Here is a 72,089-nt window from a genome sequence, read left to right on the forward strand (position 1 = left end):
ATCATTAGTAGCTTGCTCATGAGCAAAATCAAAGTTATCAACATTAATTTCACTCTCTTTACTATTGTCAGCCATTCTAACAACTTTTAGGTGTAGTTTGGCACTTCAAGCCCTAGTTGCTACTCCTCTTTACCCCTTTAGAAAAATCACTCAAGCTACTGTACCCGCGGCTCGAATACCATTAATTGCAAGGAATAGAAGAGAGGGTCTTTCGACACCAAAACATCACCGGCTCCTGTCAAGCTTCTAATAGCTCAATAGTGGTTAAGCCGTAGGCAAGCCTCGTAGGACTCCACTATTAAGACCATAGCTCTCGACGGTGATGCCCCATTAACTGCACGAAGGCAGGCGCACTGCAAGGCTGAAAAATCCCTATTCTACTTTTTCACAGGCAATTAATAATACCAACCATTTGTAGCTAGCTTGAGGACCTCCCTTCTTGAGCATGAAAAGAGAAAACTTGAGCTCTGATACCAATGTAACATTTAATGGCCTAATAATTTATGTGTAGAGAAAATTAGCATGAAAATAGTGGGCATTTCATTAGAATAGATTCCTAATGAGAATTACAAGAGTGCTTGGGTGGAGAGAGCAACAAAAAGAATAACACCTAGTTAGATAGCATCGACAATACTTTCAAAAGAGAGAAAAATTAAGCTATTGACAACAGTTGAGGACCGGATTTTCATGGAGCCGGTCCCCCCTCCAAAAGGCTTTGTATTATGGTTTCTCCCATCAAGAGAGACATTGTACAATACAATTCTTTGTGTTCCTTCAAGACTAGCTAGTGCAATGAAGATGGAAACTTCATGCACTAAGCAAAACACTTAACAAACACAACTTGAATTATCCCCTTTCTCAGACCCAAGACCTCACACACCTTCGAAGATGGTGAGAGCTAGCAGGGTATGAGAGTAGATTGAAAGGAAGAAGGAGTATCTTACGAGAAAGATGTACATCTCCTCACATAATCACTCATATGTAGCATAGCTTAGCTTAGTAATTAGCTTGGTAGAGGAGATGAGCATGCCTTGAAGCTTGGCTCTTGGTTGGATTTGCATCCACATGCCAAGAGAGTGTTGATGTAGGCTTCTATCTCACAAGCTTGGAGTAGGTGATGAGTTCTCCATTAAAGCTTGGGAAGAGATAGTCTTCTCTTTCTTCACACATGAGCTTGTGTGAGTGTGTGTGTGTGTGATAATGCCTTGCAAAAATCAGCCCCCTCTCTCTCTTGGGCGAGCCCTCTTGCTAATTGCTCTTACTGCAACCTCGTTGGCCCTCCCCAAGTCAAGCCAATTACAATTAAGCAGCATAAGTGATAGCCTTCTGACATGTGTCCCCCTTTCCCCTTTTGTGAGAGCTTTAGGTAAGTAAATAATTAAACTAAACTCTCATTGGACCCCTTTGCCTCCTGGCCAATAGGAATCAGGCAAGCCATGGGGCTCCTGAATGCTCATTGGACCCCTTGGGAGACTGCCCAATAGTCTTCTAGGAGACTTAATTCTCATTGGTTTCTTTTATTAAATGTTTTTAAATTAATTAAAATAGATTTACTCTAGCTTAATTCTCATTGGTCCACTTCAAGGGTCATCCAATAGAAATTGGGCACACCTTGTGGGCATCTGACCTAGGGAGCTGACATGTGTCCCTCATTCCCTTTGTGTAAAGGGAGCCTGTGTGTGTGTGTGTGTGGCTTTCTCTCTCATCCCCTACCTTTAGGGCTCGCCCCCTCCCATGTAGGGATGTGCAAAGAGTTTTAGGGCACACACAAAGCATCCAATTTTCCCTAGGGTTGACCTTTGGACACAACCTTTGAATTTTGGAACCTTAGCATTTTGGAAGTCTTAATGGGCTGAACCTTAGGGTCTTTTTAGCCCATTGTTGCACATGGATCTTTTGCAGATGGCCCTCCCTTTGGATCCCTATTTTCCCTCCTTTGGATCCCTATTGTGGGCGGTCTGCTAGCTTAACCAATATTCTAGCTTTTTCTCCCCTGGCCTTCCCCACATTAAATGATCAGTTTAATATGAGAAAATCATTTAGGAGAATTAGATGTTGATTATTATGACACTTTACCACATTCGGATTCATCCTGTATGAGTGCTGCTTCACTGGCACCGCATCCGATTTCAGATTGATCGTGTGCTGATAAAACTTAGGATCCAATCCCTACAGATCCGCATATTCCCATGTGAGAACATCCTTAAACTCTGTCAGTTATTTGATAATCATCTCTAAAACTTTCCTCCAGCTGCTTACTAATGTATATGGGCTGCGACTCCGCTTGCTCCCCAAGAAAAACCTTCTCTAATTCATCTTCCTTAACCCTTGTAATTTTTCCCATTTGCGCCTCAAACGCTCGTTCTTGCTGAATCACGTCCTCCAATGATTCAGGACTCGGAAGCACCTGTTGTTGCTCCCCTATTCCTCCTGGAGTTCCTGAAACCCCCACCGAATTCCCTTTTGGAATCAGAGAAATATCTGCAAGGTATAGAGAAACCAAATCCGGGTTAGCTTTGAGAAATTGTTCCTCTTCATCCTCTTCTAATCCTTCCACCATATTAACTGTTTCAGCTATCACTGGCCATGCTGCCTGAACTGGTTGTCAGCAGGTTCCTAACATCACACGCACGTTTCTTTTACCCTTATTTACTGTAAGAATATTTGCTTCCCAATTATGCTTTACCCTCTCTTGTCGTAACCAGGGTCTTCCCAAGATAATGTGATAATCTTGATTATGATCTTCAATATTCAAGACTACTAAGGAAACAGCAAAGGATAAGCCCGCCACATCCAAAACAATGCCCAGAAGTAAACCCATTGGTTACACTCTTCTTTGATCTGCCATGGGGACTACAAAGGGTGGTGGCTCCCAATCACTGAGACCAAAACTCTCACATGCTGCTTGGGTGATAATGTTTACCCCCGCTCCTCCATCCAAGAGTACCTTGTCAATGTATGTGCCATGGTATCGAACTGAAAGCTCCGGAATGCGGGTATCTGTGATCCTATTCGCCAGCAACGGGACTGAATCATCATCCTCGCTTTCAACCTTCCCAATGGCAACTTCCCGTAGCTCAGTGGCCGATTGTCGCAGCAATGAATTATGAAAATTCGGGACTAATTTCAGCAATGAACCCAGAGGTACTTGAATTGGTGACATGAGAACCTCTTTCCAAACTGAATTCCACTCCTCCTGTTCTTTAATATCATCCTTATTTCCAGATTTCCCTTCCTTTATTTCCATACCCACAGTCGATGGCATAGTCGATGTCGATGGTCCTGCTGTCTTCACTGATGGTGCGGATTGTGGCAACCAGGACACAGTCTTTTTCCGCAGTTCTTCCTGAACCGTCCAATCCGGAATTTTCACATCGGGACTTGGAACCACACTTTTACCCGATTGCGTGATTAATGAAACCAATGGGTCAGACTCCTCCAGTCCTTCAATCTGAACCATAGCCACACTGCTGTTTCCCTGCAGCGCGTTCCTGCTTTTTTCGATCGTATTCCATAGCTTCAGTACACTCAGATCACCAATGTCCATCCCCCAAACAGAAAAGGAATGTCTTGGGGCGATTAGGATCTCGGCCACCTCTTTCGCGACCTCGTCCTCCCCCTTGACCCTGTCCTCCTGCTTGACCTTGCGTAGGCGTCTCTGATGTATGAGCATGAGCCATCGCCATAGCAGGCTCTTGTCCCTACCCTATCTGTGGTTGTTGCCAGGTAGAAGAGTCCCCTCTACTCCGACGACCCCGGCCATTGAAATAACATTCCACTGTATTATGAGTATTGGTCGTGTAAATCGCACACCACTTCTGATTCATTGCACATTCCTGAGCAGCATGGCATGGATTCGGACATTGGGTACACCATATTTCCTTTAGACTTTTAGCCACTGCAGCCGATTCCGTCGATCCGGATGATACACCTTTCCTGTGACGCTGGGATTTTTTCCGCGGTGTCTCCTCCGATTCTTTCCCCGAATCGCTGTTGCCTGAGTCCGAGGAATCAGATACTGCGGATTCCGACTCCGAACTATCACTGCCACTGTCCTGTGACTTCCGATGAGATTTCTTCCTGTCTTTCTTCTTTGACTTCTTTGGATATTTCGTATCCTCTAAAGCCTCTCCTGCTACTACAACCCTAACAATTACAGTATCCAGTGGAGTAGTTACCTTATCCACTGTTGCCATAGCCGTTCTAAGATCCTTGTTGAGCCCCCGCAAAAAATAATCATTCAACACTTCGGCTGCCGGCCTTTGTGCCTGAGGTACCCTCTGCAAAAGCATCCGAAATTTTGTAGCGTAATCCTCCACTGGCAATGAATTCTGCCGGAGCGTTCGAAGCTTTTCCAAATGTTGAGGGACTATCTTTTCCGTTCGAAACCTTCGTAGAAATGCTATGGATCCGTCGGCATACATCTGGAAATGGTCATCAGGGTATTCGGACAACCATTTCGCAACTTTCCCTGAGAGTGTAGATTCAAACACTGATTGTTGATGGAGAGGAATCACCACCCAAGGATGGTTCAATCCATAAGCTTTTTTGAATTGGCGCAAATGTGCATCAGGGTCTTCACTCGAAAGACCTCGAAACCAACTATACTTAATCTGAGGATGAGCCATCACCCCTTGCCCAACTATTCCTCCTCCTCCCGGGAAAAGCTGACGAGCACTAGGAGGTGGAGACAGTGGCGGAGATACACCCGGATTGCTTACCGAAGACGGTGGTGGAGCAACCTGTGTGGGTGAGGGTGAACGTACGACAGGAGGACATGACTGACTGCGCGGAGTACGTCTCGCTCGCCGCAACCGCCTACCACGCACCGGGCTTGGTGATGGAGATACAGATTCCTCAATCTGCGGTGAAGAAAAGACAAATTCATCTGAACCGCCTCTCCTCCGTCGTCTTCCTATAATTGGAACCACAGGGTCAGGCGGACCCTGTGACCTAGTGCGCATGCATATTCATCATAGGCTGTCCATCACGCATCGTGGTTGCCAGATGTAATGGCTATTGCCTGCACTGGAGCAATAGGCATTACGGGAATGATTACCCGCAACTACATTATATGAACATCAACATATAGAATGACAAGAGAAGGAAGTACACAGTACACAGGCACATAACACCTCTTGCTTCATTCATGTATATTCCAGACTCAGAGTTACAACAGTAGATGCCATGAATATCATAGAGATTGGTTAAGTTCCATCAAAAGACAGGCATGCCCCTCCATATACAACCGCTGCTCCAGCGCAGATCGGGGACGGTGCACCCACTCCTGTCCCATGATATCCTGTGAAGAACTGCCGCTACTGCCACCCCATACCGCATGACTCTTGATCCGCAGTGTCCAGACCTCCACAGGACCGCAGGACCGCATGTGCGGCTAATGCCGTAACAGTATTGACCAGAATAGCCTATCATGCCATCGACATGGCCCCGACAACCTACCGCCTGCCCCGGATCAGAACACATGGATTTTGGTAGCTCAACCCTCTTCAAGATCTACGAGATCTGGTAAGCGATCATTTAAATCAAGTGATGAATCCGATGACAGTTCATCAGAGCAGCATAGCAGTGAAAGCTCTGACAACGAAGAAAAAAGCACTAGGAGGGAAGAAATGAACCAAAAATCTGTGGCTGCCCACCAAGAGGAGCCAGTCTAGAAACAAGCAAGAACTGAAAGAGAAAAATGGGCGTATCAACGCACTAGGCAAGCGCAGGGAAAAGACCCAAAAAAGTGGATACCCACCGGCTTGAAGGGACTTCAAACAAAACATCATTCAAGGAAAGAGGTCGAGGATCCCAAGGATCATTTAGAAAGAATGTACCAAGAGGCAGAGGCCTTGAAGCTGAAAGAGGCAGAAGAAGTGGCCAAGAAAGCTGAGGAAGCAACAGCTCAAGAACAAGGCCAGGCATCTCCCCGACCCACCTCACCGCCGTCGTCGGAACAATAGGACCAGCCCATGCCCACTCCACCATCATCACCGCCAGGTCAAGAGACCACTGAAGTAGCCGAGACCGACAAGACAAAAGATTTTGATTTCACCCACCAAACGGAAGCTACACAACAAACTGACCAAGCCAGCAATATGAAGAAAAGGAAGCTGAACCAGCACCAGAGCAGACAGCCAAGGATACTCACAAGGAGGTGGATGAAACTGATAAAGAGCAAGATACAGAAAAAGAGCAAAACATTACACATGAGGAAGAAACCGAGATTGAAAAGGCGAAGAGACCTGCAACCGTGGAAACGAAAAGGGTTGAGACCACAATAGTAATTTCCACTCAACCAGCCAACTGCCGAGGTTTCAAAACCTCAGGATGGCCAAGGAAAAGCAACCATCTCTATAGAGACACCAGCAATAACAACATAGTAAGAAGAAACACAAGAGGCTGCCGGCACATCTCAACTTGCAATACGGGAGGAGTGGCAGTCCAATGATGAAGTCATTCTAGAAGTAAATGAGTATGCAAGGCAGATGCAAATCATGACGGAGAAACTCTGCTCATCAGCCTTTAACCGCAGTACTAAAGCCAAAGAATTAGAAATGGTCATTGATGCTCTTCAAGGCGAGCTCGACGACAGAATGGCTACTATCACAGATCTCCAAAGGCAAGTACAAGAGCTAAAGACTGAAGCAGAACGGCATCAAATAGCCAGGGGTAGCCAATAGAAGGAAATGGAGGAGTTGGGTGACCTCCTGACTAAGTTATCTAATGCCTGCAAAGTGAAAGATGAGCAGTTGACAGAAGTGATAAATGAAATTCTTACCACCTCTCTGTGAGCTCAGAAGATTCAAGTACAATTAGATGTAGCAAAGGCATCTCTGTAGTATTTTGAACAAAGAATTAATGATCAAGCCACTTTCTTGCGGCAATTAAGAGAAAATCCAGTCGTGGCCTCAATCAAGGGAACATATGAAGTGTATAAAGCTCTTGAAAAGAAAAATAGAGACTTAGAACTGGAGTTGAAGCTGGAGCAGTCACAACGTAGAGACTTGTCACTCATGTGGGTCCAAAGAGAAGAGGAGCTCCTAAAGGAAATTGCAGAATTGAAAAGAATGAATCAGATCCTCAAAGAGGGAAACCCAGATATACAGGAAGAGGCAGGCACTTCAGAGCCACCCCAAGTGGAAATCCCCTCGGTCTCATTTGATGAATTCGAGACACACTCTACCGACGAGCCGAGTGGGGTAGAAGATTTTCAGGTCCAAATCACAGAGGAAGACACAATGCTAATGGTCCAGTTGTCAAAGGATGAAGAAGATGCACTGAAGGAGAAGACCGCCTTAGAGGTAGATGAGCAGTGGAAGGCAGCTATGGATTGCAAGTTGAGAGTTTTACACTTTGTCAACGTCACACAGCTCACTCCCAATCAAATCAATGCTCAATGGCACCAACAATCCCTGCCATACATTCTCATCAAGGTAGAACTCTTATAGGTAAAGAAAAGTGTATACAAGGATATGCAAGAAGATGGCGCAGATCAAGACCACCCAAAGTGGAGGCTAAGATGGCTGAACAAGAATCCAAGATATTTGATTCTGTTCACAAGAGCACTTGCGTCCATACAGAAAGATCCCACATTTTTTCCTGTACCGCGAGTAAGGACTTGGCAAGCACACGAAGCATTGCAGAAGAAGAGGCCCACATGGATAAATTTTCCCAGGCTACCAGCTCCAGAGAGAGTCCAAGCAACAAAAGAATACATGGTGAAAACCCTAACGGGTGCCATGAGATTCTTCAAAAGTCTGCCAGATCTCTCCTGCACAATGCTATACAAAATCTGCAGGATGCTAATCACATGCATACAAGTCTTCAATGATCCTGAGCAGACAGGAGCCCCATGGCTCTCATTTTTGGAGGGAAACAAAGGCCTCTGCTATGATCTAAGTGGGCAACCCTCAGAGGAAGTTCTTTATGGATTTTATGCCCGATGCATGTTTCTGCCCTTGCACAATATGTTAACTTTTGAGGAGGCTTTTTACACTAGCTTCTTCACCTGGCAAACGAAAATATTTGCGCCGGTGATAAGCAACCTCACAGCAAGATTTGTAGGATACTCAGCAGTGGAACTAAAAGATAAAGTCACCATGCAATTTTTACAAGTGCCAGACAAAGAACGCAAAATCAGATACGAAAAGGCACTGGAAGCACTGAATGACCACCTCGCCCGCCGTCAACCCGAAGTTTACTTCATCCCATAAAGATGTGTCAAGGGACGACACATGCGAGGAGGGGGGGGAATGTTAGCAGCAAGCTAACGCGGATACCATTTTTTGGATTTCTCCTTGTAAAAACAATTATTATTTTGATAAATCGGGAATATTGTAACTCCTGTTTTCTTGGTAAACCTTGTAATTAATGAGCCGGGGCTACAAGCTTCTAGATTGTATCGGCCATTCAATTTCCAGCTTTGGTAGAACTCTAGATTATTACTTTTGACCACCCAAAAACCTTGGCTAAGATATAAAAGCCAATTTTTGTAAGTTTTTTACAAGTTTTTGGATAAGAAATACACAGTGCGAGCTAACAATGCTCACTTCTCTACTTCTCGCACTTCCTACTCCCTCTCCAGTTTTCACATTGCGAATGCGTTTGTTGCATTGCAACCGCAGGTAAGAGCTCTACACATTGACGTAAGCCATTCACAATATTTCGTAGCTTTTGGCGTCGCCGACCCCCACCCGGCCTAATTTCATCATAACTAGGAATTTACACTTTTAAAACGAAAACTAAGCATAGGCGGGGTATTGGGACATCATTGCTAAGCATTTAGATGCATTCTGGGTTGAAAATGACTAGGTCAAAAATCCACTGCTGTTAATAATCGCGATTTTGGAACTTGACCTAAAGTGGGGTTTGAGGCCATATGCATGTGTGCTTAGGTCTTATAAACTTGTCCTAGAAGTTTCGTTACATTTGGATGTCATTTGATGCTGTAACGGATGTGATTTGCTTGCCGATGAGCGATTGGCTGTTGGTGATTTCAGTCACTTGAGTGTAGCCTGAGTTAGATGCAAGTTGTTAGTTGTTTTCCGAGAGATTGACAACCTCTTGTAGCCTCTATGAACTAGTCGAGTCATCTTTGTCCCATGGTTTGGCAAATTAATCATGGTTCTTGCTAATACTGCATTAAGATAGTATGGTGAGGTTAGACATGCGTCCCACACCCCCCCTTGTAGCTCATGCTTGAAGCTCATTGGACCTCTCTAGGCCTAGCCAATCACAAGCAAGAGGCATTACAAGCAACAAGGGTAGCCTTGGGACAAGTGTCTCCCTTTCCCCTTTGAGAGAGAGGACTTGATAAATCCAAAGATAATTAATTAAATCTCCTAAATTATCATACGACTTCTTGGGTGGCCAACCAATAGGCTTCAGGCACACCATGAGGGCAACATGAGGAGGATCTTGACAAGTGTTACTTTTGCTTTCTTTGTACCAAGTATACCATGTGTGAGTTGGGTGTTCTCTCTCATTCCCCCTCTTGTAGGGCTCGCCCCTTCTTGTAGGGATTGAATCTTGACTTTTTTACACCTCAAGCCCCTCAAGATTAGATTTAGTTCCCACCACAAGCTTGGCCCTTAAGCACTTCAAGCTCGGGCTGAGTTCTCACCTCAAATACAACCCTAACATCTCAATCATGACAAGCACCTTAGTCATCAAGCACGGCAAGCACCTCAAGAACCTTAAACTTGGGCCGAGTTCCCTCCTCAAGCTCATCCCTAGCTTACCTAAGGTCAAAGGACCTTTACACTAACTATTGGAGGTCTTCAATGAAGATAACTCTAAGGTCTTATGGTCCATTGGTTAGCCTTGCTCTTTGATAGACTATCTCTCATTTGGGCCCGCTTACCACCATTGGCCCTGTGTTGAGATAGATCTATAAGCACATGTCTATATCGTAACCCTTGTTCTCTTTTATGCTCCCACATTAGATGATCAGTTTAATATGAGAAAATCATTTGGGTTGGTTAGAAACTAGATTTTATGACATTACCTCTCTCTTGAAATTATAGTCGTCCTCGACTATGAGGTAGAAGAGATAAAGCCTTAGTCATTAGTCGATCTTACTTAGTGGGTAGAGGATCCCTTTTGACCCTACGACATCTTTCCAAGATATGGATGACTAATGCATTTGGTGCTTCGGAGACATAGCTGCCACAAGCATGTCTGCTCTACAGTCCATTTCATTCTCCCAAAGTAGAGTGACAAACTCTACTTGGTGTTTAAGAGATGTCATCATCACAAACATGATTCTAAGCATGCATACTATTTAAAGTTGTGCACAATAAAAAGAGAGCTAGTCTTGTAAGACAAAAACATTGGTCATTTAAAATAAATTTGTATATTTGCTTACTCTAATGTAGCATTGTAAGCATTGACAAGGTTCATACTATCCTTATGCTATGTTCCTTGCATCCATCTAGCATCTTCAAAAGGATAATTTTTTGAACTTCATAAGATACCATCGGATAATCTTACCATGTCATATTACCTTGTCTTCATGCCAAAGGATAGCTTCGGGTTGTAGCACCTCTTCTTGGTTGTCAACTTCGAGAGGGTCTTCAATAATTGGTTCAGTTGGTGGCTCTCCTTTATAGGGCTTAAGTAGGCTCACATGAAGGGCATTGTGTATGAGCCAATGGTTGGGCAACTTGAGTTGATAAGCCATCTCATTGATGGGCTTCAAGATTTGGAAAGGACCATAGTATCTTTTTGCTAACTTAGCATAATGCTTTTGATGGCCCGTAGGATTTTTGCCCATCGTTTGCCTTAATCGAGCCTTAGGAAACTTAAGTAAGACCCAATCATTTTCTTTAAATGTTAAGGCCCTTCTGTGATTGTCAACAACACCTTTTTTCCTTTGTTGAGAGATGGATATAGCCTCCTTAATCTTTTGAAATGACTCTTGTAGGTTACGGCTATACTCATGAACAACGAAGATCTTCCCATGTACTTTGAGTACCAAGGGACTTTTAGGTCTTCCCTCAATGATCTCAAAAGGTGCTTTTCCCATAGAAGTATGTACTGTATTATTGTAGGCATACTCTACAAGAGGTAAGTATTTTTCCCATTCTGAGAGTTGATATACTTCGGTAACATAAGTCTTGAGTAGATCGAGTATCATAAGATTGGCTATCTCACTTTGGCCATCTGTTTGTGGGTGATACAATCTTGTTCCTAGATTTTCAAAGAGACCTTTCCAAAAATTAATGGTCATTCTTGGATCTCTATCTGACATGATGGATGTTGGTAATCCATGGTGTTTGAAAATCTATGATATGAAGAGAGTTGCCATTTGGTGGGCCTTAATAGTCTTTTTGACAGGAATAAAGTGTGCTTGCTTGCTAAACCTGTCGACTATTGTCCATATTCCCATATTCCCATGGATAGACTTGGGTAATCCAAAGATGAAATCCATGGATATACTCTTCCATGGTGAATTTGGGATAGGCAATGGCTAGAGTAATCCAGGTTGCTTCCCTCTATCATACTTGGTCTTTTGGCATACTACACATTTTGAAACATACTCTTGTATGTCCACTTTCATGGTAGGCCAATAGAATATGTCTCTAATTCTCGAAGAGTAGGTTGAATCCTTCTTTGTCCGTATAGGGAGGAGCATGGGATTCATCCATAAATTTCTCATGAAGGGAATGGGTAACACATAGCCTATTTCCGTGGAGAAGATAATCATCCTACAAGGTAAATGGTCCCTCTTTCTTTCCCCAAAGCAAGGGCTGACATTATGTCTCTAAAATGAGGGTTAGTAGCATACTCATCTATCATAGAGGATAGATCATTGTGAGTAGCTATAGACACCGCATTAACTTTTGGTCATCGTGAAAGTGCATCGGCCACTTGATCGTGCTTACCAAAAATTTGAGAAATATGGAAATTAAATTGCGGAAGAAAATTTTCCCACCTCATTTGTTTGTCGGAAAGCTTGGTTTGCATCATGAAGTACTTGAGACTTTGGTTGGTCAGTTTGAAGAATAAATGGAGTCCCCAGTAAGTGGTGCTTCCATGTGTCTAGAACATGTAGAACATCTAAAAGCTCTTTCTCATAAATGCCCAAGACTCATTCATCCGTATTGAGCCTTCAGCTCTCATATGCTATGGCATGCCATTCTTGAAGCAAAACTGCTCCAAGGTAGTCACCACAACCATCACATTGGACCTCAAATGGCTTTGAGAGATTCGGAAGCATGAGGACTGGTTGGGAGGTAAGCTTTTCTTTGAGCTTATCAAAAGCATTTTTCTCTTGAGCAGTCCATACATACTTAATGTTCTTCTTAGTTCAGCCATGTAATGGTCCTGCTATTTGAGAGAATATTGCTATGAAGCGTCTATAGTATGAGCACATACCAATAAAGCTTCTTAGCTCATGTGGATTCCTTGGTTTAGGCCATGCTTTTATTACCTATAAATTTGATGGATCCATATGGATGCCATCTTGAGAGCTAATATAACCTAGGTATCAAATCTCTTGAAGGAAAAATTCGCTTTTCTTTTGGTTGAGAAAAAGCTTATTCTCCTTCAATTCTTGAAAAATCACTTGGAGATGTTGCTTATGTTCCTCCAAAGACTGGGAGTAGATGATGATATCATCAAAGAACACTCTTGTGAATTTGCGGTACGGTCTAATTTTTTTTCCATTAGACGATTGAATGTAGCTGGTGTATTAGTCAAGCAAAAAGGCATGACTAGATATTCATAAAGACCAAACATTGTGCAAAACGCAGTCTTTAAGATATCCTCATCCACTATCCTTATTTGATGATAGCCACTCTTGATGTCAATCCTACTGAAGTAGGTAGAGCCTTGTAGCTTATCAAAAAGATCTTCTACCCGAGGCACGGAAAATCTATTTTTGATAGTGATATGGTTTAGTGCTCAATAGTCTACACACATACAATATGTACCCTCTTTCTTTTGCACTAAAAGGACTAGAGAACAAAAGGGAGAGGAACTAGGCCTCACCATCCATTTGCCTATCAATTCCTGTACTTGCCTCATGATCTCCTCTTGTTGAGCTTGTGAGACTCGATAAGGAGGCTTGTTAGGCGCATGGTGAGATTCCTGGAAGGAGCTTAATGCGATGGTCATCGTCCCCTCATTTTGGAGGTAAGTCCATAGGGATATCATCGATGAACACATCTTGGAATCATTTTAGAGAAAATTAGACAAGTCTAAATCTTCTTGATTCCTACCATTTACATTTGATGAAACATTAGGATCTTTTAGAGACTCTTCGACAAAAATCATGTATGCAAAAACTGATCTCTTCATTGATTAAGAATTTACAAGTGGAATGGTGCCACCATGCTCACTAGCATCTATACACATGTTCTTTCCCCTGTAGGTGAAGTAGATTCTCCTTTCAAGGAACTTCATATTGGAAGCCATGCGATCAAACCATGGTGCCCCTAGGATAGCATCCTCATGTTGGAGTGGAGTTATAAAAAAGTCTTCTTTGTTGACATAGCTTTGGACATGAAGCCTCAACTTCCCAATCAAGGGAGTAATGGAGGCTTGCTGTCCCTTGAAATTTGTGTCAGCCATTACCATGTCTCCCATCTTGAAAGCTTGAATACCCAACTTGGTGGCCAACTTTATTGATATGACGTTGTCAGTAGAGCCAGGGTTAAACAAGATGAAGGAATCATGCTCTCTTACCTTTCCCCAAGCATAGGAAAGTGATGATCCTTTGCAATGAGCATCTTCTTTGGAGCTTTGATGGTGGAAGCCCTAGGAGTCTCACTCTGCGAGCATTCTTTTTGGGCAAGAATGGTAGCCATGTCCTTGCTCCACACACTTGAAACACTTATGGTCCTTGTGAAAAACTTCAAGCTCTTCAAGAGAGAGTTTGTTTTTGCCTTTGTAAACTCCCTTCTCCTTGGACCAATTATTGTTGTTGTTGTTGGAAGTGCCTTAGGAAGAATTTTGCGCATTGGTTTTCCCCTTTGCATCATTTCTTTGTTTTCCATGGGCTTAACACTCTGTCTAGCCCCTTGGTGGAAATCGATGCATGAAGCAACCAGGTGTGTTGGATTACTTTGCTAATAGAACCAGTCCATTGAGAATCGATGTATTTGGTCATCTCTTCAGGTAACCCCACACAAAATTGCTGCCTTTGCTCGTCAAAGTTTATCTTTTGAAAGACAGTAGCCTTGGGATGTAAATCTCAAAACTTGTCTACATACTTGTGGATAGAATCATGAGAGAGAAGATTCAAGCTACGCCATTCGGTAAGCACTTTGTCCTTTGCATCGCTTGCAAGGAATTGCTTCATGTTGGAAACTCGTAGAGTTTTCCATGTCTTTGGGGCTTCACCATTGCCACAAAGGCTAGCCCACCATTGACGAGATGATTTTTGGAAATGCATATCTACATGGCATAGCTTGGAGGACTCTGTGAAGCCCTCATCTCCAAAAGCCGCATCAAATTGTTGGATGAAGGCCAACACTTTGTCGGTAGCACCAAAGGTGCCATCATAGGTGAGAAAAGAGATGCTCTTTCCTCCCTCCTTGAACTTCTTTAGGTTTTGTGACCTTTGCCATGCAGGGTATGATTTGGGACGTCCTCCCCTCCTGTATTCTCTAGGAGAATAGCCATAGCTTTTGTTGGAAGAGGAGGAAGGTGAAGAAGAAGGAGAAGAGGGTGACCTAGCCCTTTTATTCCTTTGTTTCCTCTCTTCATTTTTGAAATGATGAGGAGAAGGACTGTGTGTTGTAATTTTCCTCTTGGGAGGAGCGGGCGATCGTCTAGACTGCCGTCTTTGTGGAACCACATCTTCGGAGGAACTTAAACTTTCATTGCTTTCTTGCTCTTTGGATTCCTCCTCTTGTATGGGGGAGAGTCTTCTTTTGGGGGTCTCTTCAAGAGGCCCGAAGTTGTTGAGTAACTCTGGATTGCAAAGCAGTGTTGCCCATAGCTTGCTACAACCTAGTTAACGAGATAATTCACAAACATGGGGCATCATCATCATTAGCACACCTTCATGTGCAAAATCAAAGCTATCAATGTTCATTCTATGCTCTTGATTATTGTCAGCCATGTTAAAAAAAATTATGTATGTACTTCGTGTATGCTTTGGAAATTCAAAACCTTAGTTGCCACTCCTCTTAGCCTTTGAAAATTGGCTCTTAACACTAGAATGGTAAACATGACACTTTTATGTCCTTGGACACTTTTGTGTCCTGTTAAGTGACCATTTTGCTTGAATTATTTGAAGAGTATGAAAATGAATTTCTAGGTGCTATATATCCACAAAGTTGCCTTATGAGCTGAAAAAAACTTAGCATTTTTTTTTGAGTATTGATCTCACCATTAACCTTACTCTTGCAAAACATCTTTGAACCTAAACTGTGTGAAAAAACGTGTCCTGTTTTTGGCTTTTTTTCAATTTTTGGCAACTATACCACTCTAAACTTCATGTTTGTGAGGTTTAGATGGCTAGAGGTTAGGCCTTCATAGTTCTCAACATGTTTTGATGCTTGTAGGGAGTGCTAAGTGTTAAAATTGAAAGTTATGACCAATTTACAAGAATTGCATAATCCTATTTTTTGGCCAAAATTAACACTTTTATGATTTTTTTGGTGGCTTTCTTGATATCCAAATTCAATTTTGATCATGTAAGTGCACAAGACCTAATATGCTATATAGCATAGTGTATGATGATGGTTGATTTTTTTGATTGCTGAAGAATACGATACATTTTAGAGTAGCAAGTATAACTTTCTCAATATTGCTAGTTTCTTAGGCCAATTGTGTGTATTTTGTAGGTAGTAACCATATCTAATCATAGAATACAAACTTGGCTAGATATTGAGTAGTTTCTATGGGTTTCTAGAGGTCATAATGCTAAACCCAATTTTTTCATGCTTACTATATTTAGCACTTTATCATTGCCCCTAAGGTTCCAATTGTAAGAGATCCATTATCCTTTTGACATGCTCCATGGCTCCTTTTGAATCCAAAGGCCCAAAGGGAACTAAGAAAACATGTATATAGTATCTGTATTGAGCGTGACTATAGAAACTTTGATGATAGGTCCGCAGAATGGCAAAAATGCAACTTTTTTGTACCTATTTTTTTTTCCCAAAAAGAAATAGTGAGGTAAAAGCAACCATATGTTTTGGTCACCAACCCATTGAAGTTAACGAGGCATTTTATCTCATGTCCTACAAAAATCCCCACTCTTATTTATATGCAATCAACCATAAGAAATTGCTGTTTTGGACAAAATGCACTGGCCCATCAACTTTGGAGGCTTGTAGTGACCAAGGGATGAGAAAAATTACAAGTTTCTCATTTTTTTCCATATGTAGTAGTTATTGAACTATAAGCTCATGAAAGGATTATTCAAAATGAGTGGATCTACTATGGTTTTGGAAATTTTTCCTAAAACCCTGAAAGGACACTTTTATGTCCTGTTATGTTACCATTCTAGTGTTAAGTATCTACTATAGCCATGGCTCGAAGTGGTTACTTATATAGAGTTGCTGAGGGCTAGCTCCTTTCGGACTTCTTATGGATCAATAATGGTAAATCCATAGGCAAGTCTAAAAAGACTCCATTATTAAGTCCAAACCTCCCAAGGTGTGCACCATATTCCACATAGTGGGCTCAACAAAATCGATAATAGATCCAGTTCCACTTTCCCTAATATAATTAACAAAATCAACCATTTATAGGCTACTTAAGGACCTCTCTTCTTAAGCAAGAAAAGAGAAACCAAATGCTCTGATACCAATGTAATGGAATTGGCCTATTTAATTTGAGAGTAGAAGAAATTAATGAGAGTACTTTTGCAAAATTACTTTGTGAGCATAGAGGGGGAGCATAATTGAAGATAGCAACATAATAATAGAAATTAGTTAAATTGGCATGAACAATACTTTTGCAAGAGAGAGAATTTAGAGAACATGACAATAGTTGAGGACCGGATTTATGTGGAGCCGGCCCCCCCTCCAATAGGCATTTGTCTTAAGATTTCTCCCATTAAGAGAGACTTGTTACAATACAATATTTGTGTTCCTTGTGACCTAGGTGATGCAATGAAGATGGAAAGCTTCATGCATCACAAGAATAACATAAAATTTGAAGAAGTATTTAACTATCCCAAGCTTCAGTCCCAAGACCTCAAACACCTTCGAAGGTGGAGAGAGCTAGCAGGGAATGAGGATAGGGAAGAGGAAGAAGGAACATTTCATAGGAGAAAGAATTAGTCCCCCACTTATCATCACTCTTCTTGATAGCATACACAATAGCATAGTAATGAAGATGGAGAAGATGGCAAGCTTAAGCATTGAATCATGGCTCTTGTTTGGATTTGCACTCCATAGCCAAGAATGTTGGTGTAGGCTCTCAACCTCTACTTGCTTGGAGAAGGAGAGGGAGCTCTCAACCTCTACTTGCTTGGAGAAGGAGAGGGAGATCTTGCACTTTGCACAATGCACAATGAGAGTGTGTGTGAGTGTGTGTGGGAGAGTATACCCCTCAAGCAACCCCCTAGCTTGATTTGGTTGACCCCCCCTTGTAGCTCATGCTTGAAGCTCATTGGACCCCTCCAGGCCTAGCCAATCACAAGCAGGAGGCATTACAAGCAACAAGGGTAGCCTTGGGACAAGTCTCCCCCTTTCCCCTTTGAGAGAAAGGACTTGATAAATGCAAAGACAATTAATTAAATCTCCTAAATTATCATTGGACCCCTTGGGTGGCCAACCAATAGGCTTCTGGCACACCATGAGTGGAAACATGAGGAGGAACTTGACAAGTATCCCTTTTGCTTTCTCTGTACCAAGCATACCTTGTGTGAGCGTATGGGTGTTCTCTCTCATCCCCCCTCTTGTAGGGCTCGCCCCCTCCTTGTAGGGATTGAATCTTGACTTTTTGACACCTCAAGCCCCTCAAGATTAGGCCCAGTTCCCACCACAAGGTTGGTAAGCACTTCAAGCTTGGGCTGTGTTCTCACCTCAAATAAAACCCTAGCATCTCAAGCATGACAAGCACCTCAAGCATCTCAATCATCAAGCAACCTCAAGCATCTCAAGCACCTCAGTCATAAAGCACCTCAAGCACCTCAAGCACCTTAAGCTTGGGTTGGGTTCCCACCTCAAGCTCAACCCTAGCTTACCTAATGTCAAAGGACTCTTACACTAACTATTGGAGGTCTTCAATGAAGCTAACCCTAAGGTCTTATGCTCCATTGGTTAGCCTTGCTCTTTGATAGACCATCTCTGATCATTTGGGCCCCTTTACCATTGGGCCCCTTTACCATTGGGCCCATGTTGAGGTAGATCTATAAGCACATGTCTATATCTTAACCCTTGTTCCTGTTTATTCTCCCACATTAAATGATCAGTTTAATATGAGAAAATCATTTGGGTTGGTTGGAAATTTGGTTCTATGACAAAGTCTGTATTGATACATTCACACTTCATTTGGGGTATATCAAGAGGTTGAAGTTGTCTAGTTAGTTTGATTCTTTCAGCTTTAATTTGTTGGCAGGAGAGACATTGCTTCACATAGCAAAGAACATCCCTTTTTATTCCTGGCCAAAAGTAGCTTCTTTTCATAGAATTTAGGGTCTTTGCATACCGAGGGTGTCCTAAAGTTGGGCTATCATGAGCCTCAAATAGGATTTTTTTCTTTAGTGTTGGGTCCTTAGGTACACAAAGCCTTTGTCAAAAATAAAGACATCCCTCTTGAACAGAGTAATCCTTTATCAATATGTTCTTTGTTTTAGGTGTTATGCCTTGTTGAGTCTGTAAGGATAACTACTGATAATCTGGGTCTTTCAAGGTTGGTTCCTTAATTCTCTCCCAAATAGAATTATTAGGCTTAAAGATAGCACTACGAAAATCTTTGCGGCTAATCCATTTGCAACTACATTATCCTTACCAGGTCTAAACTTTATACCAAAGTTGTATTCTTGAAGAATTTCAATCCATCTCTTTTCCTCATGTTGAGATTTGGTTGTGTAAAGATCCACTTCAAGCTTTTATGATCAGTGAACTAAATTTACAACCGAGAAGATAATATCTCCATAACTTTAATGCATGGACAATTGCTAACAGTTCCAAGTCATGGGTCGCGTTATTCTTCTCATGATCTCTGACCTTTTGAGAAGTATAGACAAATATCCTGTATGGCATCTTGTGATTCCAAGAAATCCCCTTATATCCCTGACGAAAGTAGGTTGAGGCCAATCTAAAATGTCCTTGACTTTATCTACGTCAATTGAGACACCCTTGGAAAATATAATAAAGCCAAGATAGCTCACTTGGAAAGAACAAAAGGTACATTTAATCTTCTTAGCATAAAGCTGATGCTAATGTAAGAGTTGTAATACTTTACAAACATGATATTCATGATCTACCTCATCTTTAGAATAAATCAAGATATCATCAAAGAGAACCAAGACAAAATCATCTAGGTGAGGTTTGAAAATATCCTCCATTAGTTGATTGAAGCTTGCAAGAGAATTAATAAGACCAAAAGACATTACTGTGAACTCATAATGTCCATACCTAGTATCAAAAGCCGTCTTTGGAATGTATGATTTTTTTATCCTTATCTGATAATACCCAGAGCGAAGATCAATCTTTGTGAAGATCTTAGCCCTGTGTAGCCTATTTAATAGCTCATCAACTCTAGGAATGGGGTACTTGTTCTAAACAATTACTTGATTAAGCCCCTGGTAGTCTATGCAAAGTCGTAAAGAACTATCCTTCTTCTTTTGAAGGACTGGAGCCTCGGGGGGGGGGGGGAGGGGGCTACTTCAAAATTATATGACTATCACGTGAGTGCAGAAGAAGGGGCTATTAAATTTCTTTTTTTCTCACATTTTACATACAAAAGGGTATCGCAAAATGGAATTGGAATTTTTATTTACAGATTGAATAGGAAAAGGGTGTATTTTATTTGTCCAAAATTCAAAGATAAGGACTTTTAGAAATAGTCCTTGAACGCATGTGATATACACAATTTGTACTTAGTGACCCCCCCGAGGGGGGGGGGGGGGGACTCCAAAGAAAAGTACTTGGTCCAATAAATCCTTGCTCAATAAGCTGCCTAAGCTACTCTTTGATTTCAATTGCTTCAGGGAGTGACATCTTATGCGGTCTCTTTGAAACAGGTTCACAACCAGGGATAGTCTCAATTTTGTGATCAAATTATCTAGGTGGTGGAAGACTTGTAAGATCCTTAGGGAACACATTTGAATACTCTGTCATCCAATCAAATTGAAAGTTTGAATCTGTGTCTTTTATCTTGTTGAGTTTAACTACATAGATTTGCTGAACCTTTCGTAATCCCTTAAGAAGTCTATTAGCCTTGACTAAGTGAGCTTTAGGTTTCCCATTCTTTCCTTGAACTAGAACTTCATTCCCTAGTGTGGGACGGGTGTCTAACCTCACTCCTATCTTATTGCAGACATAGTAAGAACCACAAATATAATTGTCAATCCATGGGACGAAGCTGACTCAACTAGTGCATAGAGGCTACAAGAGGTTGTCAATCTCTTAGAAAACAACAGACAACTCGCATCTAACTCAAGCTATACTCAAATGACAGAAATCACCGAAAGCTACTCACTAATTGGCAAAACAAATCAGAATAGTTACACCATCAAATGACATCCAAACATTACGAAACTTCTAGGAAATGTTTATAAGACCTAAGCACACATGATTATGGTCTCAATTCTCACTTTAGGTCAAGTGAAAAAATCACAATTATTAACAACAACAATGAGTTTTCGACCTAATCGTTTTTGACCCAGAATGCATCTAAATGCTTAGCAATGATGCCCCAATACCCCACCTATACTTATTTTATGATTTTTAAGCTTAAATTCTTACTTATGATGAAATTAGGCCACGGGTCAACGACATCAAAAGCTATGGATTACCATGATATGCTTACGTCAATGCGTAGAGCTCTTACCTGTGATTACAACGCAATAGACGACACTGCAATGTGACGACCGGGAAGGGACTAGGAAGTGTGAGAAGGAGAGAAGTGAGCGCCGTTAGCTCACATTGTGTCGTTGTGTTCTATTATCCAAAAATTACTTACAAAAATTGGCTTTTATACCTTAGCCAAGGTTTTTGTGGTCAAAACTAATAATTCAGGAGCTCTAACTAAAGGTAGAGTAATACAATCTGGAAGCTTGTAGCCCCGACTTATGAATTACAGTGCTTATCTAGAAAGTAGGAGTTACAACATTCTCGATTTATAAAAAAAATAGGTGTTTTTACAATAAAAGCTCCAAAAATGTTATCCGAGTTAGCTTGCTGATAACATTCCTCCCCTCCTTGACTATGTTGTCCCTTGATAGAGCTTCATGGACTAAAGTAGTCTTCGGGTTGATGGCTGGCGAGGTGGTCTTTAAGCGCTTGTACGGCTTTTTCATATCTGATTCGTCTTTCTTTGTCTGGGACTTGCAAAAACTGCATGGTGACTCTGTTATTAAGTTCAGTGGATGAATAGCCAACAAACCTTGATGTAAGGTTACCGATCACTGGCCCAAATATCTTTGTTCACCATGTGAAGAAACCTATATAGAATGCCTCTTCAAATGCCAACATATTGCTAGATAGCAGAAACATACATCTGACGTAGAAGCTGTAAAGGACTTCTTCTGAAGGTTGTCCACTTAAATCATAACATAGACCTTTATTGCCTTCGAGGAAAGACATCCATGGTGCTTCTGCTTACTCAGGCTAGTGAAAAGTTTGAATGCAGGAGGTGAGCAGTATTCTGCAAATCTTACACAACATTGCATATGAGAGGTCAGGGAGGCTCTTGAAGAAGGTCATGGCACCCGTTAGGGTTTTCACCATATATTCTTTCGTTGCTGGTCCCTGCTCTAGAGCTGGTAGTCATGGGTAATTCAGCCATGTTGGCCTCTTCTTTTTCAGTGCATTGTATGCCTGCCATGCCCTTACCTGTGGTACAAGACAGAATGTAGGGTCCTTTTGTAGGGCTGTAGGTGCTCTTGTGAACAGAATTAGATATTTGGAGTTTTTGTTCAACCAATTCTTTCTCCACTTGGGGTGGATATCCTCTGAGCCTTCTACCTGCATATCCTTGTATAGCCTTTCTGTAACCTGCAGTAGCTCCACTTTTATCAATGGGTAGGGAAGTGATTGCTTATGCCATTGAGCATTGATTTGGTGGGAAGTGAGCTGAGTTACATTTATTGAATGGAGAACTATCAACTCCCAATCCATTGCTGCTTTTCATTCATTATCTGCTTCTTGGACAATCTTCTCTTTTAGTACATGTTCCTCAGCTTTAGAAAGCTAGACCATTGGCACTTGCTCGGCTTTAGTGAGTGATACTTGAAAATCTGACTCTCGTGCTAGCCCTTCTTATGGCTGTGTTTCCATATCAACAAAAGAGATTGAGGATATGCTGATGGTTGGTTGTTCAGAGGTTCCTAATTCATCTTGAGTTTTTGGTTGTCCCTCTCTTAGTAGTTGATTGACTCTCTTTAATTATTCTATCTCCTTGATCAATTGCTCTTCTCTTTGGATCCGCATCAATGCAAGGTCTCATCTTTGCGTTTGTTCCAGCTTTAGCTCAAGCTCAAGGTCCTTGTTCCTCTTTTCTAAAGTCTTCTAGACTTCATCTGCTCCCTTGATTGAGGCGACAATGTGGTTTTCTGTTATCTCTCTTAGAAATTGCACTTGATCACTGATCCGTTGCTCGGAGTACTACAAAGAAGCATTAGCTACACCGAGCTGCACTTGAATCTTTCGTACTGATAGAGTAGCGGTTAAAAGTTCATTGGTTACTTCTGTTAGTTGTTGATCTTTGCTTTTGCATGCATCGAATAACTTGGTCAGAAACTCTCCTAGCTGTTCCATCTCTTTCTGTTGTTTCTCCTTTGCAATCTAGTGTTGTTCTGCTTCCTTTTTCAGCTGTTTGATCTATCTTTGAAGATCAACAATGATGTTAATTAGTTCTAGCTCTTTAGCCTTAGCACTGCGGCTAAGTGCTGCTGTTTACATCTTATCTGTATAATCAGCTGTATTTGCTTGGCATATTCATTCACTTTTATGATGACTTCATCATTTGTTTCCAAATCTTCAGGCTTGACCTGAGGTTGTTTAGAGGTTTGGACCGTTTCAGATTGTGTCTCTTTTGTTGGTGTTGTGGCTTCTGCTTGTGGCCGTGGAGGCGGTTCTACTTCTCCTCCTTGAGGCTTTGCGGATGCCTCGACTGCTTCTGCTTCTTGAGGCTTCATGGATGCCTTGACTGATTCTGGTTGTGTTGTTGTAGAAGGTCTAGCTTCAATCTTTTTTGTTCCCTTTGGCTGTTCAAAATTGGCCTCTTCCTGTTGCTTCTCTTTTCCCTTTGCTTCCTCGCCTTCATTGGATTTAGTAGTTATTGAAGGGCTTGGACTTGGCATGGGATGGTCTTCCTGGTGGAGACGTCTCCTCATGGTCATGATGTGACTCACTCTGTTTAGCAGCTTCTACTTTTCTCTGTTGCTCAGCTGCTTCTTCCGTTGCTTTTGTTTGAGCTTCTTGAGCTTCCTTCAACTTTAGAGCTTCAGCTTTCGCATACATCTGCTCAAGGAAATCTTTGGGATCCTCTAGTTCTTTCCTTGCAGGGTTCTTGGTTCTTGGTCCCTTTATATCTCTTGGACTCCATCTTTCAGGGTCTTCACCTGCAGCTTGGCGGCTCCTTTTGTATGTCTGCTTTTCTCTTTCAAATCTAGCTTTCTTTTACTGTGGTTCCTCTTGGTGAGCTGATACTACTTTCTTTTTCATTTCTTCAATCCTTGCCCTTCCTTCTTCATTGTCAGAGCTTTCACTGCTATGGGTTCCATGGGATATTTTTGCAGATTCCTCATCTGGCTTGTACACTCTCTTTGTTGATCCAGTGGTCCTTCGAGAAGGTTGAGCAGACACGATCCAGGTGTTCTAATCTAGGGCTGCTATCGGCAAATTGTCAGACATTCCAATAGCATGATATGCTATTCTTGTTAGCACTTCTGGACCGCCCAAATATGTGATCTTTCCTTATTTCTTTGTGCCCTTCCATGTTGTAAGCACATACTACGCATGATCTGTTGCTTGCTTGGTTGTCGACTTCAATACTTGAGTGAAGCTAGTTGCAACCGCATGGTTTGGAGTTGTGTACCATGGTGGTTTATTTGATAGGAAGTGGAAATGTTTATGGTAGAGGCGAGCTGGTTCCTCCTCTTGCCTTTGGATGAGATAAAAAAATGTGACAGCAGCAGTATCTTTGGTAAAAGTACCTGCTATCTTTCTATCTCTGGCCCGCATAGTCATACCTTCTGTTGGCAGCTTCAGTGCCTCGGCCACTATTTCTTTAGTAATTACCACTTCAATCTTTTTCCCTTGTTGATCTGTGATTTGGACTGACCCATCTTCCTTGGTCGTGAATAGAAATTCATATGCCTTCTGGAAATCCATGCCACATGGTTCCTGGTCGTAGAAATCTCTTAGTCCTAGCCTTCAGTTGGCTTCCTTGGTGTCTGGCTTTTCCACTACATCATAAATCTTCTTTAGTAGAATTTGCAATCCTACCTGGTGTCCTTCTTCGCTCTTGAATCTACTAGTGAAAACCGTTTTGTTGTTTTCTTCAAGCTGTTCTTTAGACAAGTAAGTTGCCTTTGCTGTCTTCACTGAGATCGGATCTAATTGGTATGGTGGAAACTCTTGCAATTTTTCTTTCTGGGACACCCTTTTCTTTGCCTTCTCCATCGCTTGCATTGCTCCTATTCAGTGAATACAGTGTCAAAGATAGAAAATTCTGCGAATTTTGCTCTGAGATGCCCTGATTCTAAATTGCTGACAAATGATGTCCATTTTTCTTAAAATAAATTTTGGAGCATGCATAGATGCATAAAAACATGTAGAGATCAAAATCATATAATTCAGGCAAAAATTGCAACAAAAGTGAATAGTCACGATTATTTGCAGTTGGGGAGTTTTTCCAACTTTTTGCATTTTTGACATCATAGTCTTGAAACATATGGTATTTAGGTGTTTTGAGTGAAGTGTGGGCTCATTTGAGTACAGTGGGGGGAAATGGTGTCAGATTTAGGCTTTTAGACTTTGAAACAATATATATAAAGAGATTTGAGTTTTTAATATCCAAACTTGTGATGAGCACATGTAGCGCATGTACGGAGTGTGTGCAAGAGAGGGGGAAGAAGAGAAATGGGGAAGGGGAAGATACACAGGCAGCCACTATGTGGGTTAGTGGAGAAGAAAGAGAAGTCGAACCTTCCTCTTTCTCTCCCTATATTGAATAGAGGAAATTAAGTGTACAAGGGTGGTTTCCCACGGCCACCTGGCCTACACCCCAACAACCTCCCACTTGAAGGTCATGGTGGCCAATAGTGGCATTAGTATAGTTAGTCTATACAAAATTGATGAAGCATTGCCGAGGCTTCATCCTACACCCATAAGTTCTATACAATGTGTAAATCGCTCCGAGGCTAGGCTCTTTGTGAGAGCATCTGCGGGGTTGTCGTCAGTGTGAACCTTGACAAGCTCAATATGCTTGCCGGCCAATGCATCTTGTATGACATGGTATCTGACCTCTATGTGTTTCGACTTTGAGTGAAACACTGGATTCTTTGCCAAAGCAATGGAACTCTGACTATCACAATGTAGTACTGGAACCTCGTGAATGCCCAAATCTCCCACTAGACGAGCCAACCATATGGCTTCCTTGCTGGCGTCAAACGTAGCAACATATTCTGCCTCAGTGGTAGATGAAGACGTGCAATCTTGGAGACACGATCTCCAAGAGATAGCTGCTCCAACAAACATGAACACATAGCCAGATGTGGATCTTCTACGATCCACGCAACCCGCATAATCCACATCCGTGTAACCTACAATAGATGCATCACTGTTTCCAAAGTGTAAACACTTGCTAGCTGTACCTTTCAAATATCTGAGGATTTTCTTCACTGCTTCCCAATGCTTCTTGCCAGGGTTTGCCATGTACCTACTAACCACTCCCACTGCATGTGCAATGTCTGGTCTTGTGGCTACCATAGCGTACATCAAACTGCCAACTGCTGAAGAATATGGTACTTTCACCATTTCCTCTTTCTCAGCCACTGTCTTGGGAGAGTCTTCCTTGCTAAGTTTGGAGTATGCTTGCATTGGGGTACTCAATGACTTCCCCCCCCTGCATACTAAAACGTTGCAAGAATTTGTGAATGTACTTTTCTTGAGATAATTCAAGAATTCCACGTTGCTTGTCTCTCTTGATGTGCATACCAAGAAAGTGATTGGCATCTCCCAAATCCTTCATGGAAAACTGAGCGCTTAACATCTTTTTCAACTGATTGATTTCATCAATTGATTTGCCTGCAATAAGCATATCATCTACATACAAGATCAAGATGATTAAAGAACCATCGTTCAACCTTTTTGTGTATAAGCAATGATCCTCTTGACTTCTAATGTAACCCTGAGACTGCATGAATTTGTCGAATTTTTGATACCATTGCCTTGAACCTTGCTTGAGGCCATAGAGTGCCTTTTTAAGTTTACAAACCAATTCTGTCCTCGTTGGTTTTTGGGTTTCACATACGAAGCCCTCTGGTTGTTTCATGTAGACGTCTTCATCTAGATCCCCGTGAAGAAATGCTGTGTTCACATCCATTTGGACAAGTTCCATGTCCTGGATAGCAACCAAGCCAAGCACGATGCAAAGTGTAGTCATCTTGACTACTGGAGAGAAAATCTCATCAAAATCCACACCTTTTTGCTGCTTGAAACCCTTGGCAACTAGACGAGCCTTGTATCTAGGCTCGGGATCTTCCGCTGTATACTTCTTCTTGTATACCCACTTGCAAGGTAAAGCATTTTTGCCTTTTGGTAATTCAACCAAATCCCATGTCTCATTAGCGACAATCGAATTGCATTCTGATTGCATAGCCTGCTCCCACTTAACGCTATCCTCCATTTGTATAGCTTCTTTGTAGCAGGTTGGCTCTCCACTGTCAGTGACCAAAATGTGGTGTATACCCGGCTCAAACCGCTCGGGCGCACATGATACTCTCTTAGAGCGTCTCAGTGCCTGACTGCTAGACTCGGATCTCTCCAGAGAAATAGTAGTATCTTGCACTTGAGGAGTAGGTGCGACACTACTGAACTGAGTTGGTTCGGAGGCTACATCCTCAAAACGGACACGTCTGTACTCAACATCTTTGATCGGCTTCTTGTGCATTTTTGATTCATTGAAAATCACATGTGAGCTACGAATGACTTTGTTTGATTCTGGATCCCATCTCTCCATTTGCACCATAGCCAATAAAGATGCATTTGTGTGATATGGGATCTAACTTCCGACGAAGTTCTTTGGGCACATGTGCATATGCCTCACATCCAAATACACGTAGATGCTCATAGCTTGGCCTTTTGTCAGTCCATAATTCCTCTGGAATTTTGAAATTCAAAGGAGAACTAGGTGACCTGTTGATGATGTGCACTGCTGTCAGAACAGCTTCCCCCCAAAATTCGGGAGTAAGCTTCGCCATAGACGTCATAGAGACAACTCGCTCTTGAATCGTACGATTCATTCTTTCAGCTATCCCATTTTGTGCAGGTGTGTATGGAGAAGTAAACTGCCGCCGAATGCCTGAGTCTTCTATTGCAAAAATCCTTGAACTCTGTGGAGACGTATTCTCCACCATTGTCCGTGCGAAAAGCTTTGAGCTTTGTTCCTGATTAGTTCTCAACCATGGCGAGGAATTTTTGGAATGTCGAAAAGACTTCTTCCTTACTCTTAAGGAGATACACCCACACCTTTCTGGTAGAATCATCTATGAATGTGAGAAAGTAGTTTGCCCCCCCTAGAGTTTTATGTGGCATTGGACCACACAAATCACTGTGCACCAAGTCTAGAGGTTCGCCTAGTTTCTTATTCAATGGCGAAGATGTCAATCTAGTCTGTTTGCCATACAGACAAAACTCACACAATGGAAAGTCCGTGTAATCTAACACAGGTAAGTAGCCAAAACGCTGAAGTGTTTTCATTCCCTTTTGGCTAATATGCCCTAGCCGGCTATGCCACAACTCAGGAGACGGCAGCTCGGAAACATAGATAAAGTGTTCATCGACACTCGAAACAAACAAAGAGTACAGGGATCCGTTTTTATTGCCTTTCATCATGATAAGGTTGTTCTTGTGGATCATCCAAGAACAATTACCAAAAACTGTAGTGTAGCCAAGACCATCCAATTGCCCTATAGAAAGCAAGCTTTTCGTAAGCTTGGGCACATGTCTGACATTTTGCAGCACAAAAGTAGTGCCATTATGCATATGAAGTTTCACATCACCAATGCCAATAATGTCAAGCTCATAGGAATCACCAAGCTTGACTATTCCATGCATGGATGCATAAGAGGAAAAACACTCTCTATGCGGTGTGACATGAAAACTTGCACCAGAATCAAGGATCCAATTCTGTGCATAACCCTCATCCTGTGCAACCAAAGCATCTGGAGTGAGATCTGAAGTGAAAATGAGAACATTTGAGGTAGCTGTTGTCACCTCGGTATGAATCTCTGTGGGCATAATGAGCATCACTGGAGGAGGAGCATCCTCTACTGCAGTGGTAGGCATGGGAGACTCAACAATATTGAGCTCCTCAATCTTTACTGTACTTTTGCCTTTGCCAGAATTATCCTTTTGCATGTGTTTCTGATCTCTTAGGAAACTGCAACAATCCTTTTTGTAATGACCCTTCTTGTGGCAATAGTAACACTCGACATTTTTGGCATTGCGGTCTCTACTTTGGTTTTTGTGTCTGCTAGGACTACGAGGATTCCGCTCTCTACTTTTGATTTTGTATTTGTTCCGGTCACGGCCTCTTGGCTTTGTTGAACTGCCAGCCATATATGCATCTCCATGACTAGCATTATCGAGAGATTTACGATGAATCTCTTCAGTGAGCAATGCATCTGTGACAGCATTGAATTCTAACTTGCCATTCGGAGCCGAATTGCTAATGGCTGTGCAAAAGATATCCCATGAACTGGGTAGAGAGCATAATAAGAAGATAGACTTGAGTTCATCGTCAAACTCCTTAAAGCCCTGAGATGTCAGCTGACTGAACAAGGATTTGAACTCATTTAAATGGCTGGAAACTGTGCTACCTTCTTTCATGTTGAGCTTCATAAGATTTTTCATGAGAAAAACTTTGTTGGATGCACTTTTGCTCTCCCATGCTGAACATAAGCTATCCCAAAGTTCCTTGGTTGTTTTCTTCCCGATGATAGTGAAGAAGATTGACTCGGCTAGATGTAGACGTATTGTAGCCATGGCTTTTGCATCCAAAAGCTCCCATTGAGCTTGTGTATAATCATCATCCTCTGCGCGCTCTTTCAACGGTGCTGAGACGCCTTTGTTTATCAAAACATCTTTCATGCGCTCTTTCCACATGGTGAAGTTGCTGCCATCGAACTTCCGAATGAAATACTCCTCCTTTTTTGAAGAAGAAGCCATCGCTGATAAGAGGGTTTGAGAGGTGCCAAACTATGGCGAGATGCTGTAGAAATTTGGGCAGAGTAACCTTTGTATCGGGAGTAAATCTCAACCGAAATAGACTCAAAATTGCCAACTATGGAAAGCACGACTCGCGGGAAGTAAATCCGACAGAGTCTCCTTTGTATGAGGAGTCAAAACTCAACTCAAAATGCATATAAATGTGCCAACTGCACTAACTGGGCATCTGCTGCACAAAACAACAACTATGTGAGTGCCAACTCGGTGTCAAAAACATAAATAACCGTCCAGATACATATCCTATGGCGAGGGTACCGTAAAGGGGAACTCCAGCTACCTGTATCACCGAAGGTGTCTCAACATTCGAGCACACCCCAACTCAAAGAAAACCTCATGCTATCGACCCTCCAAAAGGCTAATGTAGACACAAATGGACTAGCCACAGTCTCAGAAAGGGCTCTTCCAGTCCGAGTCTCAGAAACGGCCAGGAAAAACTGCCAAAATAGCCAAAAAATGGCTCCACACGTAGTATAGTGGGCAGTGTCCGCAACTCAACGTACACGAGTAAAACCGCGCTCAAACAGGTGCCAAGAACTGCTACATGCACTGAAAGTGATCCCTGCGGGGATATCTGCTCTCAAAAGAGCTCAGTAGCACTAGGTGTGCTCACAATAAAATGCATCTGTCAACGCATGTGTCCGCAGAGAATCTGCTGTGAAAATGACTGCCAAATCTCCAAAGTACTGTGTCTGGTAACCTGGAGAACCTTTAGGAAATGGGCTGAAAAACCCCCCTGTAGCCTGTAACCTGCGTGTCGGTGTCGCTATGTGCCGATTTCTGCCGCCGGGCAGAAATATGCTAGTCAAATAGCCGCCAAAGGTGTTGTATCCGTAAACTGTGCAGTACAAGGTGATCGGTGCGCTCGGTGCCGATGCCGGGTGTCACTCCTCCATGATAGAGGTACCTCACCCGTGCATGTCGCAAGCGCGGTCGTCGATCGCGGGAACGCACTCGTGTGGGGAAGCGCCCGGTGTGGGTCGGATGTCGGAAATCCGTCGCAATGAGGAGTGTCGAACCGGTGCGCATGAGCGGTGTCGATGTCGATGTTGCCTTCCGCCGCCGGGCGGAAGTGGCTAGCCGAATAGCCGTAAAACACCAATTCTTGAGCGGTCAATACCGAGTCGGATCGGTATCGATTGCAAATTTTGCTTGATCTATGAAGATTGCCTCAAATTTGTCGGACTCGGTCGCTTGTGCTCGCTCGCAAGCACGGTGTCAAGCTCTCTATCTGTCTCTCTCACTCTCTCTCAAGCTATTGTCTCCAAGGTGGCTGAAAAGAGTGCTTCTTGTCGCTGTCAGCTGTGTTTCAAGCGGGATCAAGGAGTCCGGGGGGGGGGGGGGGGGGGGGGGGGGGCTCGTGAACTTAACTACGAGGTGATTAGGGGAGGTTGGTTGAGGTCTCGCATGGGAGAGAGCCCTTGCACACAAAGAAGTTTTATGGATTTTTAAAAAAAATCGATTTCTTAGTCAAATCTGAAGAGCTGCAGGGGGTTATGGGTGTGTGTGTGTGTGTGTTTGTACCACCACCATCACAAGCTCTCCGAGCTCGGCTCATTGCCCGGTACTACCCGAATGCTCCCCTCTGCTCGCTGCACTCTACCAGCGCTTCCTGAATGCACTGAGTGTGTGTGTGTATCCCGAGTTTGCTCACGGTTATGCTTGGCTCAATGTCAAGCTTGTCAATGCTTTGGCCTCTCGGTGCTACCTTGCGCTATCTCCTTATGCCCCCAAAATGCTCAATGTTCTGTGATGCTCGAGCCTACAAGGCTCTCCTAACTTCAAGCCTGCTCGATTCTATAGCTCAATGCTATGTGTGTGTGTGTGTCTTTGGATTGCCCGGCTTTCTTGCCTGGCTGCCCCCAATTTGATCCCTCCTTTTTGTTGCTCGGTTCTCTGGCTGCCTTTGTTGCTCATGGGCCTGGCTGTCTTGAACTACTCGTGCACCCCTCGATTTTGATCGACTGCAGTTCTCAATTTGCACAAATCAGCCAATTCAATCAAAGTTTACCACAAATTTCTCCTGCTGCAATCCAGATCTTTATGCCATGATTCGTTCGACCTGCTTGGCTCCTTGCTTCAAGCTCTTGAACTTATCTCACTCCTCTGCTTGTGAGTCCTGGTTGCTTGACCTGTTGCTGCTTGCCTCAAATTGCCTCTCGCAGAGAGTGTGTGTGTGTGTATACCGAGTCCTTTTCACTGCTCAAATCGCTAGCACTGGCAGTGCTACCTGTATACACACTGGTGCTTGGAATTGCTTCTCAGAGTGTGTGTGTGAGAGAGCACCACACAACCATACACATTTCCCCTCCCCTGCAGCTTCAATGCCCAAGCTTGCCAATGCTCTGGCTGCTCAAAATTATCCCCCAATCGCTCCTTGCTCACGGGCCGAGCTCTTGGTTTCAATTGCTTGCCTCAATGTTGCCTTTCTCACAAATTGGATTGCATCAAGTGCTTCAGCTCGAATCTTTGCTACCCATTCAAGTTGGCGTGCAAACTCACTAATATCTTGACCGATTGCTTTTTGCAAAGCCTTTTGAGCTTGTCGAATAGCTGGGATCTACCCGATCTCCTCAGATCCGTGCCGGATCCGCCCCGAATCAGCCCAATTCGGTGTCATGAAGCATCGAGCTCCGACCGAGCTCTACCCTCATCGAGAGATCATCGCCATCGCCTAGCCGTAGCTCTGATACCAATTGATGAGCGCATGTAGCGCGTGTACGGAGTGTGTGCAAGAGAGGGAGAAGAAGAGAAATGGGGAAGGGGAAGATACACAGGCAGCCACTATGTGGGTTAGTGGAGAAGAAAGAGAAGTCGACCCTTCCTCTTTCTCTCGCTATATTGAATAGGGGAAATTAAGTGTACAAGGGTGGTTTCCCACGGTCACCTGGCCTACACCCCAAAAACTTGCTCAAACGTGATTATTGGACTTGGGACATCATGTTCTATGGTCCCATAAGGTCGAAGTTGCAGATTGCACCCATTTTGGAAAAAAATTAAATAATTGCGATTATTAACTTTTTCATTAAATTGTACATTTTTTGTTGCAACTTGGTTCTAGGCATTATGTAGAGTTTGTGTGTGAGATATGGGTGATTTGGATCAAAAAATGTGACAGATAACTCAAAAATTGGATTGAAAAGACTTTGGTGTGTTTTTTTGACAATTTCAAAGTTTTTGCTCATACTTGACATGTAGCATGTAATGGTGAAGTGAAGAGATCAATTTCAAGACAAACAAGCATAAAAGTAAATAATCACGATTATTTACAACAATTCACTTTTTTTTTGCAAGAATTGACAATTTGATGACCTAAATAAGCATAAAAGTGAAGAGTTTTCTTGATCATTTTTGCTAATACTTGACATGTAGCATGTAATAGATGTGTACAATTGATAGGTGAAGTGAAGAGATAAATTTCAAGGCAAACAAGCATGAAAGTAAATAATCATGATTATTTACAACAGTCACTTTTTTTGCAAGAATTGAAAATTTGATGACCTAAACATATTTAATACATCTAAAACAAGTTTTACAATGAATTTGGTAAAGTTCGGTCGTGTTGGCATCACTTCGTGCTCTTGTCAACTCTGACACCACCGATTTTTGTGACTAGATGGCATGTGGAGTTGGTTAGTCACTTTTGAAGCTATGGTCTTGTCCGCTACATAGTGCTGATGCTACTCATCCAGTTTTGGCCCATTTGGAGTCAGTTTGACTTCATATATCAAATTTGATGCTTTGTAGCCTTTGAGCTGTTTTTTGCTGTTCGAGAGCTTGCCTTGACTATTTTCATGAAACCATCTAGGTACATTGTGTATAGACCCAGTCTATAAGCTGTTTGTGGAGTCAGATCCAATTCAGGCATATGGAAAAAACCTAGATTATCTACTTGGGACCTCCTCCGACCCCTGTCAAATGGTCATTTTGTGTTATGGAAGCGTTCTACTATATAGGGCTATGCTACAATTCAAGTCTTGTGCAATTCGGTTGAGTTGACAAGCCACTATGGTCAATTTTGTGTCGTAGGACTTTGTGCACAGTTCGGTTTCTAAGGTTTTTTCCTTGAGCCTAGACTTGCTACCCCGCCATATAGAATTGTTCATTGATAAGTTTAGAACTTACGTCTCATGTCTCGTTCGAGACGACACTGTAAATAGACAACTGTAGACTCCTGAAATCGCGTGCCAAGAAGGCAGAGAGCTCTCTCCTCCAAGAGTGACTAGTGGAAATGAGGTGATTTTGAGCTGCCTTGGATATCTATACTTGGACTTCCCAAACTATTTTTTCTCAAATTCCCATGCTAGTCCTACTAGGATGTGAAATCTATGTTAGACTCAAATTTCTACAATCGGATTTCGTTAGCTCATTCTTCAAGAATTTGCGAAAGTAGGCCTTGGCGGCCTAATTTAGGCTTCCTGCTTCCATCTGTCGATTTGATTGAATTTTTTTTTACTATCTGCCTTGTCCTTCTGATCATCAGCATATCTTCAGTTTCTCCATCTGAGCTCATTTTCTATTTATTATTAATTTTTGACCTATTTATTGAAAAAATCAAAGAAAATAATAAAATGCAAAAAGTGAAAAGTCGATAATTAAGAAAATCCATTAAGAAACACTACTTTATTGTTTTTTGGTGGATTTCTCTATTTTAAAGTCCCAATATCAAGAAAAATGATGAAAATAACAACAAAGGCCATTTTTTGACGATTTTCTGATAGTATATACACTATTTACACTCATCAGGGAGATGTTATCAATTAAATTTCTCCTGTTGATGATTATGTAAGGGCATTATTAGGTAATTTTGCAAAAAATCACATGTTAACATCCAAATTTTTCCTCCCTCTTCAAACATTACCCTTAATTACTTAGTTCCCTTTAACCCCTCCTAGATGGCGTACTCCGGGACGACCGTGTGCATGGGTTGAACAATTGTGTCTATGCATAGTCTTGTTTGGCTTTATCATGCTTTGAAGATCAATACAATTCAAACCATTATGCTGTGCAAGAGTTGGGTCTTGAGTAATTAACTCAAGGGTTTCTGAGGTCCAGGTTTCCTGTTGCGATTTTCCAAAGAGCAATTCTTGTAGCTTGTGTGCTCTTTGCTTTATTGTACCATCAGGATGCTTTGGCATGCTGATTTCCTAAGCTGCTGGTATCAATGATGATGGTTGTTGATAAGCTTTAATTTGCCATTGGTATCTTGGTTTTTCTTCAATGAAATGTAGTTGAGTTTTTTGAGACTTAACTCTCCACTACTATTTTACAGTTTGCGGAGAAGATAAGTGCTCCTTTTTCCTCCAAATCCATTTTGTTTAAGGTTCCCTGCATGAAGATGCTCTTCTTTGTGTTTTGAACCTTGGAACCATCTTTGGTACAATAGATGATGTTTTGGGCACCCAAATTTGAAACGGCTTATCCTTCAGTTGTACTTTTGGTACCCAGATATGCCTAACTCCTTGCATGCTAATTGTAGTATTTTCTTGTCTATATAGGATGGAGAAGATTGATTGCTTTGTGGTTTGTTCTGCTGGTAATCTTTTTTCCATTCCTCTTTGCTTGGTGCAATAGGAACAATGAGTTTTTCGCCTTTAGATGATAGCTTGAGTTGATTGGTATCCCAGTCTGGTACTGCCTTGTACGTCTGCATCCATGGGATTCCAACAATCATTGTTTCATTCATGCGTTCATCTGGTGAGCATACAAACTGATGAGGGCATGAACATCCATGTACTATCACATTTAAGTTGACTACTCCGAGTGTCGGCGTTGGGTTCTTGTTCCATCCTTTAATAACCGATATTCTTGTTCCATCCTTTAATAACCGATATTCCTTTCTTGTATGTGTGGAGTAACTGACTACATTTACTCAAGCTCTGGTATCAACCAATGCATTTTTTTTATGATTGTTCAGTTGTACTTTGATATGAAGGTCCATTCCATCTAACCATTTATCATCCATTGACACTCCTGGGGAATTCACCATGGAAAACTTAACGCACCACGTAAGGGCAAGCGAGGGGGGGTTTTTTACAAGTTACATAAGCGTATAAGTTAGGGACATGCCCCCAATAATTTATCTCCCAAGCTTAAAAATAAGGGAGAGGGGATACTGGTGTGCACTAAAACTCAGATGAATTTTGGGGAAGTTTTTAATTAGGTCACACATCAAATTTTTCATCAAGCCCGTCATAGATGAGGACTGATTTGGAGTAGATCAAGGGTTGATTTGCACCAGCTTTGGATGAGTCAAAATTGGGCAAGTAGCTAGAGTGTAGGATGATCAAGCACATAGTTTGAAAGTCAAACTAAGACGCATTGAGGGTACATATAGTTATCAATAGAAGTGGTTCCTTAGTACGTTGCCAGTCACTATGCTACACACTCTTTGACTCGTTTTAATCAATTAGATCATGTGAGACCTAAATTTTATATGTAAGATATGGGTATGATAGTTTTCTTTGTTGATTGTCATATAAGCGTAGAAAGGGGCTTCATATTACCTACTATGAGTCCTATATAGGGGGTTTATCAAAGTTGTCCGCTCGCAGGTGGCGTCTTGTTTTATATATAGAATGAATCCCCCGAGTTGACACTGCATCCTTCTGTAATTTCCATAGTTGTTCATCTAGTTCTAGAGTGTTGATGGGAATAGTTATTTGTCGATTTTTGCGAGCAACTTTCCTTTTGAGTACTCTAAGCCGAGCTTCCTCTTGGGCTTCATCAATAACTTGCTATCGTTTTATCTTTCTTTGCTTTGCTCATGCATCTTTTTTAGCAATTCATTGGTTAGTGGCAAATTGTACTTCTTTAAATGGCATCCACTAATCCAATTAGCCATTGGTTCACCATCTAGGGTGGACAGTTTAACTGCTTCACTTGGAGATACGTTTTCAATGATAAACTTGCCCGTTTCCCTTTTTCTTAAACTTGGAAATGTGTTGCTGAAGGGAATAGACTAAAACTAAGTCCCATTTTTTGAAAGTTTTTTGTGACTAGATGGGAATCAAAAAACTATTTTTGTTTCCTCTTTTGTGCATAGATGTGAGCTACAGTAGTTAGCCTTTGCTCATCAAGATTTTCTAAATCTTCAAGCCAATCTGACAATTCATGTCTAGTCCACTCAAGATCCTTAGCTACCCTTAGTGTTGGCAATAGAAATTCTATTGGAAATATGGCATCAAGACCATAAACAAGGTTAAAGGGTGTAGCATTTAAAGCTGTCTTGAATGAAAGTACTCTATAAGCCCATAGAGCGGCATGAAGATTCATTTCCCAATCAATCCGTCCTGAACTAATCACTTTAGTTACTACCGAGCCAAGAATTTTATTTGTATGCTCAACTTGTCCATTTGCTTGTGGGTGATAGGGAGCTGATTTGTTATGGATGACCATAAATTCATTAAGCAGATACTCAATTACCTCATTGAGGAAATGAGTTCCCCTATCACTGACAATTTCTATTGGCAATCCATATCTTGTGAACATATTCTCATACAAGAATGCGTCTGTGGTTCTGGCATCATTATTTTGGGTTGCTTTAGCCTTTGTCAACTTTGTCAAATAGTCCGTAGCTACAATGATATATTGAGCTTGGGTTCGATAAGTAGGTGGTTATATATTGGCCCAACAAAGTCTATACCCCATTTTGCAAAAGCTCTAGCCCCCATCATTGGTCTTAACACTAGAATGGTAACAGAACACTTTTATGTCCTAGGACACTTTTGTGTCCTGTTAAGTGACCATTTTGCTTGAATTATTTGAAGAGTATGAAAATGAATTTTTAGGTGCTATATATATGTCAATGTGTAGGGATCTTACCTATGGTTAAAACGCAACAGACGGCACTACAATGTGACAACCAACAAGGGAGATGGAAGCATGAGAAGTGAGTGTTGTTAGCTCACACTGTGTATTTCTTATCCAAAACTTAGAATTCACTTTACAAAATTGGCTTTTATACCTTAGCCAATATTTCGTTTATCATTACAACATCAAACAATATCCAAATGCTATGAAACTTCTAGCACAAGTATATAAGATCTAAGCACACATGCTTATGGTCTCAAATCTGACTTTCAATGAGTGACAAAAAATGTGATTATTAATAGTAGTGAGATTTTGACCTAGTCGTTTGTGACTCCGAATGCATCTAAATGCTTATCAATGATGCCCCAATACCCCACATATACTTACTTTATGATTTCCTAGCTTAAATTCCTACTTATGATGAAATTAGGCCGTGGGTCGGCAACGTCAAATGCTACAATTTATCATGATATGTTGCGTCAATGTGTAGAGCTCTTACCTGTGGTTTCAACGCAACAGTTAGTTAGCCCAAAAGGCATAACCGTATAGGCTGATTCTATGCTGATCTTTTGGATCAACCAAAAGTTGATAGTACCCCAAAAAGCTGTCTAAAAAGCTGAAAGCTTCTTTAAATTTCTTGCAGCTCGTTCTAAAACATGCTCGGTGATTGGAAGAGGGTAGTTATCTCTAATGGTGGATACATTCACTTATTTGAGATTGACACATTCTCTTAATTTTCCATTTTCTTGGGTACCACCACAATTGGAGACACCCAATCTGCTTGTTCAATTTCATAAATGAATTTGGCTTCCTTGAGCTTCTCTATCTCTTCTTTGATCTTTTTGGCAAATGTTTCATTATAAGTGTATGGCCATTGTCTACTTGGTTTTGCATCATCTCTCATAGGTATGGTAGGTTGACAAATTTTTGGATCAACACCCTTGAGATCTTTATAAGACCAAGCAAAGATATCTCGGGATTCAATAAGATTAGTAAAAGCTCTTCTTCTTCTTTAGTCAAGTCGTTCGCAATGTAGGTAGGTTTGGGCTCTTCTCCTGGTTCGTCAAAATCTATTTCCTTTGCATTTTCAGGTCCTTCATATGACTCACCCTGCTTTCTTAGTTCCCTTGTAGGTTGTTCCACTATGATGTTTTGGTCTTGGAGAGTATATTTCTTGTAATGGAATGGAGCACTCATTACATCTTTACTCTCTTCCTCGGTTGTTTCCATTTCAGTGGTATACACCTCCTTTAGAGTTTTCTTCAACTCTTGATATTTTTTCTTTCGTTCAACCCATGTCACGGATGATTCATCATCCTGGTGCTTAGGTTTTGATTGAGTTTCCTTTCTCATTTTCCTTGATGTTTTTTATGTTCCTTGCTTGTTGTTGAATCATTGGATGTAGCTGAATGCTCTTCAAACTCATCAGTAGCATCATAATAGAGGTCTAAAAAGACTTGTTGAGCTTTCAATAAGTCCTTGGGTTCTTGAACTTCATCTTCAATTTGAGGGGTTGAAATCATTTATATGGGAATTATGTCATAACCATCTTCATGCAAAATTGAGTAGGCATAGACGTATTCACACACACACATCCATTGTTGCCAAAATTTGAGTTCATTCAAATGGCTCAAACAAATGCTCTGGAAAGGGTTCATGTATATATGCTTCATCTGTGCAATCCCTTTCTAAGATACATTCTTTTCGTTTTAAACTCCCGTTTTCTGAAGCTCCACACATCCAAATAGGTGTGTCTTTGTTTAACCAAGATGGAAGCTTTGATTTAGCTAAAGAGACTGAGTCAAATTCTTGAATGGTTGTTTTCATTACATCTCTATAAGTGTGATCTTTCAAATCAACCCTTGTGATTGATCCCACTTTCTTCAAATAGTACAGGTAATTGTTTCCCCAATCTTGAATGAGCTGTAGTTGCTGCATGAATGACCTTCCCAAGATGATTTCATAATTAAGTTTCTTTCCAAATTCCACTATCACAAAAGTATATTGATAATCAATTCCACAAGAACTAACTATCACTTTTTAATCAGTACTAGGGATTTTTCTATGTGTCCATCCACCAATTATAATTTCATTCAAGTTTGTCTATTTGGCTATGGCTATGCCAGCCCCACTGTCCACTATTGCCATGGTTTCTTCTTATTATATCTCATGAAAGGGTTGTGTTTCCTTCTTCCCTCTTGTAGTATTCTTCGACTTTGTTCATAGGGACGAATCTAATCTCCTTGATATCCAGTTCATGTTTCAATTTACCCATTTTTTTGCGATTAGCCCTATTATCCCCACCTTCTCTAGAGTTTTTTGTAAATCATTCCATAACTATGGTCTAATTTTTTATAGTTCTGCCAAGGTAAGAATACATTGAATGGGTGTTGATATGATTGAATGGATGTTCTCTACCTCTAGGGTCTATTCCACTCTTTTTACCTGAGTGGTTTTGCACACTATGGACTCATCTTCGTTTTCTCCTAAGTAAGAGGGTAGTGTTTTTAGAGTCAATGGCTAAGACACTCCTGATGCTTTAGAGCCGCAATCCCCATACAAGGATTGTATATCCATGTCCATATCAGGAGGTAAATTGTCTAACCAGATTTCCTCTATAGGAGCTGATTTCAAAGTTATGCTCTCATCATTAATCTCTCTCACTTTTTCCCATAAATGTCCTGGTCAGTCTTCCTCCACAAACGGAATTCCATCTAAAGCATCTTTAATGTCAGGCAGTATGAGTTTTGGCTCTTTAGTTTCAAGGTGGGGTTCTACCACCACTTTGGATTTCTCTTGATTGGTTTCTACCACAAGCTCATCAGGTTTTGCTATACTCTCAAGCTTGGGTTTTTGTTTTCCCAGCATTTCTTAAGTAATTCTTACCAAATTTTGGTAATCTTCAAGCTTAGCTGCTTCCATATCTGGAGAAGGATAGTTTTTCCATTTTTTTTCCATATTTTGACCTGCTTTAAGTCCCACTTGGAAAGCTTCCAAGACTGCATTGATTGGCTCAAAAATTTTATCTACCAAAATTGATCCTCCAAATTTTATTGTGGTTTCCTTGATTTCACTCCCACTATTTTCACTTTTTCTTGGAATAGTTTTTTGGCTTTTTTCTCAATTTCTTCCTTTTGTTTTTGTTTTCTTATCTCATATCTTTGACGTCTTCTTTTCTTGGTCTTTTGCAAGAAATTTTTAGTATTCTCTGATTCATCAGAATGTTTCTTTTTCTTAGCTTGGGATCTAGTGATCACCTTAGCTTGATTCGAACAATAGGTTCACTTTTTGAAGAGCTACTAGATATCACTTAGACTACATTCACACCACTGCTTTTCCTTTGTTTAATGGATTTTTTTGGACAGTCTTCAGGGAAGTGTCCACCCTTATTGCAACATTGTGTACATAAATCTTCAACAGCTTAATGTTCTTGTCAGGTTCTGGGCATTCATTTTTCCAATGATCATCTGCACCACAATTATGGCAGTTTCTATTCTTTGGCTCAATCATGGGTCTTACCATTGGAGGTCTAACACCTTTATTAGCTACAAAGTACAGTGGTATAAGCTCTAGTGTAGAATAAGTCACAGGCTCTTCTATTGAAGGTGGATGTGAATTACACCACTCTTGTTCTACCATTACTATAGATGGACTAGGCTCAACATAAGTGTAATAGGCACTAGTGCTTGCTCATCTATGACTCCTTCTGAATCCATGTACTTCACATGCACTGCGATATGTCCAGGAAATGGAGGTTGTTGACTCAACACTGGTTGTGGTCTTTCCATACCCATCGGTGGTCTTTGTGCTGGGGCCATATTAGGGTGATATCTGTACATGGGTTATCCTTGTGGTCTCATAGGCACATATTGAACATTTCCATCGTACTTTGGTCGGTAATAACACTCATTGGTCTCATGGTTTGTCCATTTATCCTCAATAGCACACCATTTTTGCATCCTAATTGGTGGTCCCTGTTGAGGGATCCATTGCCTAGGTCCTCTCATAGGAGCTTTCTGCATATTATTCATCATTTTGTTCATCCTTTTGAGCATGTCTTCTATGGCTGTAAGTGGTGCTGTAGCACCTGTTCCCACTTGTGTTGGTTTTGTGGATGTTGTTTTCTCATTATGAGTATCCTTAGGGATATCTCCTTCATTGAAAATATCACAATTCTCTCCCAAGTCAATAACATTTGATACACACTCTTCTAGGGTTGTATCCTTCTTGCTATACAATATAGTAAGAAGTTCTTTATTGAGCAACCCTTCTAAAAACAATGACACTAATCTTTATTCTACTGATATTTCTAATTTTGGGCATCTTGCAATGTATTGCTTCATTGCACAATCCGTAACATACTCACCTTGCTTTTGTTTGAAGCTATAAATTTGAGCTATCGTGTTATGTTTGATCCTAGTTTTGGAACATGTAGCTACAAATCCCTGTGCTAATGTATTTAAATCCATGATTGCCCTTGGTGGAATATTTTGGAACCATGTCAAAGCTTTTCCTTCTAAAGTCATTCCAAATCCCTCAAATTGAGTGTGGAAATATGCATTCTGCTCTTAGCACTTGCTTGAAGCTAGCTAAGTGGTCATATGGATCCCCAGATCCAATGTATTTTTTGACCCATTTTTGAAAATCAGCTGGTCTGATAAGTCTGTTCATCTCAGCTCCAACTCTTTTGATAGTTGGTCCTGTCTCGAGTCCTTCAAACCAATCTGTTGGAAATAGTGACCCATGTAGGCCTACACTGGCTCTAATGTCACTCAGTTTTATCTGTGATGAGGTAGGTTTGGGTTTTTTAACATTGCTTCCAAAAAATTTCTCACGGAGTTCCTCTCTTGGAATAGGATCAGGTCCTTGCCCCAATATCCAATCTCTTATAGCATACCCTTGGTATCTGGTCTATTCTACCTCTTCAGAACTCATCATAACAAAGTTATTGTTATAAGAATCCCTAATTAGGTAAGATGGTAGATCTGCTGGATCCTTGTCCTTGATCTTGAAGATATAGATGATCTTCATGGGTGTTAATTGCCCTGTTTTGGCATGAGAGGTCCATAAAAGATCCTAGACATTCCTATCCTCCCGGCAATAGACTCCAATCCTGGATTGTCAATACTAATCCGATTCAAAGGTTTCAAATCAACTTGATCGTATCCCTTAAATTTTAAAGTCGGTGGACCTTATTTTGCTGTCGTATTTGAAATTATTGTATTCACTTCTAACCCCCATCTGTCTATCACATCACTGTTGGAATTAGGGTTACAGAGAAACACACACAGCTTGGAGAGACAAAGGAAGCTCTAGGCACACAAATACTTAGTGTGCAATGGAAAGATAGATAGCCCTAGAGTGATGGGCGTATATACAATGCACGGGGGAAAAAACCTGCTAAATATGGAAAAAATGCCCCTGCGGTCCTACTGTGTTTACACACATCACTACCACATGTATATGGTAACAAATCCCCCCTGGAGTGATGTGATGAACGAGATCTGGCACATGAGTAAAGGGAAGTGCCATACCCTGAGGGCATGATCAATCCACAATGGGGAGTAAGCCAAAAGCTTTGCGGAAAGCTCTGAGCTTCTCATGAGACAATTCCTTTGTAAAAAGGTCTGCAAGGTTGTCCTGTGTTGGCACATAAGCCAAGCTGATCTCTCCTGCTGAGATCCTGTCCCTAACATACTGGTAATGCACATCAATATGCTTTGTGCGAGCATGAAAAACTGGGTTCCTCGCAACTGCCAATGCGCTCTGACTGTCAGTGTAGATAGTGTTGGCCGTGTCCTGTCCAACACCCAAATCATCCATAAGGCATCTGAGCCATACACACTCGACCGTAGCTATGAAGACAGTCCTATACTCAGCCTCACAACTAGAAGTGGCCACAGTAGGTTTCTTCTTGCTCAACTATGATATACATGAACTGCCAAGCATGACACGAAAACCACTTGTGGACACTCGTGTGTCAAAATAACTAGCCCAATCTGAGTTCGAAAAATCATGTAAGTCGAGCGGAAATGATCCCCCTTGGGATAAAACAAGCCAAGATGTTAAGTGCCACTAAGGTAGAGAAAAATCCTCTTGACAGCCTGCCAATGCTTAAACCTTAGGCTATGCATAAATCTGTTGACCTATGAGACCACAAACTAAATATTTGGCCTCGTGTTGCACACATAAATGAGGCATCCAACAACAGTTTGGTAAAGAGGACATTAGCAGGATCACTAGCATAATGAAGACTCAATTTCAAACCTGTTTTCATGGGAGTGGCAATAGGTTTGCAATCCTCAAGTCCAAACTTACATATCAATGTCTCTATGTAACTTTTCTGACGCAAGGAAATACCACCATCACATTGCTTAAACTGTATACCCAAGTAATGATGCAACAGCCCCAAATCTTTCATCTTGAAAGTAGCATTCAAATCAGCCTTAAATTTAGCAATATGTCTCTCATTTGGTCGAGTGATTAGCAAATCATCTACATAAAGAACCACAATGAGAAGTACATCACCCTCAAACTTTACATACAATGTGCTTTTTGTTGGACTGTTACGAAAGCCTTGTGCAAAACACTTAGTAAACATAACTTTAATTATCCCTGTTCTCAGACCCAAGACCTCACACACCTTCGAAGATGGTGAGAGCTAGCAGGGTATGAGAGTAGATTGAGAGGAAGAAGGAGTATCTTACGAGAAAGATGTACATATCCTCACATAATCACTCATATTAGCATAGCTTTAGCTTAGTAATTAGCTTGGTAGAGGAGATGAGCATGCATTGAAGCTTGGCTCTTGGTTGGATTTGCATCCACAAGCCAAGAGTGTGTCGATGTAGGCTTCTATCTCACAAGCTTGGAGTAGGTGATGAGTTCTCCATTAAAGCTTGGGAAGAGATAGTCTTCTCTTTCTTCACACATGAGATTGTGTGAGTGTGTGTGTGATAATGCCTTGCAAAAATCAGCCCCCTCTCTCTCTCTCTCTTGGGCGAGCCCTCTTGCTATTTGCTCTTGCAGGCTCCCCATTGGACCTCCCCAAGTTAAGCCAATGGCTATTAAGCAGCATAAGTGATAGCCTTCTGACATGTGTCCCCCTTTCCCCTTTTGTGAGAGATTTAGGTCATTTAATAATTAAACTAAACTCTCATTGGACCCCTTTGCCTCCTGGCCAATAGGAATCAGGCAAGCCATTGGGCTCCTGAATGCTCATTGGACCCCTTGGGAGACTGTCCAATAGTCTTCTAGGAGACGTAATTCTCATTGGTTCTTTTATTAAGTGTTTTTAAATTAATTAAACTAGATGTACTCTAGCCTAATTCTCATTGGTCCACCTCTAAGGCCATCCAATAGGAATTGGGCATACCTTGTGGGCATCTGGGCTAGGGAGCTGACATGTGTCCCTAATTCCCTTTGTGTAAAGGGAGCCTATGTGTGTGTGTGTGTGTGTGTGTGTGTGACTTTCTCTCTCATCCCCTAGAAGAAGGGCTCGCCTCTCCTATGTAGGGATATGCAAAGACTTTTTTTACACACACAAAGCATCCAATTTCCCCTAGGGTTGACCTTTGGACACAACCTTTGAATTTTGGAACCTTAGCATTTTGGAAGTCTTAATGGGCTGAACCTTAGGGTCTTTTTAGCCCATTGTTGCACATGGCTCTTTTGCAGATGGCGCCCCCCTCTGGATCCCTATTTTCCCTCCTTTGGATCCCTACTGTGGCCGGTCTGCTAGCTTAACCAATATTCTAGCTTTTTCTCCCCTGGCACTTCCCCACATTAAATGATCAGTTTAATATGAGAAAATCATTTAGGAGAATTAGATATTGATTATTATGACATTTTTTGACCTTGCTCCTTTTGGAAAATATGTTGCACTAGATGTCAGCTACCTACTCATAAATTTTCAATCCAAAATGTCACTGGGGTACACCGATCGTGATCGTAGTTCCAGCTCCTTTTTGCATGAAATTTTAGGAGTTGATAGACATGGGTATGATTAGTCTATTCCCAAACCCACTTTGCATTTGGATCACAAAAACTTGAATTTTCTCACAATTTTTGTCTGAAGGATCAGTGATCAGTGTTTGCCCTATTTGACAACTGTCTTTTGGTTTTTTGACCCTGGTTCTTTTGAGAAAGTTGTTTGTCTAGTTATCAGCTACCTACTCACCAAGTCTCAACTCAAAATGTCACTATGGTACACCGATCACGATCGTAGTTTTGAGCCCAATATTGGATGAAACTTGTGGATATGGTAGACAATGATGTGTACAGTCTACTCCCCAAATCTTTTTGGATTTGGATCACCAAAAGTCAAGTTTTTACCAGATCTTGGTCTGCTGCAGTGGTTTTCTGACTGTTTGTTGATTTTGGCTATTTTGGTGATTTTTTTTAAAATTTTGAGAACTCCTGGTATCTTATATAACCTAGGTGTATGTGTGGGTAAAGTCTGGTCAAAATCTGGCACTTAGGTACACCGATCACGATCGTAGTTTTGAGCCCAAATTGGATGAAACTTCACCAGCTTGTTTACTAGGCTATTTTAAGACTACCTACCAAATCTTTCTGTATTTGGACTCAAAAAAGTCAAGAATTTACCATTTCTTGATTGGAAGTGTCTGTTTTCCAGAATCTGTCAGTTTGATCTGATTTTGATGTTTGTTTTGGGATTTGAAAGCTATCTGGGGTTGTCCTGTGTACAGGCTATCCCTCTACATGGTTTCTTCCCAGTTTTGATGTGTTTTGGTCTATTGAATGTCAATTTCTATGCCAGTTTAGCAGTTTTTGACTTGGATCTGTATTCAGTGGTTTTGACCTGTTTTTTGTGGTTTTCGACCCTAGGTCCTTTAGAATTTTATGTTTGTATACACCTGAGAATCCCACATATGAAATCTGGTCAAAATCTAGCACTTAGGTACATCGATCGTGATCGTAGTTCTAAGCCCAAATTAGACCAAATTTGGCATGCTTCTAGACACTGATGTTTTAAGGCTATCCCCCAAGTCTTTTTGCATTTGGATCACCAAAAGTCAAGATTTTGTACTTTCTGGGTCTGTCAGGCTAGTTTTACCCAAGTGGCCTGATTTCCTTGATTTTTGATGTTTTTGGGTGTGGTTGCTTTAGAATCTTATCATGAAGGCACATGTCAAATCTTATCAGGAAGGCACATGTCAAATCTTGTACAATTCTGACACTGAGGTACAGTGATCGCGATCGTAGTACCTGGGCCAAATCTGATGAAATTTTGTCTGCTCCCTCAGACAAGTGTTTCCCAATGTTTGGTGCTAGCACTTTGTGATTTGAATCAATTTCAGCTCTGTTTGGTCATATTTTCAAAATTTCTGAGTCTTATGGCCTTTTTGCCAAAGTTATGGTTTTTTGATTTCTCGACTCTAACTTTTACCCCAAATCTGACTGGAATGTGATTTACTTATCCTACTCCTAAGTACAGAAATGAAAGAACATAAGAAAATGAATCAAACAAAACAAGCAGGATAAAAAACGGATGATGGATCAATACTCAATCAATACAAAGAAATTTGAAGAGAAAAAATGCTTAAAGCAACCTCACTCCCAACTCCCTATATCTCTCAAGAGTAGATCTAGCCAGTCCACCGACCCTAGACTCCACTAAGCACTAAACCCCTATCTAGATGCTTCACTGAAATGTAAATGGAATGGAAATTATATTTTGGAACAATAAGAAAACTCTGAATACGCACTCGGTCACTCATCACCTAAGATTCATTCCCCGGCAACGGCTCCAATGTTTGCGGGTCGCCGCGAGGGATGTCCATATCATAGCTCTCAAGCATCAACATAAAATTATCGATACAGGGGAAGCGACTTAGATGTGGCATGTAAACCCTAATGAAGGTAGATCGAAGAGATGCAACTACTAACTCTACAAGCAAATCAATCGCACTAAGCCAAGTAATCTGCCTATGTCCTTCTACACAACTCTACAGTCATCACGCCCGTTTACCATGCAAATCATATCGGAATCGCATGAAACTTGAAGGGAAGCTACAGGGGACTATCAGGAACATACCATATCACTATCACAGCATTCTGGAGAGGTACAACGATCACGATCGTTCGTTCAACAGAATGCAAAAACAGTAAACGGATGATCCTAAAGGGTCGTTTTTGGGTCCCTAAAGCCTCTCCTAGGGTCAAAACAACATAAAATACGCATATAAACACTCGAAACAGAGATTTAAGGCCTAAACGGATGCGTTTGAAACCTTTACCGAATCTTGAATGCTTACACTTGAATGAATGAGCAGAGTAAGAGGAACACAATGCAAGAAACAAAATTGAATTTGGATTACCGTAGCCACAGAAGCGATGATTACAAGTTGGAGCAATGAGGTAGCTCTCTGTGCGTAACGCAATAGTCCCTTATCTTCAAAAAATAATCTCCTCTTTCCCACTAACCTTAGTGTATTATATACCTAGGGCTTTCTAAAGTGGCCGGCGGCAAACTTCTCATGGACCTTTACATACATCATTGGAAAAATTACATCTTTGACTCAGACTTGACATAGACGATTGTCATTAGACTTTTACAAGGTTTGATGTATTAAACATCGGAAAAATAATGTGACCACATCAAAACTTTTGCTGGTTGACCCAACGGCTCCTTGGCTAGGTGGGCACTTGTATGTTGTTATCACCTCCAAACACACCTCCATAGCATCCTTTATCTATAGGTTATCCTCACAAATTAATATCTCTCCTTACACATGACCTAAATTTCACTTATTTACCTAGGTACTTAAAAATAAATGGCCAGCCACCCAAGGCACATAGAGTAAGAGATACAAATTGGAACTCATAGAGAGCCCGTGAATCAATACATATTAAATGAAAAATGTGCGCATGGAGAAGGTGAGAAATGGTTGGTGGTGTTGGATGCTTTGAATGTGCTTTCAAAATACAAAAGTTGATGAGGTAGCAAGGTCGAGGAAGAATTTCCTTGCAAAAGGAAGAAGTCAAGAAGGTAGCAAGCTCAATATTGTGGCAATAAATCATAAGGGGAGGGATCTGCAATTACTTCTTTTGCCTCAAATTCCCATCTTATAGTTTCTTCCACAAGTTGTTGTACTTCTTCCATGTCCTTGCTCTTCTTTGTAAATTTTTTCTATCTTACAACCTCCACTATAGTTAAAAAATCATTCTCAATTGCAGTTTCCCATAGATTGCATGTATATGTGTCCTATCCATGAGCTACAACCTAAATATTTTTTATTGCTATCCTTGATTTCAACTCGATCTATCATTTCATTTTCAAAATCTTCAAATCTAATGTGAAAACAAACACTCAACATTTTCTTCTTCTTTTGTAAATATTTGGTAAGGTTTGTTCACCAAGGAGAACAACTTGTTCTTTAATTCAACCCAAACTTGTTCACCTTGTTTTCTCACCGTTGACTTCAAAACTTCTACTTCTTGTGTGGACAAATTCCATCCATCCACATCAAGATCATCCTCAGACATTTCACTAAGCTCCGTTCATAGCTCCTTGCATGCTTCCCCTTTGTTCAATAAAATAATGTTCTATGACTACAACTTTGAGTGACCGAAACTCAACAAGTTTACTTGCTCAATTAATGCCTCAAACCATATGTCTCTACATTCTTGGAACTCTATGCATTTCTTTCCCTTCTATGAAAATGTGTTTTGTAAAAAGAAACAAAATCCATGGCCTTCTTTAAGTCTTCTCTCAAGTCAGAGATAGACTCCTCCATGTCCTAAATTAACTTTGCATCCTTGTCAGACATCTATGACACTTTTTGTAACTCTAAAATTTGTCCTTGCAATTGAAACTTCTTTCTTTGCAAAACATTGGATTTACTAATCCTTGTCCAATGAAGTTCTTTGAACATCAACTCCATAGCTTTTTATGCATCTATAAGTCCAACTTGGCTATCAAATCTACTGATCAATTTCTCTCCTTTTCTAGTCGCAGCTGTTTATCTTTGAATTCTTCAATATCCTACAAGTAAAAATTTTCCTCTTGAGCTTTAAAGATGGATTTACAAAAAAATTGCTCCTAGGTGTTTCCTTGGGTGTCTCTTTTAGTATTGCCAAAAGAGTATCCATTTTCTCATCAAAGGCAATACCCAAAGTCTTTGAGATGTCCTCTCAATCTTGTAACTAAGATAAGATTGTTGAGGAGGCTCCCTGACCTTGTTTTGTGTCTTGAATTTTCTTTTTCCTGAGTTCCCTCTACATTCTATCTACTTCCACTTCTCTACTACCTTCACCCTGAATTTGTTGACATTGATGATGCTCTGTTTCCTAATGGATTGTTCATACCTAGCTTATAGTTAGAAGTTGTTATCATAAGGGTACTCATGCCCATGTCATGGTATTGCAATGTAGTCAAGACTGTAGCAATCTTGGTTGTCCTATCCTTTACTTTTTCCTAGAAAAAAAGGTTTTCCCAATCAATTTTTCCTACCCTTTTTAGCTACATGAAGAAAATCAATAGCACATGAACCCTTTCAAGGTACCATTTCATATGATGGTTTGTGTTTAGCATTTTTGAAATGGGGTAATAATTTATATTACCCTGCGCTTGCCAAACTCCCCCACCATAAGGTCATTTGAGGATTTTTCCACTTGATTATCCTCATCTACATGCATATAAAAATGTATTCTCAAAACTATTTATGACTCAACCAACAAACTCCAAAGATATTACCTTCAGTGTCTTGCATGTGTGTAAGGGTGTACCATGGGGTTGTTCTTCTAGTGCTTCTAAGGAAGCATGACATTCTCTGAAAGCCAATATTTTCAAGCCATTCCATGTGCACATGCAAATTCATATCAATTTCTTGGTGCATGTTAAGGAAAGTATAATCCACATGGCCATATCTTCCTTCTCTAAAAAAATTGACTTTTTGATTTTTGAGGCTAATATGTGCACACTTTTCAACATTGAATACATAATGCTTGTTGACCATGGGCTTATAGTTTTTGAAGTGCGTTGATTTTTTTAGATTTATTTTCTTGGATTTCTATCTTGAGCTTCCCAATCCATAGGTCCTTTAGTAGTATTTCCTTGATCCACCTACTTTTCCTTCAATTTCCTTGCTAATCTAGTAATTGCTAGGATTTCCACCTCTAGAGGATTCTCCAAAATCTCTTCAATTGCAATACACTCAGCACAATCACACTAAAAAGGATGTAGCACATCCTCATTTTAGCAGTTGGACCACATGGACACCCTCCTAGTTGGCCATCTCATCATGAAACTGCCAATTTTGTATTCTCCCATTAATTGTTTGGAAAAAAGTCTTGTAAATAAGAGGAACTCTGATTCTTAGCCAAATGATCTTTGAGCCCAACTATTTTGTGAAAATTGAGTTGTAAAGTCTAATTCTGGGTTTGAGCCTTGTAAGCCGACCACTAGCCAAAAGAAGCCCTAGGTATAAAGCCTAATTTTGTAACTTTACACTAGGGAAAATTTGGAGTCACAAAGGGTCCTTATAAGGAGTTTGACTTCCTCTCTCATGTCCAAAACGGGCATGCAGTAAAATTTTTGCAAATCAATTCTAAACCTGGTGGAGTTTGGCAACTAGAATCCAATCTTCAAGCTCTTTCTATTTATATATAGCACGCCACGAGATTCCTCATATTTTGAAAGATTCTATTTTTGATTCTCTAGATTCTATACGGAGTTTTCACATCACAAGAGAGTAAAAAATAGAATCTTTCAAAATATGAGGTATCTCATGGCGCGCTATATAACAATAGAAAGAGCTTGAAGAGTAGATTCCAACTGTCAGATCTCCGTCAAGTTTAGAGTTGATTTGCAAAAATTTTACCGCATGCCCATTTTGGACATGAGAAAGGAAGTCAAACTCCTTATAAGGCCCCTTTGTGAGTCCAAATTTTCCCTAATGAAAGCATCAATTATCATTATCAAATGTTTTTGGAGAGTTTGAAGCACACAACTAAGAGTGGCTAGTCTCATGCGAATAGTAATCCATTTTTCTTAAGCTCTAGTAAACCAAATTTGTTTCCAACAACTGTATTATGTTCCTTGTCTTGTGCTCTTTAATTTTAGTGTAGCCATTTTTAATTTTGTTGTGGTTTGTGATGAACTATTTGCGAGCTAAATTTGCTATTTTTAGTATGTTAATGGTTGTTTTTTGATGTTTTGACCATAGCACAGTGTTCCTAGACCATAGGGAAACCTTTTGGACTATTTTGTTGCAGGTTTTAGGACCTCAATCATGATAGATCATGTCTTGGTACCTTGCTGAATTGCAACCAGACTTGGTACGATAGTCTCCCTAGACATCTTAGACCTCGTCCAAAAGTTTCATTGCACTTCGACTTTGTTTAAGTGCCGAAATGGTGTGATGATCGAGAGCGGTGAGATAGGACATATGTATATTGCCTGAGTTGAGAGTGATAGATTTGCTAGTGTAAGAGATAACTTTGTTTTGTAGGTTCACTTTTTGAGGTTGACACCCTCAAAGAGTCTACGTGCCCCACCTGAGTCCCTTCCCTGAGTATTGACATTATGCTAGTGCTAGATAACTATGCTACAGACCTCTATTACGATGACCCGCTAACATTGGTGTTAGAAGCTGGACACACTCTACGGAAAATGATTGCGCGGAGGATTATTATTTTTTGTAATTATTCATTTATTGAGAAAACCCGACATTTCACCTTTGTAAATATTGGGGCTTAGAGAAGTTTCCAGTTTTGACATTTAGATTGAGTAGATGGTTAAGTTGGAACATTAGGGTTTGAGAATTGTAAGGTATTTATACCACTTTTTGACCTTAATGAAGGACCTTTTGTCATTTTAAAAAGTTTGAAGTCTGTGAGTGAGTGTACTGTGTACGAGAGAGAGTGAGAGCTTCATCTTGACGCTACGTGCGTACTGGTGGTCGGAATCGAGTGCGGAGAAGTGCAGTGTGTTGCCCCCGATGAGAGCTACGTGCCAATACCTACATTGTGTGTGTACGGTCCAGTTTTACGAGCTCCATCTACAAGCTTTATTTGGTGATTCGGTGAGCATACGTTGTCTGATTTTGCATTGCAGCATATCCACGCGTTCGCATTGAGTAGAGCTACACATTAGGCACTTTAGTTTTCGGAAACGATGACCTGCAAATTTCGGCCAGACATCCTACGTGATTTTGCACCAGGTGTTTTGGGTTGAGATTTTGGTTCATCGACCTTAGGGAGAGCGACCTATTGGTGTTAGTAGGGTCTCGTTCAAGTTTTGTGGAGTTTCGGGATTGTTTGATGGGCATTCGGCTCTAGAAAGCGTTGTAGGAAGTTTCCTCTTATGCACTCCTGACGGCTGTAGCTTAGACATTGGGTAGAGACCTCTGTAGGAATTAGGTAGGAGTCGGTCGAGTGTAGGTTGACACCCTATGCTTGCTTCCACGCACCTGCGGGTCAAGCTTCGTCCTTAGCTGACAAATCTTGTTAGGTGAGTTCTCGTTGTGCTGACGTCCGTCGCGGCGTATCCGTCCAACATTGACACCGCTGCCGAGGAGGAAAACCTTAGGTAGGTGACCGAGACTAGTCCTGCATGCTTGTTTTCAAAAGTGCCAAAAGCAAAATCTAAAGTTGAACCATGGTTTTATCGAATCTTCCAGAATTGATAAATGACATTGCTTTTCATCAAAAATCATAAAAAGCACAAAAAAGAAGATTTGCAAAAAATTAAATCTTAGTTTCTTTGTACCCATTAGAAAACACGCCTGACTTTTCTTTTCACAAACAAGCACCAAAAATCACAAAAAGTAAGACAAATAAAACTTTTCCAAACTTAATAGAGCTTAGAAACGACCTTGTTTCCTACTTTTAAACATCATAGCATTGTGGTGCAAGCACTCTATAGTGAGAATTGTGAAAGTAAATTCATGTGCACTACGAAAACCCTTTATCTTATTTTTAAAAGAGACCCAAAAATCAAACATCTTACACACACCTCCAATCTTGTATGTCAATATCATGCCTCTTAGATGCCACAAGATGAAACCACATATAGAAGTGCCCCTCACCATCGCAGGATCGACCCAACATACTATCCAATTCCTTGATGGTGATCTTGGGATAGCTACTACGCATGGAGAAGATTCTGACCCTCAATTCCTAATTATCCCATGCTCTCCAATCCAATGAAGAACTACGAGACAACGTAACCATACATGGTGCCCACCATGGAAGTGATCATCACTCAAATGCAAGACATTCCAGATCTATCATGCCAAATGCTCACAAAAATTGCCAAAAAATGATCATCCCCTCATCAACGCTTTCAAAGACCTAGCTATTCAAGCAGACATGGTGGCTTGAGAAAAAAAGTTCTGAACAATCACAAAGATGCTAAAAAAACAACAATTTGACTACTGAATCCATCCACAAAGCTTGGAGAAGGACCTACAATTGATAGAAAGGAGGGAATGTTGGCAGGCTTACCCAACGAACTCTAGGTCGGCTACACCATCACAGAGCCATGATTTTTTGTAATCACACTAATTTTTCTGGAAAGACTTGTCTAAAAAGAGGAGTTTTCATTACTAACACGCATCATTGTAAGCTTATAATCTCTTTATCTTGAGCTAAAAGCCTTGAAATCCAACTACCATAGGCCAAATGAGCCCCAGGTATAAACTTCAAATTTTCAGTTTGAACACAGACCTTTGTATCTTATCTAAAGTTTTCAAGAGCTCTGAGCATATGAATGAGAGCATCTACTCTAAATCCCATTGAAATACATTTTTCTCAAGATTTGGAAGGATTTTTGCGATTCCAAAGAGTCCAAAATGGGTCCCAAAAGCCTCCAAAAATGGGGAGTATGGCTAACCAAAAGGTGCAAATGGGAGCAAAGGTGTTATTATCCACACATGACAACTTAAAGCTATGTGGAGATAAGGCATAAAGCTAGGTGGGAATGGGAGCCAAGGTGTTAATATACACACATGCCAACCTAAAGTTGAGTCCAAAACGGGTCCCAAAAGCCTCCAAATTTGGATAGTATGGCTAACCAAAAAGTGGGAATGGGAGCCAAGGTGTTATTAGCCTCACATGTTAACCTAAAGCTATGTGGAGATGAGGGATGTGGTCCACAAGCCTCCCATGCAAGAGAGGAGGTAAAAGGAGTAGGTCTAAAACTAAAAAACTACCTCTGAAGGACTTAGTGTGAGATTAGAAGAGTACAAAGAAAGACATTTCTAAAGATGGGGTTGCTTGTCATACTAGAAACAGTGAGATAAACAAATTTCATGCTCAAAGTTTCTCGACTTGAGCATTGCAAAAGAGATATTTTTACATTTTTCTGTGGGACTACCAACATTAAAGAGAGCAGAGGAACTTCTTCTTCTTGGATCTTGAAGATCCATGCAATACTTAGTCTAAATGATCCTCTCGAGGTTCATCATCATCTTCTCTCTCTCTCTCTCTCTCTCTCTCTCTCTCTCTCTCTCTCTCTCTCTCTCTCTCTCTCACCCACCCACCCACCCACACACACACACACACACACACACATAGGAGTCTCCATGGCTAAGTATATTGCTTATCCTAATTGACAACATAATAGGTTACTACTTCTTAATGCTTACATATCTTCTTCCCAACCTGATTCTTTCTTAATCCTTGCATATCCAATCACCCATGACGTGTTTATGGACTTGGGATTGAGTTCAACGAGATGATTTAAGTGAAAAGCCTAGTCTCAATCTCTACCAAATTTTTGAGCTTCCATTTCTCTTCAATTTGTGCACTTAGAAGTGCAATCAGAAAGTTGTACTGATCAAAAACCCTTTTGAAGAAGAAGAATTATATTAATACAAAGTTCTATTGGAGGGGCGGTTGGCTCCAAAAAGTCTGGCCTCTCAAGTAGTGTTGAACTTTCTCTCTCTCTCTCTCTCTCTCATGATTTCAACACATGTATATGATGTTTGATTTGAATCTCAAATACAACTTGCTTTGTAATTGTCATGTTTGAACATACTCATATCTTAGTAATGAACCTTGCCTTCAAGAGATTTTCAATATCCTCTTTGACCTTTGTAGCATATTTGGAGTTCATTTTGTATCTCTATAGTCTCATGGGTCTGGCGTCAGGTCATTGTGTTGGTCTCATTCTCTTTGAAGCCACTTGCTCCATCTGAGCGCCATCTACGTGCACAGGTTCTTGATTTGTCTCACTACAATCATAGATAAGTCATTCCCTTTCTTGAGGTGATGAATCCTTATCCCACAATTGTTCCACACATGCCCATAAGCTTTACAATATGTGCATTAGGAACGTTCATTTGATGGGTGATCTCTAGATCTACAATGTGAACACCAAGTTTCTAGTTTGCTCACTGAAGGTCTAATTTTTTCCACCTAGACATCTCTTGTAGCTTCTTCTTCCAAGATCCCTTCTTTTTACTCTTAGCTTTATCATTAGAGTCTCTATCAAAGGATCTAGAGCTAGAGGTAGTCTCAGACTCTTCAATGGTCGTCTACTAAAATTTGTTATGCTCTTGTGGCCTTTCTCCTTTTTGTTTTGTTAATCCAATTTTAGAGCTCATTGTACCAGATCATTGAGACTTTTTATCGGGGTGAGAACCTCCTATTCCCTTATCATTTACTTCTGAACCCGCTAAGGAACCAAGTGCTCATTTTCTTTTTGGATGTAGGTTCATGTAGTTGTGTGGTTATATACTTAATCTTCTTGACGTAGCACCATATTGACAATTTTCCTTGTTTGAATTTGTCAAGTTTTCATAAAATATATTTATCCCCTCTATTCTAAATATTCAAGCATGAATGCTTTGATCAACTTATTGTATGTTCAAAGTTAGCAAACTAGATGATGATAGTACCATTTTCAAGTGGCATCCTTCAATGCCTGTTTCCCCATTTACCTTCATTGATTATTTTGAGCTCTACAACTTGCTTGAAAGCTTGAATTTGAACATCTAGGTTGGCTTTCTTGCCTCTGTTGAGAACTGGAAAGGAAATCTTTAGATCGATGGACCTTTCATGGTGTTTGGTCTTGTATTTTGAAGCTAAATTGTGCTCCTTGGACTTCTTCTTGTTGTAGTGATCCAATTCTACTTCCCATTGGTTGGTATCATCCGTCTCAATTACTATATCGATGGACCTTTCATGGTGTTTGGTCTTGTATTTTGAAGCTAAATTGTGCTCCCTGGACTTCTTCTTGTTGTAGTTATCCAAGTCTGCTTCCCATTGGTTGGTATCATCCATCTCGATGGACCTTTCATGGTGTTTGGTCTTGTATTTTGAAGCTAAATTGTGCTCCCTGGACTTCTTTTTGTTGTAGTAATCCAAGTCTACCTCCCATTGGTTGGTATCATCCATCTCAATTACTATATCTGGGTTTGGTTTTCTCTGAGTTCTCCTATGTCTTGACATGGTACTACCTTTGCTAACTTCACTCTCAGGAGTGTGCTTTTTGGTTTGCACTTATCCTTATTATGAGATTTAGTGGATTGAGAGCATCACTCTCTCCTCTCCAACCATCGATGCCTAGACCCCGTAGAGAGCTGGAAATCCTCTTGTTGATCCAAGTTTAGATTGGTCTCATTACTAACATTCATGTCAATGTCAAAGCTGCACAATAACTCCTCCTATATTCTCTTTGAATCTAGTTGATGGCCTTCTGCCATGGCAGCTCTTATGGGTGGCATGGCTTCCATTAACTAACCTAAAACCTAATAGGAGAGTGATTCATTATCAAGATCAATTTCAGCTCAATCCATCATGATTGCCAAAATGGAATAAGCTGGTCTCTTCAAACAGCTATTCTAGGTTGGGGTAAAGAGTTAGTTGTCAGCAGACAGTCCAAACTTCAGACAACTACTCAAACAAAGACACTAACTTTGAAATGGAACTAAAAGTTGTAATTGAAATGAAAATGATACATAGAATAGAAGTGAAACTGCATTATATTCTAATCAGTTCAATACAACTAGAACAAAGTATAGTGTGAGTCAAAAGATTCCTATGAGCTTATTGACAAAAGAGTACAAGAACACAACGAGCTCTAAGACAATAGACTCAAGAGTATAGTACAATAGTTTGTCACTCCCCAAATCATTGCTCCATCAAATGAGGTAATGGCCTCTATTTATAAGTGTCAGATTGGGTCTAACTGACTATCAATTGTGCAATTACCACAGTAAATGGCTCGATAATTACCACTTCAGCTATCAGTTTGGATTCTTGTCTACAAAATGTTCCCACTATCTATAGGCATTAATGTTGAGATTTTGATGTTGCATTGTGACAGTCAAAGTGCAGCTATTCAACTAGCACAAAATTCAATTTTTTCATGCAAAGACAAATCACATTGAGATCAAGTATCATTTCATTTGAGGGATGCTTGAGGATGAGTGCATCCATCTTGTCAAGGTGCACACATATGAAGACCCTACTAACCTTCTCACAAAAGGTTTACCTCGTGAGCATTTTGCATATTTTCACATGACGATGCGTATTGGGTGGAGCCATCATAGTCTAATTACCCCTTTCTCTGATTATTGGCACATTGTCCTTAAAGTGGAAGGTTGTTGGGGATAAAGGCCAGTAGGCCAATACAATCACAGACTAACCATTCACTAACCCTAATCTCATTCTTTCTTATTGATAATATAGAACAATAAGGAGCTCACACATTGTGTGAGAAAAAGCTCCACCAAAACCTATCTCTCTCTCTCTCTCTCTCTCTCTCTCTCTCTCTCTCTCTTCTTCTTGAAACCCTAATATCTCAACCCTTGCATCCCTTTTGCATTGCACACTCATCAACAAAGAGGTCTTCCATCCCATCCTCCATAGTGTTTACATTTATATATCTTTAGTAGAGATTTTAGATGATTGGGCAATGCATAATCACTACGAGCCTCACTCTCAAGACCGGGAGGCAAAGGCTATCGCAAGACATCTATTTGCAATTCTTTGATTGCATGACAATATCGGGTGTGAGAATGATGAGTACCTTGACCATAAATGGCATCCTCATTATCAATTAGAGATGCATATCTACATGTGAAGCATTATTTTAGTTTTGATATACACAGCTATAAGAATCCAAAGAAAGAAAAATTGGAATAAATAACACTAACATAAGTTGATCTTGATGTATATGCATTGGTGCATGAGCATAAACACCCCAATCCAACTCATGCGAACAACAGTAACATTGTAGCTTTCAATGTAAACCTCAACATCTATCACACCAACATAAAATCATCTCCTCCTCATAATAAGATGAAGGATCACTTTCTCAAGATGCAAATGGCTATTCTCCATGTCTATCATGGGACCGTGACCTCCATGATTGTAATACAAAGGTGATGTGTATGAGAGGAAGTTGAATCTATACAACCAACAAAAGAGGTTAACATTTATTTGAGTAAAAGTGTGTAAAGTGTTAATTAATATAAAATAAATATAATACATTCTTTTTATAATATAAAACAAATATTTATTAATATAAAACTAGCATACTGCATTATTTCCTCTTGTTGTGAGCACAAAGAGCAAGTATGCTATGGTCCCTAAAAATAAGAGACCTACATGATTCCATGAGGAGTCACTTTCGATACAAGGTATGGTTATGGGTAGCATTTTTGCAAAGAAAGAAAAATTGGAATAAATAATACTAACATAAGCTGATCTCGATGTAGGTGCATTGGTGCATGAGCAAAAACACCCCAATCCAACTCATGTGAACAACAGTGGCATTGCAGCCTTCAATGTAAACCTCAACATCTATTACACCAACGTAAAATCATCTCCTCCTCGTAATAAGATGAAGGATCACTTTCTCAAGATGCAAATGGCTATTCTACATTTCCATCATGGGCCCGTGACCTCCATGATAAGGCCATGTGTATGAGAGGAAGTTGAATCTATACAACCGAAAAAAGAGGTTAACATTTATTTGAGTAAAGTAGTGTAAAGTGTTAATTAATATAAAATAAATATAATACATTCCTTTTCTCAATATAAAACAAATATTTATTAATATAAAACTATCATACTGCATTATTTCCTCTTGTTGTGAGCACAAACAGCAAGTGTGCTATGGTCCCTGAAAATAAGAGACCTACATGATTCCATGAGGAGTCACTTTCAATACAAGGTATGGTTATGGGTAGCATTTTTGCAAAGAAATAAAAATAGGAATAAATAACACTAACATAAGCTGATCTCGATGTAGGTGCATTGGTGTATGAGCATAAACACCCCAATCCAACTCATGTGAACAATAGTGGCATTGCAGCCTTCAATGTAAACCTCAACATCTATTACACCAACGTAAAATCATCTCCTCCTCGTAATAAGATGAAGGATCACTTTCTCAAGATGCAAATGGCTATTCTCCATGTCCATCATGGGCCCGTGACCTCCATGATAAGGCCATGTGTATGAGAGGAAGTTGAATCTATACAACCAAAAAAAGAGGTTAACATTTGTTTGAGTAAAGTAGTGTAAAGTGTTAATTAATATAAAATAAATATAATACATTCCTTTTCTCAATATAAAACAAATATTTATTAATATAAAACTAGCATACTGCATTATTTCCTCTTGTTGTGAGCACAAACAACAAGTATTCTATGGTCCCTAAAAATAAGAGACCTACATGATTCCATGAGGAGTCACTTTCGATACAAGGTATGATTATGGGTAGCATTTTTGCAAAACAAAAAGTAGGTTATTTTATAATTTGAATCTTGTATTAAATTACTTATATGTATTCAATCTAATGTAAATTTAATACCATTTTGTTTTTCAACAATTTTGATTTAGGAGTCAGCAAAGACCAAGGTGGGGAGCGGCCACATGTCCCACTTGGTCACATGGAAAAACACCGCTTCATAGCCACTTTTGTAAGTATATGCTTACATATCTTCATAGCATAGTTTTTAGCATGATGAGAATGAGAATTACCGTAAATTTTTGATGTGTTTTTGTACAGACTAAAGATCAAAGATTATGGTTGAGCCTTGACTGCAACAAAGATTGAGATGGACGTCCACTAGGGATATAGAACCTTGCATACACTTCGGTACACTTCCACCAACACAGTCTTTTATAAATATTATTTGTAACTTTAAGTTATCTGTTCAAGCTAAAATTATTTTTAATGTAGTTTTTAATTGTTGATCGATTTAACTCAACTCTTATGAATGCGACAGTGGTCACAGGGCAAGAGAGACCTTGACCTTGTTGTCAGAGAGGAGAAGTAGAGTAGGAAAATAGATGAGGAGTGTGCACATGCCGCATCCTCACAATAGACACCTTCGTGTGCTGAGAGGCAACAAAACCACAAGTCTAATACTATAGCCAATAGTGGCATTTTGTTGTATTTTACACAGATTGATCATGCATACACATGATGAATCTATACTTTACACAAAAATAAATTGTTGATAGTGATTTTTTTTTGTATTTTAAACTGATTAATCATGTATACACATTGCCATTGTATATATACATACATTGATAATCTATATATTTAGTCTGCTTCAGCCACTTTGGTCTACTTATATAGTGTCAAGTTTATTCAAATTCTAATCATTCATATTCATTTTGTTGGTTGTTTTTGTCTATTCGCATCGTGTGTCTCAAGTTCTTTTTTTTTAAATTCCGTGAGTATCCATACTTCCAACTTTGTCTGCACGCAAATTCGCTGATTGCTTTTCATTGTAGTGAATCTAGAATGCTCCCAAAATGTACACTATTGTCATGTGAACATGGCTCTATGTGCCACGTGGACATGCTTCATCAACTTCCAGAGCTAGTTTTCCCCTTCTTCCTAGATAGGAGTGTTTAGAATACTAGGAGGATTAGTGCTAGCAATTTGTGACCGTGTTTGCAGGACGTGCATGTCTGAACAAGTCCAAAGTTAGATTAGGTTTTTCCAATTTTGGAACCCCCTTGAATAAATGGATTGTACACATGTTTTGACAGATGTTCTTACACTATGGTGGGAATCTGGCATGATGCGCATGTACCTCTAGGTTAGAGGAATCCAACAAGCCGTTCCTCACATTGATTGGATACTCAAAAGGGCAGATGTGCGACGATTTCATCCAAAACTTAGCCCTGGTCAAGAATTTATAAATTAAATCATTTAATGATTTATTTAATTTGTTGGGTTGGTGGACAATTTGCCCTACCTAAGTCTTAAAAACTTTATAACCAATATCTTGTCCTATAAAGGAGGTCAAGGAGCTATCACTTTGCATTGGTAGGAAGGAGCCCTAGCCAAGAGATCAAAATTAGTCTAGTGTTTTTTGCAAGTCTTTCTTAAGCCTAGTGTTTTGCACTTTCCTACCTAGCACTAGTTTAAGCCCAGCAGATCAGCCAGTGTTTTCCATTTTCAACCCATTCCATACAGAGATTTGCTAGATCTGCAAGCGCTAGCTCTTTCTAGATATGGTCTGGTCCTTCAATAACCCATTGAGCCTCCCCACAGCCATTCCCTTAGCGGCATCGAGTGTTCCAATGCTTCCCATCATTGTCATCATTGAGATCTGCATTTTGAGCCTTGCTTTACACGGGAGATCTGTTGTGTTTTATGCCTCACTACTGCCCATCAACATCATCATCGAGATCTGCATTTTTAGTCCTTCTTTACAGGAGAGATGTCCTCTGTTTTATGCCTCATATCTGTGTTTTTGCAGCCAGTTTTCAGCCCCATTCCTCTCACATCAAGAGAGAAAATCAGCCCGAGATCTACCCCTTGGCAGCCATTCCTAGTCCCACATTGAGAAGGATCCAAAGGTGCATCAAATCAGCCTAGAAATGCCTCATCTTGAGGAGTTATCGTGGTGATATTCACCATTTGAGTCAGTAGAGTTTGCACTTGAGTTATTGCATGTGTGTACATTCCATTTATGCAATCAAAAGAAAATACCACATCGGCAACAATGTAGGGGGTCCTTGAGAGTGTTTGTTGGGACCCCATCAGGTGCCATTCTCCTCTCCCTCTCTCTCTCTCTCTCCCCCCTTCTCCCCCCTCTATACATCTCTACAGATATCTCTCATTCCCTGTCTTCTAAAAAGAACCATTATTCAAGCTAAAAGGAATCATTAACGCAAGGAACGAAAGAAACATATTTGTGGAAGTGTAAAACATAAATCTTCACCATTTCAATTTTGTTGCACTTGACAACTATCCACTTCATGTCTTGATTTACATGGTATGTATTTATATGTGAATGAGGTTTACATATGTCTTATGTGCATGAATGATTGTGTTAATGAATGATGTGTATGATGACAGAGAGAGAGAGAGAGAGAGAGAGAGGCATGAGAGAGAGAGAATCTTTGTGTAGGTAGAGAGAGAAAGAGACAGAACTTAAATAGTCAAGGAGCTCCCCAATTGGGAGCTCCCCTGTTTTGATGAGAAGAAGCTCTAACATTGCTTAAGAGATAATATCTTTATGTGTCACTTAAATGATGCCAAAAAAAAAAATTTGTTGCTTAGAGTTGCTTAAGTGATGTTTTACCTCGCTACAGGTGTCGCCTAATCAATACAAACTCTAGCAACATCTCTAAGTGTCTCTAGCAACACATGATTCTAGTAGTGTATTATCTTGATGTGTTGATGGGTTGGCCTCAAGGAACCACATTCTCTTACCTCAACTTAGTCTAACCATTGAAGCAATTAGTGCAAACTATCATAAGTTCTCAGAGTCAATTAGAGGCTATGCTATTTGCTTTGATATATCAAATGACACTACAAACATATCTTTCACCAAAACAAAAAGTCCTAAGCTAGCTCCTTCTTTGGGTAATCTTTTCTTTCTAAGGGGATAGTTAAGGTTGCTAATATGTGGGATGGTTTTTTGGTTGGTTCATAAGCTTGCCCAAGAAGTATGAGTGAGACTCCCGTCACCTTCGACAGTGGTGCCACCCGCGGTAGAAAATAGACATACCAATCACATTAATATAAGAATCATTTCAACTCACAAAGATGTAGTGTTTACTCTCAAATTTTCTCAAAACATGCATAGGTAAGGTTGTTGGTATGTGGGATAGTCTTCTAGTTAGTTCATAAGCTTGCCCAAGGAGTACAAGTGAGACTCCTGCCGCCTTCGCTGGCGGTGCCACATGTGGTAGCAAATAGAAATACCAATCACATTAATAAAAGAATCATTACAACTCACAAAGATGTAGAGATTACTCTCAAAGTTTCTCAAAACGTGCATAGGTAGGTCGCAAAGCACCTTGTTGGAGTCTAGAATCACATTGTTGGGCTGCCCACTGCTCAAGGCTCTACCTTCTTGATATGCTAGTGGCAGCTTGCACATAATTGCAAGAACCCTCTCAATATATTGGGGACTACTGAGTGGGACACACTACATGATCGCTAAAATTCTTCTTTTTAGCAAAATTTTCACCATTGTAATGTGAACAATGCCTTTGGTTAGCATCATTCATGCTCCCTTCAATCTCGTCTTGGTTCATAGGTATTCACTCCTATTTGTATTAGTCTATGAAGCTTTTGTGGTGTGAACATCACATTGCTTGCTCTTTAGCAAGTTTGTGGGAGTTTGTGGACTACTTGCTTCTATTTTTCAGCCAAATCTGAGTACACCTTAAGTACCCTCCCTTTGAATCTCAGTATATCATGTCCTATACACTATGCGGATTGCTAAAAACCATGTAGGTATCTCCCTTTTGATACATCTTTTGGTGTGAAAAGCACCATGTTGTACCCTTGTTAGTGGTTCTTTGGATCCTCTCTTTTTATTTCTCCATGTCTCTCTCTCTCTCTCTCTCTCTCTCTCTCTCTCTCTCTCTCTCTCTCTCTCTCTCTCACACACACACACACACACACACACACACACACACACACACACACACACACACGCACACACACACACATACACACACACAAAGACCAGCATTCTTGCTCTCTAGTTGCACTTCTCTTTGTAACATATGCCCGTCTTAACATGTGTGTGTGTGTGTGTGTGTTTAAGAATGATTATCTAACGATAGTTTGATTTCCCAAACTATTGAACCATACAATGGGACTAGAAACCAGACAAAGTGTGTATAATAGCCAAGAACTATGTCTACATTAGATAAGAAGTAGTCTTTACAATTGACATAGATATGACTACAATTGACATATAGACTAGACATTTGACATATATAGTGTTTTTTGTCACTATATGAAATTATCAAAGAGGCATATACAAGGGCTATCAATCAAATATATGAATAACTCAACAAAGGGTGATCATCTATCATTGTTGTAGTTGTCGCCGTAATCCCAAGGAGGAAACCTCTTACCTGTCACCATCCAAGAAACACAAGCCCATCAGAACTGGCATTATTTGGAAAGACAAGTGTCAACGATTACCTCCCCTTGTTATTGGTGTGAAAAATCACCACAAAAATTAGCAACATAACATAGATCAAGTGAGTATTTATGTACGATAATGTTTTTATCATAAATTTTTCAAAAAAATCGGACAGCATCTCCATTGTAAATTGGATCAATTCTCAAAACTCTAGTCTTTTGCCATCTCATATGAGACCCCCACTTAAGGATTAAGGATCTTTTAACAATATTTGGAAAAATTGCAAAGTAGCATCAAAAAATAATTTTTCAATTGTGAATTTACCACTATATACTTACCTTCATCAAGAGTGTGTTCCTGCATAAAAAGATAAAAGTAAATGAGCTTTATGTCCATGACAAGTTTATGTAAAATTATTGTTCCTGGAATTTCAGCCAGCAGTAGGGTAGCAATTAACGTTAACTCAAATCTATCCAACTTGAGTCCTATATATATCACTATTGAAGTCCCAGAATATTGAAGTTTTATCTATGTGATACCACCGATTATCAATTCGAAACTACATCCAGCCAAAGTGTATCATTTAAAAGTTATAACCACTGAATAATCATCTCAAAAGTATGAGATATACACTAGGTATATATCGCACGGTTAGTATGTTACGGCATTTTTCTACTCTGTTTTACGGCTATGCATACAATTATGGCTATCACTATCTCTTTATCCACAGAGGCTTAAGGCATATCTGTATACATGAATTGAGTCAAATTTGTTAAATAGTTGATCATGGCCATCTATCTTGCAAACTTCCATTTCTACAATCCAATACATTCTCGTGTATCATTGTGTACAATCAAAATAATCTAAACAAGGACTGCATGCTTATGGTTATTATGCTTTATTAGATTCTCTATGACTATGCTACTTTGTCAAGTATATGAATTTTCAAGAAAAAGATCACATTACAACTGCCAGATAAAAATTCCCAAGATTACTGAGTGGGTGCAAATGCACCTACCTGTATTTTGTTCATGCATCTTCCGTCGACCATGTCTATGAATGCATAGGTGATGCTAGTCTCATGTATATCCTAGTTTTCCTTCGTTCCGGCTGCATGATTTTGGTGGGGTTTTTGCCTATCGATAGAGCCAATATGACTGCCCAGGGTTACGATCCATTGTATTCCACGAAGCACATTTGTATTCCAATCTGCTTCAAGGTTGCTGAACTCCGATCAAGTGTGTGTGTGTGTGTGTGTGTGTGTGTGTACTACAAAAGCTGAGTACCGCTTTGAAAGCTTGGCATATTTGTATACAAAGACAGGGCAGCACACAATTATCCTTGCACAGTGGAAGCAAAGTGATGTGGGCGAAACATATGCTTGAAAAAACTTGGGGATTGCCTAGTGATGGCTTGATATTTATCTGTGCAAGAGAACTGTATGAGGTAGCGATCTACCAATGCATGTGAGTAGAGGGGAGGCTTTTGATGTAATGTACCCAACATTTATCCATATAAGTCATTTCAGTTATTTTGCAAAGTAATTGAGATTCTCAATTTTGTGAATCATCATGAGTTTATCAGAGCAATCAGATTGAAAATTGGGTTCATAATCCATTTATTTATGATCTTTCTTTATGTGGAACAATAGGTTTATGTGGGAACTTAATCTATGTGTGAAGAAAAAGCTTAGAGATAGTATTTTTAGGAAAGAAAGAGAGGTGAGTCAAAATTAGGATACTTCTTTCTTTCTCTCTTTCAAAATAGAATGGGAACTTGTAAGTATAGAGCTTTTTAAAATCGCGCATAGGATTCACGTACAAATATATATATATATATATATATATATATAATAAAGAGCCGCGACGACGCGCGAGCTTTTTCCTTCTCCTATTCTTGAAACCTCTTAGTATTCTTAGCACCCCCCTAGGGCCTATATAAAGGACCCTTCTCCTCTCACTTTGAGCACACACATCTACAGAAGCGGAAGCTCTCTCACAACAACATGCCGGAGGAAGCCTCTCTCTCTTAACCTCTCACCTCAAGCCATCTCCATATCCAATCGTCGACATGCCATCACCTGATTTGTGAACACACACACACACTCTCTCTCTCTCTCTCTCTCTCTCTCTCTCTCTCTCTCTCTCTCTCTCTCTCTCTCTCTCCAACAACGCGCTTTTTTTTCCTCCATTCCGAAGCTATGGCTCCGAAGCGTGTAATGCAAAGTTATAAGTACGCCCATGCCGTTGCACCACCAAGGAAGGTGGGAAGAAAGGTGTCAACTCCAAACGTATCTCATGCGGAAGCATCAACCGAAGAAAAAGTCGAAGCCGTCCAGCCTCCAACACAGGAGTTAGCCACACGCGCTCCAAATCCGGTAAGACAAATTTATAATTTTGCATTGCTATTCATGTTTGACTTGGGAGGCTAAGAATAGGGAACCCCTTAAACCGTTCGAGAAACGTGATTCTATCACATGAAACAAGCATATGTTTTCATAGATTAGTCAAAGAACTATTTGTTCCTGTTTGTTGAATTGTTATTGCTTAATAAATTGTTATTGTTTGATAAGTGGGTTCTGATTGATATGAAGAATTGGTTGATCATGTTTGATGAATCATTTAATGAGAAGAATTGTTGAAAGAATATATTTTGTTCTCACGGGTAGCGAGATGATTCCGCGGTTAGCGGAGATTAAGCTGAGGTTATCGGCTCTCTTTTGTTCCTCGCGGTTAGCGAGATGGGAAGGTTGCGCAATTCGCGGTTAGCGAATAAATCCTTTGCAAAGGCTCTGTTGGTTCGACAGAGAAAGTCTGCGGGTAGCGGCAATATCATGAGAAATTGGAAAAGTTATTTTTGTTGAATAATAAGGCTCTTACATTAGACCTTGTTTGAACTGTTTTGGTATTGTTTGAAAGGCTGTATAAAATAACTTGTGTTTGAAACTAATTAAGGAACACTATTTGTATATGTTAAACAGTGTGGTAAAAAGAGTGAGTGCGGTGTGGAAAGTGGGGACCAGCTTAGGTTGCCGGTCGAGGATGGGCAGACTCGATTAGTCGAGTACTTTTCACTTTGTCTTAGTTAGTTAGAGATTTATCTCTTATCATACAATCTTCCTTAATATATAGAATTATTGTAAAGTTAGACTTTTCAGTCCACATAACAGTGTAGCTACATACATACATGCCAAAAAGTCTAGCAAGGTAATTGTATAGGATTAACTGACTAGAATTTAGATTATTGCAAGCTATTTTCCTATGTTTTACATGGTAAAGATAAGCTTCTAATAAAACAATGATCTATCGTCTTTTAAAACTCTTATATCCATGCTACAATATATAGATTTCCAAATGCTAACCTGTTCTTGGAAGATTATCCAAATGATGCCGAGCAAATAATATGTGCTCGTCGTTCATTATATGCTCATAGAAAGTTGACCAAATTGGCTCGAACTTCTTGAGATGATGTGGGCTTGACAATTATGCATAATGTACATAGTTTTTTTGGCTTTGTTGATTTAAGAGCCCCTCTAAGTTAGCGTGTTGATGGAAAAGGTCATAAGAAATACATAAGATGGGGGAGGAGCATCAATCATATGGGTATCAAGGGGTGAAGTTGTGAAGCAAGGGGGGGGGGGGGGGGGGGGGGGGGAGAGAGAGAGAGAGAGAGAGAGAGAGAGAGAGAGAGAGAGCACATACACAAGCTCAGCATTAATTGCATATCCAAGGATTATAGAGCACAATCAAAGGGAGGGAACATGGCCTGCAATCGAAGGGAGGAAATTCGGCAAAAAAAGGGGGGCTGCATATCCAAGGATTATAGAGCGCAATCAAAGGGAGGGATCGAACATGGCGTGCAATCGAAGGGAGGAAATTTGGCAAAAAAAAGGGGGGTATGCTGGGTTGGAAAAAATGATGGTGATGTTAAATTGCAGGCTCAAAATTAGCAAGTGGGTAGGTAGAATTATTATGTACCAAGGCAGTTGTAAATACATCCAACAAACAGACTGTTGGTTTGTTGTAAAGAGGAGTATATGGGATCCTTTCAATGCTAAAACTCGACTAGTTCCCAGATTCGTATCTTACTCTAAGTGTGGATTTAGCAATAGGTGATGTGTGTAGTAGGAAGGTTCATGGGGCTCATTAAAAAAATTGATAGAGCATCAATTGCTCCACAAGGGCTCATATATCGATATCAGTATAAGATTTGAGCTCAACCTCCTAGAAAGGGCTATGAATATAGTATCTAACTGTAAGAGAAGAGACTGCAAGACTATGCAAGAGTCTGCAACGATTCTATATCTAAGGGGGCTTCTTGAGCAAGTATGTACGGTGGGCATTAAACACCCAAGGTGGGAAAGTAGCGTGAATCCAAGGACCAGAAGCTTCTTGGATGGAGACAGCTAGATGGGGATATTTGTGATGCATGCTATATAGTGGGTTTGTTACACCACTATGTCCATATAATAGGTGCTGTGATGGTCTATGATTTGTCTATATCCAAGAGGGATCCTTGAGCATGTAAAATGAAGGCAATAAGCATCCAAGGTGCATGACATGGAGGAGGAGCATAAATCCAAGGACAATATAGATTCAAAGGAAATAGACAACTAGGAACGGTTATGAGGCATGCTATTAAGTGAATATGTTAAGTAACTAGGTTCAGAAAATGAAAATGACCAAGGACAATATAGATTCAAATGGAAATAGACAACTAGGAACGATTATGAGGCATGCTATTAAGTGAATATGTTAAGTAACTAGGTCCAGATAACGAAAATGACCAAAAGGGAGTAGTTATGAGGCGTGCGTTTTAGTGATGCAACCAGTTCCAAATACAGGAATCTATGGCATTCTATGTATACGACATTATATTGATTCATAAAAACACTAATCCCTATGGTGAGTAGGAAATTATTCCATGTACATGTACAAATCAGATCCAAATGGATCCAACCAACAAATAATATAATATCTACGAAGTGAGAATGTGTGTGTGTGTGTGTGTGTGTGTGTGTGTGTGTGAGAGAGAGAGAGAGAGAGAGAGAGAGAGAGAGAGAGAGAGAGAGAGAGAGAGAGAGAGAGAGAGAGAGAACCTCTCATTTACTCTCCTAAGGTACACAAAAAAGACCCCTATGCAGAGTGGCTACTTCAACAACCTTTAAAACACAAAGCTCATCTTTTCCTTGTTTTGTAAATTTATGTGGATATTTGTATTCTTCAAAGAGACAACAAAGAGAGAATCTTTTCATGTACCTTGCTACAACACCAAAGAGACAAGAAAGCAATGGTCGGGAAAAATGTGTCTCGACTTTATATCATGCCATTTTTAGTTTCAAGACTGTCGTTTGAGGGCAAGGGGAAAAGAAGAAACTCCACCCCAAAATTAAAAAAAAATAGTGTAAAGACCCCAAAAATTAACCTAAATTTCTAAAATTTCCTCTTGAAAAAATTAATGAGAGGAATTTTTGTATGTTCGAAAAAATGACTTTTCTTGATCACTACAACAAAGAGAGAGCTTTTCATGTACCTTGCTTGTGAATAAATCATAGGATCCTTTCAATACAATTGATTTGAAGAGTGGGAAAGGAGCACATTACACACACTCACTTCCTCATCCCTCAGCACATTCCCCACTACTTGTCTTGCCTATGCACACCCTTGCAGCAACTGCTAGGCAAAACATACTGTTGTAAAGAGAAAAATGGGTGGTTGGGGTCGGAGTCTAGACTCATCCTAAGAAGACATTTAAATTGGGACTCTAATATCATCATGCTAGAAATTTCAAGCTCTTAGCTCAATGGCCTTCAAGCTCATCAGCATTAGCATCAACAAAACAACATCGTCAATAAAAATTTAACTCACAATTGATCATCATCATCAATATCAGCTCATTGTTCACATCTTCAGCACATCATCATCATTAGCACCATCATCAAACCTTCAGCTTGTAGTAGGAGGATTCTCAAATAACACACATACACATCAGTATTATGTGTGTGTGTGTGTGTGTGTGTGTGTGTGTGTGTGTGTGTGTGAGAGAGAGAGAGAGAGAGAGAGAGAGAGAGAGAGAGAGAGAGAGAGAGAGAGAGAGAGAGAGAGAGAGAGAGAGAGAGACGGCAAAAAGCATAGCCCCTGGCAATGCTGCAAGCAGACAAATAGTGGTTTCCATTGATGTTGATTGAGACATTGTCTTGTCCCAAACTAACCATTGTTCCTTTGTTAGCAACTCAGAGCTCAATCTTTGTTGGTGCTATTATGGAGTTAGATAGTTTGAGGTATGTAGAATACTGCATGGCATTAATGCACGCTCCAATATCCACAAGTGCTCTTTCTTTTGCTCCATTGAAAAGTTGGACGTTGATGCATACATATATACCTCCAAGCCAATTTTGCTTAATCTGGACAAGATGGTGTTTCTATTTCAGATTGGAGCGATATTTTGTCATTCTTTGCTCTTTAGAATCCGCAACTATGATTCCTCCCTTGTTTGGTCTTGAATGGCTTTAGCTTTCCACTTCCTTTGCTTTGCTTCGTGAAGTGGAAAGCAATTATCTCACTTCTTTTTGTCAGCGGCGGTGAGAGGTAGATGGTAATTATTTAATCTGCAACTATTGATCTAGCTAGGTATCTCCTCTCCCTCTAACATTGCAAGTTGTATGGCACGACTAGGCGATATATCATTGATTGCAAATCGGCCATTAACTCGCGTTTTCAATTTTTTGGAGTGTTTCTTCAAGGTATAGACTAACACATAGTCTCCCTTTTGAAACTCGTTATTTATCGTGTGTTGGTTAAGAAATTCCTTCATTTTTCATTTGTGTGCATAGATTGCTGCAATAGATTTTAGTCGCAATTTGTCTAGCTTGGTTAGCTATTCAAGTCTGCTAGACAGCTCGTGTCTAGTCCATCCTATGTCCTGTATGACTTTTAGCACAATAGTTTTTGTTCCCAATCGGCCCTTGGTTTATTCATAGTTTTGATGAGCACTATGCAAAGAATTTTTTTTTGTGCTCTCAACTTGGGCATTTTCTTGAGGGTACTATGGCATTGACTTTAAATGAAGAAACATAAATTCTTGCAATAGATAGCCGACCATATCGTTTATGAAGTGTGTCCCTGGATCACTCACTATCACTATCGAAAGCCCATATTGAATGAAAATGGTCTCATACAAGAACTACGTATTTGTTCAAGAATCATTTCTTTGTGTTGCTTTGGCCTCTACCCATTTGGTTAAATAATATGTGGCTACTATGATGTAATGAGCATTCATTCGATAGGCCAATGGCCAATGCCAAAATAGGTCCAACAAAGTCTATTCCCCATTTGGCAAAACCCCT

This window comes from Adiantum capillus-veneris, chromosome 23, assembly GCF_014529385.1.
Source record: "Adiantum capillus-veneris isolate H3 chromosome 23, ASM1452938v2, whole genome shotgun sequence".
In the NCBI taxonomy this organism is placed as follows: Eukaryota; Viridiplantae; Streptophyta; class Polypodiopsida; order Polypodiales; family Pteridaceae; genus Adiantum; species Adiantum capillus-veneris.